A 71,917-nucleotide genomic window follows, 5' to 3' on the forward strand; every position below is an offset into this window, starting at 1 on the left:
ATCTTCCAATATCAGTCTGATGTTCCCACTCCACTTTACCTGTCCACTGGAGTCTTCTGCCCCCATAGAGATCCAGAAGTGTGTAATTCTAACCTCAGGCTGATTTCATGGGTTATCAGAGTGCTTTGGTCGATAATCAGCTTACTTTAGGGGAGTGGTTGAAACAGCGCCTCCTACTACTCTGCCATCTTGCCCCAACCACCTTTTGAGTCTATTTTTTGTGTGTGGTATAAGGAAATGGTCCCATTTCATTCTTCTGCATATGGCTGTCCAATTTTCCCAACACCATTTGTTGAAGAGACTGTCTTTTTCCCATTGGACATTCTTTCCTGCTTTGTTGAATTAGTTGACCATAGAGTTGAGGGTCCCTTTCTGGGGTCTCTATTCTGTTCCATTGATCTATGTGTCTGTTTTTGTGCCAGTACCATACTGTCTTGATGATGACAGCTTTGTAATAGAACTTGAAGTCTGGAATTGTGATGCCACCAACTTTGGCTTTCTTTTTCAACATTCCTCTGGCTATTTGGGGTCTTTTCTGGTTCCACACAAATTTTAGGATTATTTGTTTCATTTCTTTGAAAAAACATTATGGTATTTTGATAGGGATTGAATTAAATGTGTGGATTGCTTTAGGTAGCATAGACATTTTCACAGTATTTTTTCTTCCAGTCCATGAGCATGGAACGTTTTCCCATTTCTTTGTGTCTTCCTCAGTTTCTTTCATGAGTACTTTATAGTTTTCTGAGTACAGATTCTTTGCCTCTTTGGTTAGTTTTATTCCTAGGTATCTCATGGTTTTGGGTGCAGTTGTAAATGGGATTGACTCCTTAATTTCTCTTTCTTCTGTCCTGTTGTTGGGGTATAGAAATGCAATTGATTTCTGTGCATTGGTTTCATATCCCAACACGTTACTGAATTCCTGTATGAGTTCTAGCGGTTTTGGAGTCATTTGGGTTTTCCATATAAAATATCATATCATCTGCAAAGAGTGACAGTTTGACTTATTTGCTGATTTGGATGCCTTTTATTTCTTTTTGTTGTCTGATTGCTGAGGCTAGGACTTCTAGTACTATGTTGAATAACAGTGGTGATAGTGGACAAACCTGCCATGTTCCTGACCTTAGGAGAAAAGCTCTCAGTTTTTCCCCATTGAGAATTATATTCTCTGTGGGTTTTTCATAGATGGCTTTGATGATACTGAGGTATGTACCCTCTATCCTACACTTTGAAGAGTTTTGATCAAGAAAGGCTGCTGTACTTTGTCAAATGCTTTTTCAGCATCTATTGAGAGTATCATATGGTTCTTGTTCTTTCTTTTATTAGTGTATTGTACCACATTGACTGATTTGCAGATGTTGAACCAACCTTGCAGCACAGAAATAAGTCCCACTTAGTCGTGGTGAATAATCCTTTTAATGTACCATTGGATCCTATAGGCTAGTATTTTTGTGAGAATTTTTGCATCTGTGTTCATCAAGGATATTGGTCTGTAATTCTCCTTTTTGGTAGGGTCTTTGTCTGGTTTTGGGATCAAGGTAATGCTGGCCTCATAAGATGAGTTGGGAAGTTTTCCTTCCATTTCCATTTTTTGGGAACAGTTTCAGAAGAATAGGTATTAATTCTTCTTTAAATGTTTGGTAGAATTCCTCTGGGAAGCAGTCTGGCCCTGGGCTCTTGGTTGTTAGGATATTTTTGATGACTGCTTCAATCTCCTTACTGGTTATGGGTCTGTTCAGGTTTTCTCTTTCCTCCTGTTTCAGTTTTTGTAGGTTTTATTTTTATTTTTAAAAGAGTTTATTTATTTATTTGACAGACAGAGATCACAAGTAGGTGTAGAGGCAGGCAGAGAGAGAGGGAGGAAGCATGTTCACTACTGAGCAGAGAGCCCAATGTGGGGCTCGATCCCAGGACCCCGAGACCATGACCTGAGCCAAAGGCAGAGGCTTTAACCCACTAGCCACCCAGGCACCCCAGTTTTGGTAGTTTATATGTCTCTAGGAATGCATCAATTTCTTCCAGATTGTCAAATTTGCTGGCGTATAGTTGCTCATAATATGTTCTTATAATTGTTTGTATTTCTTTGGTGTTGGTTGTGATCTTTCCTCTTTCATTCATGGTTTTATTTGGGTCCTTTTTCTTTTCTTTTTGATAAGTCTGGTCAGGGTTTATCAATCTTATTAACTCTTTCAAAGAACCAGCTCCTAGTTTCATTGACCCTTCTACTGTTCTTTTGGTTTCTGTTTCATAGATTTCTGCTCTGATCTTTATTATTTCTCTTCTCCTGCTGGCCTTAGGCTCTCTTTGGTGTTCTTTCTCCAGTTCCTTTAGGTGTAGGATTAGGTTGTGTACTTGAGACCTTTCCTGTTTCTTGAGAAAGGCTTGTATCGCTACATACTTTCCTCTCAGGACTGCCTTTGCTGCATCCCAAAGATTTTGAAAGTTGTGTTTTCATTTTCATTTGTTTCCACAGATTTTTTCAATTCTTCTTTAACTTCCTGGTTGGCCCATTCATTCTTTAGTAGGATGCTCTTTAGCCTCCATGTATTTGAGTTCTTTCCAGCTTTCCTCTTGTGATTGAGTTCTAGCTTCAGAGCATTGTGGTCTGAAAATATGCAGGGAATGATCCCAATCTTTTGCTACTGGTTGAGACCCGATTTGTGACCCACCCAGGATGTGATCTATTCTGGAGAATATTCCATGTGCACTAGAGAAGAATGTGTATTCTGTTGCTTTGGGATGAAATGTTCTGAATATATCTGTGGTGTCCATCTGGTCCAGTGTGTCATTTAAGGCCTTTATTTCCTTGTTGATCTTTTGCTTGGATGATCTGTCCATTTCAGTGAGGGGGTGTTAAATTCCCCTACTATTATTGTATTATTGTCGATGTGTTTCTTTGATTTTGTTATTAATTGGTTTATATAGTTGGCTGCTCCCATGTTAGGGGCATAGATATTTAAAATTGTTAGATCATCTTAGATCATCTTGTTGGACAGATTCTTTAAGTATGATATAGTATCCTTCCTCATCTCTTATTATAGTCTTTGGTTTAAAATCTAATTTGTCTGATATAAGGATTGCCACCTCTTTGGTTTAAAATCTAATTTGTCTGATATAAGGATTGCCACCTCAGCTTTCTTTCGATGTCCATTAGCATGGTAAATTGTTTTCCATGCCCTCACTTTAAATCTGGAGGTGTCTTTGGGTCTAAAATGAGTTTCTTGTAGACAGCATATTGATGGGGTTTTTTAAATCCATTCTGATACCTTGTGTCTTTTGATTGGGGCATTTAGCCCATTTACATTCAGGGTAACTATTGGAAGATAAAAATTTAGTGCCGTCATATTGCCTGTAAGGTGACTGTTACTGTATATTGTTTCTGTTACTTTCTGGTCTACTACTTTTAGGCTCTCTTTTTGCCTAGAGGACCACTTTCAATATTTCCTGTAGGACTGGTTTGGTGTTTGCAAATTCTTTTAATTTTTGTTTGTCCTGGAAGCTCTTTATCTGTCTTTCTATTTTCAGTGATAGCCTAGCTGGATATTGTATGCTTGGCTGCATATTCTATCTGAATATATCATGCCTGTTCTTTCTGGCCTGCCAGGTCTCTGTGGATAAGTCTGCTACCAATCTAATATTTCTACCATTGTATGTTACAGACTTCTTGTCCCAAGGTGCTTTCAGGATTTTCTCTTTGTCACTAAGACTTGTAAGTTTTACTATTAGATGACGGGATGTGGACCTATTTTTATGGATTTTTGAAGGGGATTCTGTGTGCCTCCTGGATTTTGATGCTTTTTTCCTTTGCCATATTAGGGAAATTCTCTACTATAATTTGCTCCAATATACCTTCTGCCCCTCTCTCTATTTCTTCTTTTTCTGAAATCCCAATTATTCTAATATTGTTTTATATTATGGTATCACCTATCTTTCAAATTCTCCCCTTGTGGTCCAGTAATATCTTGTCTCTCTTTTGCTCAGCTTCTTTATTCTCCATCATTTGGTCTTCTATATTACTAATTCTCTCTTCTGCCTCATTTATCCTAGCAGTAAGAGCCTCCATTTTTGATTGCACCTCATTAATAGTTTTTTTTTTTTAAATTTCAACTTGGTTAGATTTTGTTCTTTTATTTCTTCAGAAAGGGATTTTATTACTCCAGAAAGGGTTTCTCTGATATCTCCCATGCCTTTTTTGATCCCAGCTAGCACCTTGAGAATCGTCATTCTGAACTCTAGTTCTGACTATATTACCAATGTCCATATTGATTAGGTCTGTAGCTGTAAGTACTGCCTCTTGTTCTTTTGTTTTGTGGTGAGTTTTTCTGCCTTGTCATTTTATCCAGATAAGAATGTATGAACGAGATAATAAAATACTAAAAGTGTGGCAAAGACTCCAGAAAAATGTATGCTAACCAAATCAGAAGAGATCCAAAGTACAGGAGAAGAAAGGGGGAAAAAAGAAATAAAAATAAAAAATAAAATATTGGAGTGTCTGGGTGGCTCAGAGGGTTAAAGCCTCTGCCTTTGGCTTGGGTCATGATCCCAGGGTCCTGGGATCGAGCCCCACATTGGGCTCTCTGCTCAGCAAGGAGCCTGCTTCCTTTCTGCCTACTTGTGATCTCTATCAAATAAATAAATAAAATCTTAAAAATATATATGACTATGTCATGTATACATATATGACATACATATACATATACAAAATACATGCAGAATCAAGTGGGTGGCTCTGTTCTATTCACCAGTCATTCATATATATATATATATGTATATATATATATATATATATATGGCTCCTGGATTTTGGATTTTGGATTTGGATTTTGGATTACATATATATAGCTATGGCTCCTGATTTTGGCCCACTTGATTTTGCATGTACTTTGGTCTCTTAGAAGAAACTACCTCCCAAAAGAAAGAAAAACTTATATATATACAAAATAAGGGTAAACATGATGAAGGGATGGAATATGACTGTAAAGATGAAAATTTAAAAAAATTCTAAAAAAGGAATTGATGAGATAAGTTGGCTGGAAAAGGAAAAAAAAAATGGAGGGAACGTGCTCAGGCTGGAGACTAGAACAAAGCCATCTGCTCGATTAGGGTATATTTTGATATATTAGAAGAAATTGTATCCCAACATTTTTTAGAAGAAAAAACCCCATATATATATATATATATATGAAATAAGGTTAAATACAATGAAGAGATAAAATATGACTATAACAATGAAGGTTTAAAAAGATTTTTTAAAGAAAGTTATTGTGAAGATAAAGTATTTAAAAAACGTTAAAAAAGGAAAGAGGAAAAGTTAAAAAAATAGAATAAGAAAAGAAAATTTAGGGGTGCCTGGGTGGCTCAGTGGGTTAAAGCCTCTGCCTTCAGCTCAGATCATGATCCCAGAGTCCTGGGATCGAGCCCCGCATTGGGCTCTCTGCTCAGCAGGGAAACTTCTCCCCCCACCGCCACTTGCCTCTCTGTCTACTTGTGATCTCTGTCTGTCAAATAAATAAATAAAATCTTAAATTTTTTTTTTAAATTTAACTTTGCAAGACTAAAGGATAATGGGGAAAAAGCCATACATTCTATGCATTGCTTTCCTCTAGCTTGGAGTTCTGCTGTTCTCCTTGATTGGTGAGCTTGGTCTTGGCTGGATGTTCTTGCTGATCTTCTTGGGAAGGGGCCTATTGCAGTGATTCTCAAATATCTTTGCCTGAGGCAGAATTGCACCTCCCTTGCCAGTGACCTCCCTTGCTAAGTAATCTGCTCGGGTTTGCTCTCGGAGCTTTTATTCCCTGAACACTTTCTGTACCACTTTGGAGGATGGGAATAAAATGGTGGCCTCCCAATCTCTGGCCCAGGAAAGCTGAGAGTTCAGGGCTCCACTCCTCAGTTAGCCCCCAGAGATAAACAGTCAATCACTCCTGCTTCCTTGGTCTCCTGCCGCACTCCAAGCCCACCCAGCCTGTGACTGAGTGTTTCTATCTCTGGTGTACAGCCCCATTTGAAGTCTCCAAACCTAGCATATTCCTGCTGTGCTGCTCCTCCTGGGGGAGGAAGGTGAGTCTCCCCTGATCTGCCACTTGTGGGGCCCTGCTCGAAGAGCAGTGGCCCAGCTATGCCTTGGGTCACTGTTTAAGGTAACCCCAATATGAATGCTCACTCTTCAGCTCTGTCTCTGTAGTCAGCTTTCCCACTCTGATACCTGGCAGCTCTGCCACACTCAGACACCTCTGATCTTTCTGTGACCCCGTGGGTCCTGAGACCACATTGTCCCCATGAGTGTTCCACCCCCGCTTAGTCTCTGTAGCAATGTCCCTCAGTGGAGCAGACTTCTAAAGATTCTGATTTTGTTCTCCACTGCTCCACTGCTTGCCGGGAGCTGGACCCTCCCTCTGCAGTCTATCTTCCTGTCGCTTCAGATTCACTTCTCTGCACATCCTACCTTTCAGAAAGTGGTCGATTTTCTGTTCCTAGAATTGCTGCTCTTCTTTTCTATCTCCTATTGAGTTTGTAGGTGTTTGGAATGGTTTGATACCTACCTAGCTGAACTTCTGGGATCTGATGTCATTTCAGTTTGCTATCCTTTTGCCATCTGCCTCTCACCACCCCTAAATAAATACATTCTTTTTTTTTAAAAAAGATTTTATTTATTTATTTGACAGAGAGAGAGAGATCACAAGTAGGCAGAGAGGCAGGCAGAGAGAGAGGGGGAAGCAGGCTCAGAGCCTGATGCAGGGCTCTATCCCAGGACCTGAGATCATGACCTGAGGCAAAGGCAGAGGCTTAACCCACTGAGTCATCCAGGCACCCCTAAATACATTCTTTTAAAAAAAGAAATGCAACATGTCTCTGTATATTGACTCTGCAGCTTTTACTGAATTTGTTTATTCTAACAGTTTTTACTGAATTTGTTTATTGTGTGTGTGTGTGTGTGTGTGTGTGTGTGTGTGTGTGTGTGTGAACTTTTTAGGGATTTCTACATATAGTATCATGTCATCTGCAAATAGAATAGTGACCATTTTCTTTTCCTATTTAGATTTCATATCTTTTTTTTTTTTTTTTGTCTAAATGGTTTGGCTAGGGCTTTCAATACAATGAGGAATGAAAGTGCTAAGAGTGGGCATATTTCTCTTGTTCTTGATTGTAGTGAAAACGTTTTCAGCATTTCACCCTTGAGTATAAAGTCAGCTGTGGGCTTTGTATATAGGGCCTTTGTTTGGTTGATGTATGTTCCCTCAATACCCAGATGGTTTAGAGTCTTTACCATAAATGCATACTGAATCTTGTCAAGTGTTCTTTATGCACCTATTGTAACAATTCTAGGATTTTTATCTTTTATTTTGTTAAGGTGGTCCACCCATTGGTGGATGTGCAGATGTGGAATCATCCTTGCATCCCTGGAATAAATCCCCCTGGATCGTGTTGTGTTATTCTCCTCATGTATTGTTGATTTAATTTTGCCAATAATTTGTTGAGGATTTTTGCATCTCTCTTCATGAGGAATATTGACCTTTGCTTTTCTTGTAGTGTATTGTTTTGGTAGCAGAGTAATGCTGCCTTCATAAAATGAGTTTGGACATATACCCTTTTCTCTTCTCTTTTAAACAATTTGACAAGGGTTGATATTAATTCTTCTACCATCTGGTTGAACTCCTCAGTGAAACTGTCTGCTCTTGGGCATTTGTTTCTTGGGAGGATTTGATTATCAAATCAATCCTTTTTATTAGAGATCAGTCTGTTTAGATTTTTTTTCCTTCATGGTTCAGTCTTCCTAGGTTGTTGTTCAGAGCTTATCCATTTCTTCTAGGTTGTCCAAGGTGTTGGCTTCCACTTGCTCATAGTACTCTCTTATGATCCTTTGTATTTTTGTGGTATTCATTGTAATAGTTCCTCTTTCTTTCTTTTTTCTTTCTTTCTTTTTTTTTTAAAGATTTTATTTATTTATTTGACAGAGAGAGATACAAGTAGGCAGAGAGGCAGGCAGAGAGAGTGAGAGGGAAGCAGGCTCCCTACCGAGCAGAGAGCCCGATGCGGGACTCGATCCCAGGACCCTGAGATCATGACCTGAGCCGAAGGCAGCGGCTTAAACCACTGAGCCACCCAGGCGCCCTCTTTTTTCTTTCTTTAAGTTTTACCACAGTTTTTAATTTAAATTCAGTTAGCCAATATATAGTTTTTGATGTAATGGTCAATGATTCATTAGTTGCCTATAACACCCAGAGCTCATCACCACATGTCTCCTCCTTAATACCCATCACCCAGTTACCCACCCCCTCCCACCTACTTCTCCTCATTTGTTTCCTATGATTAAGAGTCTCTCATGGTTTGTCTCCATCTCTGATTTCTTCCCATATAGTTTTCTCTCCCTTCCCCTGTAGTCCTTTGTGTTCCACATATGAATGAAATCTTATGATAATTGTCATTATCTGCTTGACTGATTTCATTTAGCACAACGCCCTCCAGTTCCATCTTTGTCGATGCAAATTATGGGCATTCATCCCTTCTGATGGCTGAGTAAAATTCTATGGTATGTATGTACCACATCTTCTTTATCCATTCCTCTGTTGAAGGACATCTCAGATCCCTCCACAGTTTGGCTCTTATGGACATTGCTGCCATGAACATTGGGGAGCATGTACCCCTTCGTTTCACTACATCTGTATCTTCAGGGTAAATACCCAGGAGTGCAATTGCTGGGTCGTAGAGCAGCTCTACTTTTAACTTTTTGAGGAAACTCCATGCTGTTTTCCAGAGGGACAGCACCAGCTTGCATTCCCACCAACAGTGTAAGAGGGTTCCCTTTTCTCCACATTTATTTCCTGTCCTGTTAATTTTAGCCATTCTAACTGCTGGAAAGTGGTAGCTCATTGTGGTTTTGAATTCCCTGATGAGAACTGATGTGGAGCATTTTTTCATGGACTGTTGGTCATTTGTGTGTCTTCTTTGGAGAAGTGTCTCTTCCTGTCTTCTGCCCATTTCTTGAGTGGTTTCTTTGTTTCTTGGATGTTGAGTTTGAGCAGTTCTTTGTAGATCTTGGATACCAGACCTTTATCTGTCATGCCATTTGCAAATATCTTCTCCCATTCTTTAGGTTGCCTTTTATTTTTATTAATTGTTTCCTTTGCTGTGCAGAAGCTTTTTACCTTGATGAAGTCCCAGTAGTTCATTTTTGCTTTTGCTTCCCTGGCCTTTAGAGATACGTCTTGCAAGAAGTTGCAGTGCCCAAGATGGAAGAGGTTGCTGTTTCTGTTCTTTTCTAGAATTTTCATGTGAGACAGGAATCAATTATCTTTTTTTCCTCATTGTATTTGAGCCCTCTCATTTTCTAGCTAAAAGTTTGTCAATTTGGTTTAACTTTCCAAAAAAGGCAGCTCATATTTTCATTGATCTTTTGTCTTTTTAGTCTCCATTGGATTTATTTCCACTTTCCATTTTGTTATTTCCTTCCATCTACTGATTTGGGGTTTTGCTTGTTTTTTCCCCCCACTTCTTTCCCATGTATATTAGGTTGGTTATTGGAGAGCTTTCAGGAAGATTGATGAGGACCTGAATTTCTGTGAACTCTGTGTTCACAGAATTTCTGTGAACTTAGAGCTACATTGGCTGCATCCCATAACTTTTCATAGGTTCTCTTTTTAATTGGTATCAAGGTACTTTTAAATTTTCTTTTGATTTCTTATTTGACTATTGGTTGTTTAGTGGCATGTTGTTGAATTTCCACATATTTGTGACAGTCTCATTTTCTTCTTGTGACTGATTACTACTTTCACTATTGTGGTTGGACAAGATTTGAACCAGAGCATGAAGGGAGAATTCAGTTTAAAAGTTAGTTTTCTGGGGTATTTTCTGAGGGGAGACCATGACTTCCACGGTGACAGAGAAAGGTTTTTGTGAGACTGGGGGAGAAGTGGTCAACCCATGTTAGAATTACTGATTACTACCATGCAGTCTGTGTACCACTGTTCACACTGTAGCCTGGATGGACATTTTCCAGGAGGTGCAGGGTGGCCTTCTCTAACAGAAAGGCCCCAGCTCATAAACCAGGATGTATGGTAAGTTGGGGGATCAGAGCCTGACTTTCTGTTGGAAGTGACAGGAATGGGACATGGTAGGTTTCATGACAATAGCCAAGGTCCCTGGTGACCCACTGCATGTTGGTGGTGGGTGGAGAAGTGGGGTCTGTGGTCTGTCTCATTAGAACCTGTGGAATTCAGGGACACTTTCCTGTCTGTTGAGTCGTGTGGAGACAGTTAGACAGCAGTCTCTGACCAGACATGAGTGTCACACTAGACCACCACCAGAGGGGCAGTGTGTGGTGGGAACCAGTGCTTGGTTTCCATGAACACTGACTGAGATCTGGTGACTGTGATTTCTAGCAGCAGCATGGGGAGAGGAGGGCGGTGGTGGTATACACTCCCTAGGGTTCTGGTCAGCACTAAACTGGAGTCCACTGAAGTGAACCATGCCTGGCACAGAAGGTGCCCAGTCACTATAGCGGTGGGCACTGTGCCCATGGCACTTTCATGCCAGGGTCTCCCATGCTACCACCTCTTATTTTTCATCATCTTCATGGTCATGAGCCTCTGCTCTTGCCCCATGTCCCCCCGGAGTATTGCCCTCCCTCCATCTGGCCCTCATCCTCTGCCTTGTGCGACCCGATGCCAGGGTAGCCTGAAGAGGCAGCTCTGTCAGTTGCTTGATGGAACACTTCCATCGGTCCCCTGTGAGGATGATGCTCTGACCCAGAAGGAAGCTGCAGGTTCCCAATCAGGAGAGCTACACCTTCCTTTTCAGCCTGGCCTACCTTCCCCTCAGTCCTTTGCAGGGAAGCCACCATACTTACTCAGGTGACAGCTCTGACCTTAATAAGTTTTTTTTTTAAGATTTTATTTATTTATTTGACAGAGAGAGATCACAAGTAGGCAGAGAGGCAGGCAGAGAGAGGGAGAGGGAAGCAGGCTCCCTGCTGAGCAGAGAGCCCGATGCGGGACTCGATCCCAGGACCCTGAGATCATGACCTGAGCTGAAGGCAGCGGCTTAACCCACTGAGCCACCCAGGCGCCCCAGCTCTGACCTTAAAAACCAATATTGTTTTGTGTTTCTCCATGCCTTAGTTCATCCATGGCATGTCTTTCGAACTTGTCAGTGGATTTTCAGCAGTCCTGCAGGGCTGTCTGCTCAAAGAGGGGATGACCTCAAAGGGCCAGTCTTCCCTGCCACCTCCCTCAGCATGTCCCTGAGCCCTGGTGCCAGCTCCCACTGAGTGCTGAGGGACCTGAGCAACCCATCCTGAGCCCAGGCTGTGTCAGCAGTATAGACTGATATGTGCCAGGAGTGGTGGGCAGGTGGCATGGGCCAGAGGCAGGCAGTTTCTCTTTCTTATTTATTCCCCCCTTCCTCCCAGAGGTAGCTCAGAGCAGCCTCCGCATGCTACATCACGAGATCCCTTGACCTGTGCCTCTAGCATTCAGCTCTTGAGCTTGGTGTCTTCCCGTTTCTTCTGTCTTCCATACCTGCACCCATGGCCATTCCTGGATCAGGGAAGGGATCGTACTTGACCCTCTTCCTATCCCTCACTGAGCCCACCGACCTTTGTATCTTCCATGGATGTGCTTGGAAGCAAGCTCTTCCACAGGAAATCTAGTAGCCAAATGGATTCAAGTAATGACCACTGAATTAGTGATTCAGGATAGGGAACAAACCAGCTCTGAAACCTGTCCCACACTCTGTGACCATCTCATACTAAAACAGAAACAGTAATAACTTTTTGGATTATGACATCCATCTTTCTCTTATTTTTCATCATCTTCATGGTCATGAGCCTCTGCTCTTGCCCCATGTCCCCCCGGAGTATTGCCCTCTACTTTCTCTTTCTCTACTTACATTCTCTTTCTCTACTTACATTCTTTCTCTACTTACATCTTTCTCTACTTACATTCTCTTGAATGCATAGGTACTGATCCTGGATGAAAAGGAACCAGGTCCTTGGGACTAGGATTAACAGATAAAATATAAGAATTTAGTGAAATTTGAAACGGAGGCATAGAATGAATAAATATTGATGAACAAATACTCCCAAGTAGGGCATATGAACATTGTGTATCAAAGCTTTTTCAAATAGACTACTGACAGAAAAGTCTTTTTTTATTGTTTGCTTTAATTCCAGTCATGTTAGCATACAATGTTATATTAGTTTCAGGTGTACAATAGCGCAAGTCAGTAATTCTCTATATCATTCACTGCTCATCAAGAAAAGTGTACTCTTAGTCCGCTTCATCTATTTCTTTCTTTTTTTTTTAAAGATTTTCTTTCTTTATTTGACAGAGAGAGATCACAAGTAGGCAGAGAGGCAGGAGGGGGGGAGGGGAAGCAGGCTCCCCGCTGAGCAGAGAGTCTGATGTGGGGCTTGATCTCAGGACCCCGAGATCATGACCCGAGCTGAAGGCAGAGGCTTTAACCAACTGAGCTACCCAGGCGCCCCCCCCTTCATCTATTTCACTCATCCTTTCATTCACCTCCCCTTTGGTAACTGTCAGTTTGTTCTCTGTATTAAGAATCTGTATTTTGGTTTGTCTCTTTTTTCCTCCTTTATTTATGTATGTTTGTTTCTTCAATTCTACACAAGAGTGACATCATATTACCTTTTGTCTTTCTCTGACAGACTGATTTCACTTAGGATAATCCTCTCTAGATCCATCCGTGTGGCTGCAAATGGCAAGATTTAATTCTTTTTATGGCTGAGTAATATTCCACTGTGTGTGTGTGTGTGTGTGTACACATCTCTCACCTCATTTATCACTTTATCCACAGACACCTGGGTTGCTTCCATATTGTGATCTTGTAAATAATGCTGCAAGAAACATAGGGGTGCATGTATCCTTTTGAGTTATTGTTTTCATATGCTTTGGGTAAATACCGAGTAGTGTGGTTGCTGGATCCTAGGGTAGGTCTATTTTTAACATCTTGAGGAACCCCATACTGTTGTCCAGAGTGGCTGCAGCAGGTTTCTTTTCCACCAACAGTGCATGAGGGTCCCCTTCTTCCACATCCTCCCAGCACCTGCTGTTCCTTGTGCTGTTGATGGGAGCCATTCTGACAGTATGTGGTGATATCTCATTATACTTTTGATTTGCATTTTCCTGAGCTTGGGTGATGGTGAGCATATTTTCATGAGAACGTTGGCCATCTGTTTCTCTTCTTTGGAGAAATATCTGTTCATGTCTTCAGACTATTTTTTAACTGGATTATTTGTTTTTTGGTGTTGAGTTGTATCCACTCCACATATTTTGGACACTATCCCTTTACTGCATAGGATATTTGCAAATATCTTCTCCCTTTTAGTAGGTTATCTTATTATTATCACCTCTTCCTAGTTCTTCTGCTGTGTGGAAATTTTTATTTTGATACAGTCCCAGTTGTTTATTTTTGCTTATATTTCCTTTGCCTCAGGAGACAGTCTAGAAAAATGTTGCTTTGGTCCATGTAAAGAAGTTACTGTCTGTGCCCTCTTCTAGGATTTTTATGGTTTCAGGTCTTCCATTGAGGTATTGAAGCTATTTTGAGTTTATGTGTCTGTATGGTGTAAGGAAGCAGAGTAATTGCATTCTTCTCTGAGTAGATGTCCAGTTTTCCCAGCACTGTTTGTTGTAGAGACTGTCCTTTTCCTTTTCAATATTCTTGCCTGCTTTGGGGGAACACTAATTGGCCACACAATTGTGGGTTTTTATCTGAGCTTCTCTCCAATTCCCTAGGTCACTGTGTGTATTTTTTGCCAGTGCCATACTGTTAGGATGACTACAGCTTTGTAGTATAACTTGAAATCTGGAATGTGACTCCTCCAGCCTTGTTTTTCTTTCTCAACATTGTGTTGGCAGTTCAGTATCTTTGGTGGTTTCATACAGATTTTTAGAAGTGTTTGCTTGAGTTCTTTTTGTTTAACTGAATGAAAATGAGCCAACCTATAGCACATCATGAGTTTCAGATGTAGTGTTCAATAATAGATCAGATGTGTATAACACCCAGTGCTCATTGCATCATGTGCCCTCCTTAATGCCCATCATCCAGTTACCCCATCCCCCATCCACCTCCCCTCCAGCAACCTTCAGTTCGTTTCTGTAATGAAGAGTCTCTCGTGGTTTTTCTCTCTCTCTCTGATGACTTCCCATTCAGTTTTCCCTGGCTTACCCTCTGATCCTCTGTGGTGCTTCTCCTATTTCACAAATGAGTGAACCCATGTGCCAATTGCCTTCCTCTGATAGACTTATTTTGCTGAGCATAATACCCTCCAGTTCCAGCCAGGTGGATGTGATGTACGTCTTCATCCTCTCTAATGGCTGAATAATATTCTGTTGTAGATATGAATCACGTCTTCTTTATCCATTCATCTGTCCATGAACATCTGGGTTCTTTCCATATTTTGGCTAGAGTGGATAATGCTGCAATGAACACTGGGGGACAGATGACACTACTTTTCACTCAATCTGTATCTTTGGGGTAAATACCAAGTAGTGTGATTGCTGGGTCATAGGGTAGATTTATTTTTATAAGTTTTTAAGTTCTGGGGTGTCTTCAAGATGGATTCTTTCTCAGAAGTTCTGACTCCCATCGTCCCCACTCCTATGTAGTTCCCCCATTGGACACAGTGGCTGTTCCATGGAGATTCCCCAGGGCAACACTAGACTAGCAAGTGTCTTCAGGGTGTGCTGCCAGGCCATCTGATGTGGCTGAGGGGCCATGAGCAATTCTGAACCCAAATCAAGGTTTTGGCTCTGTTGCCTTACTTGCACAAAAATAGCAGTGCCTGGGTTAGGACTTCACTGCAACCACTGAGCCTGCTTAGTGAGGACCTTGCCCAGGACATTAGTCCCATGACACTGTGAGGGCACAGCAAAGTCAGGCAATGCAAAGAGGTATTCTCCACCAGGGTAGATTATGCAAGGTATCGTTTCACAGCACACATGAGAAAAAACATGTAAATGACAGCTTAGTAAGTAGTTCAGTGTATTCTGTATGATGGCAGTGATGGGAAAAGCAAACGATGGGGACAGAAAGGGGAATGGGAGTTCCAAAAAGCAGGCTGGAGTCGTCAGGGGGTAGGGAGTGTCTCGTGGAGGAAGGGACCAGGAGGCTCATCATGGGTTCCAACAGGGCAGCGTCAGGGTGTGCGCTGGGCCTGACCCATGACCCCCAAGGGCACTGGGGGCATTCCAGCTCCAGAAGATCTACAGTAATGTCAGTTGGCCTGAGCAGAGCCTTCGTGGTACATCTTCTTTGTTCCTAGGTGTGGCTCTTTCTCTGCTTCTGGAGGCTGTTGATTCTCCTTTGATTTCCTCTGAGCTGCACCATTTTGCTCTGTTTTATTGGCATGGATTCAGTGCTGTTAGGTGACACAAATTCTTCCTGAAAAGAAGTGGAATAGAAGCCATTTTTGTCTCCTAAGTAGACCTGACTAGATTCCATAGTAATAGCCCTTTCCCAGGTCCCTGGGCCTTCACGTGCTCTCACACTTGATTGCGAGAATATGGGGGGAGGTCTATTTGGCCCATGGGTGGTAGTTTCCCAACCCCATATCTGCAACATGATGGATGATGGGGGAGAGCGCTCTTCTTTTCCAGTGGCCGAGTGGGAAGACACTGGTGTCAATTCTGCTTGACCCTGGCCCCTGCATGTGAAAGGAATAAAAGATGATAGTGAGATTGGCCAACAATAAAAGCCTCAGTAATTCCCTACCCCTTCCCTATTTCTCTGCAGGCCTCAAGCTTCCCACAACAGGTTTGTCTGTGGTTGAATTCCTTGTAGGTATTGTTTGGCTTAGTCAGTCCCCATAGCCTGGCCAGTCTATCCTGTGGGTTATATACCTCACAGATGCTCATCTTCTTCAGGCCCGGACCATGAGCACATTTAGGGTTCTCTTGAATCAGCTGAGGATCTGGCATGTGTGGGCTTCAGGACGAGTCTGATTCATCCCTCACCAATGTTATGGAGCACCTGACCTCCTGGGCCCTTTGTGGCACTGGCACGGGTCTGGCCTAGGCCACTTGTGCAGTCGCAATGGAGAAGTCCCTGGCTTGGGTGGCCCATCTCCTGCTTGGCTCTACAGACTAAGACTTAAAGTTTCTACCTCCTTTGCTGGGACCAGGTCATATGCTCATTTATGAGTCAATAACTGGAGCCAGGAAGTGGAGATGTGGAGATTGGCATAGGTTGTTAGGACCTCTGTTGTAATGACTTTTCTATTGGCCATGGTGGCAAGATCTTCTGTGATGCAACTGTTAATAAAATGAATATTAATTTCTGATAATAAGTGGTCGAAGGTACTGGCTTAACACCTAGCTCCTCAGTCCCTGCCCCTCAGTATTGCTGTAGTACTCTGCAGAGACAATGCCTGGGAATGAACTAGGTGGATGGAAACTCATCTGGAGTGCACAAGGGAAGGGTGTGCGTGCATGTGTGTGTGTGTGTGTGTGTGTGTGTGTGTGTGTGTGTGTGTGTAGGGGGTTGGGGATAATAGCTCTGACCAAGCTGTAGCTCCAACTTATCTAGGTTCAAGAAGGTAAGGGGAATGCTGGTGTTTCAGCATCCATCATTTTGTAGATGGAGAATATGCCTTTTGCATAGAGTGTGGCAAGACTTGTTCCAAGTCTTCTCTAGTTGGTATGGAAGTCAGGGAGATAGCATCCTCCATCTGCTAGGATAGGCGTGAGAGGCTGAGTGCTCTCAAGAAGGTGTTTGGCTTTCGCAGGACTTACTGTGAGCCTGCACACAGGACTGATGAGGACAGTCATGATTTTGTTCTGAGGATGGAGTATTGGAAGAATGTGGTGCCCTGTGTAATCCTGGGCAGGGGACGGACCTTGAATCTACTGTAGAGTTGTTTCATGGGAGTGGTGGTGATCTGCAGCATCTGCTTCATGAGATGTCTGTCCTTTATTGAGTTCTAGGTGCAGTTTCTGTGACTGTGTCCTAATGGCTGGGATTTCCAAGGAGTGGAATTTTTTGGCTTCACTCTAAGAGTTGGCCCCTGGGAGTGGGCAAATCCCATTCTGCTGCTGAGAAGTGTGTCTCTAGCACTTGGAGTGTGTATTACAAGCCTAGAGGCCAAGGGTGAGGTGGTTACAGTGGTCAGCAGTCTATTGTTATTGATGATTTATATGGGTGACTTCCATAGGATGAGATGTTAGATCTTATGGTTAGGGATCCTCATTAAGTGCCCATCAAGGGTGCTTTTTCTGAGTTTCATATTTGATACCTTTTTTATTGCTTCTCAGAGCCCTCCTTGTACTTGGTATTCCAATGAGCAGTGCATTACAATGTTGTCTGCATTTTACTCATGGGTTGATGAGGATTCGAGACAGGAAAATTTTGTCAGTGCTTCCACAAATTGTACACTGGAACAGCCAAATAATAAAATTTTATTTTTGACACAAAGTAGGATGTATCCTGCTGTGATTCTTAGTTTAAAGCATGGGAGGGGGCCCTCTTTCAGTACTGGTAATGAGTACCATAGGTCTTCCTAGGGAACATTATCAGAGGATATCAGATCCTTGTAACGAGGATCTGCTGGACCCTTGCTAATTCAATTCTCTTTTCCCATTCCGGGCCCTTCCCTATCGTCGCCCCCTTCACCTTGGATCATGTTCAAGAAATTTGATGAAAAAGAAAATGTGTTCAACTGCATCCAGTTGAAAACCTCAGTTATAAAGGGTATTAAGAACCAGTTGATAGAACAATTTCCAGGTATTGAACCATGGCTTAATCAAATCATGCCTAAAAAAGATCCTGTCAAAATAGTGTGATGCCATGAACATATAGAAATCCTTACAGTAAACGGAGAATTACTATTTTTTAGACAAAGAGAAGAGCCTTTTTATCCAACCCTAAGGTTACTTCACAAATATCCTTTTATCCTGCCACACCAGCAAGTTGATAAAGGAGCCATCAAATTTGTACTCAGTGGAGCAAATATCATGTGTCCAGGCTTAACTTCTCCTGGAGCTAAACTTTACCCTGCTGTAGTAGATACAATTGTTGCAATCATGGCAGAAGGAAAACAGCATGCTCTGTGTGTTGGAGTCATGAAGATGTCTGCAGAAGATATTGAGAAAGTCAACAAAGGAATTGGCATTGAAAATCTCCATTATTTAAATGATGGGCTGTGGCATATGAAGACATATAAATGAGCCCCGGAAGGAATGCACTTGGCTAAATACGGATATTGTGCTGTATCTGTGTTTGTGTTTGTGTGTGAGAGCATGAAGACAATACCTCTGTGGTTATGCTGAATAAATTCAACAGATGCTAAAATTAAAAAAAAAAAGAATTGGAGACTTGGTATTTGTTACTGTGGAAGAATCAGGAGTTGACCAATTATTTGTTACCTGTTTCATTTTCCATGAAAAGCTCCACAATATTCGGATTCACACCTCTACACCTTGTGAAATCATCCCAACTTTGGAGCTGCTTGCCCTTCTCTGTCAAGGGTATGTTTGAGCCAAGAGAAAAGCAAATTCTCAGTGACTGGGAGACCCTGGGATCAGTATGCTGTAGGTAGGGAGTTACTGAGATCTTAAATTCTAAATGACCTCCTGACATCCAGATGAAATACATTTCAGATTTAGAAAGCTCAGATAGAAATTTTGTGTTCATGATGACAACTGAAGAAAATGTGTCATCTCTAAACCTAACCTTGACCCTTAACTTTAACACTGAAACCTAAACTGACCTTAAAGCCCAAACTGGAGCCCTGAATCCCAAACCTGAAATTGAACCCAAAGCATAAACTCTGAGTGTGAGCCCTGGATCCAAGCCCTGAACCATGGAACCCAAACCCTAAACCAGAACTCTGAGCCACGAACCCAAACCCAAATCCAAGCATGAACCCAGACACCAAATTTGAACTTGAACTTCATCCCAGAAGCCCTAAGTCTTAAGCCCTAAATTATAAACCTAAAGCCCTAAACTCTGTTCCCTTGACCCTCACTCTAAATCCTCACCCTGACGCTATCCCCAAAGCCTGGTCTAGAACTTTGGCTGAAACCTGAACCCGAACCCTGTTGAAACCCCTCGCCACACTTTGTTTATGCACTTACCACTGATGGATATTTGCAGTTTCTACCTTTTGATTCTTGTGAACACTGTTTGGGTAGGGGGTTAGAGTTAGGGCCTTGGATAGGGGTCAGGGCCAGGATTGAGATCAAATCCAGGTCAGAGTGTGGGTCTGCGTCAGGGCCAGGGTCATGTTCAGTGCCACCGTTTGGGTCAGGGACTGTTGTCATTCCATGTTGTTTCCAATTCATTTTTACTTAGATATTTTTGGAGAATTTGGGGGATATTTGGCTCCATGCAGCTTGAATTTCCAGAATGAAATGGCTCCAGCTGGACCCTGGGAAGGAGCAGGTGCTTCTGTTGAAGGGTGAGCTCCCCTAGCAATGCACTACCCTCCACTGCCTGCAGATGGCGCAGGACCCCAGTTCCCGCCCTGAGCCTGGCGGGCAAAGATGCAGCTGGGACAGGACCCACTGTGGAGACTTCTGGAGGACGTGGGGATGCTCCCACGCTGACAGGACAATCTGGGGAGGATGTGGGCCCACATCCACACTGACAGGACCCACTGTGGAGGACGTGGGGCCATGCACAGCAGTCTCGCCTACTCAGGACTGGCTGCTGGAGAAGGTGAGGAGAAGCCACCTCAGCAGGGACTGGCAAGGGGGTGCGTGGTCTTAGAACCCACGGAGGAAGTGTGACCCGTGTAGACACTGAGGCTTCTGTGGTTTTGTGTGTGGTGACGTGGCCTCCGTGGTGCTGTTTGGGGGCCTGAGAGGTCCCCCCTTTCTGGGCTTGGATGAGCGCCCTGGGTCCTGCGTCTGTGTTTGTGTGCATGGGGATTCGGTTTCTGGGGCTCCAGAGACAGTCTGCAGCCAGGGAGCGGCCGTCCCCCCTCGGTGCTCATGCTCCCCCTGCCTTGGCCCCACAAGGTCCTTCCTGTGCCCACATCCTCATCAGGGTTGGTCCAGAGTCTGGAAATTCGGGAGCGACAGCGCAGACCGTGTAGACGGCTTTGGCGAGAGTAAGTATTTTCCCAGTGTCGGTTCTTCCCTGAGCACAGAGCGTCTTCCTTTCTCCGTGTGTCTCCCTCCCTGTCTGTCATTAGTGTCCCACAGCTGTCAGAGGACAGGTCTGTCACCCCCTTGGTTCAGGGGACTCCTAGGTATCTTGTTCTTTTGGACGCAGTAGTAAATGAAATTATTCATAGTCTCTTTCCGATGGTTCCTTCGGAGCATGTAGAAATGCAATTGATTTGTGCATATTGATTTTGGTCTTTGCAAGTTTCTTGAATTTATTAGTTCTGTTTGTCTTAAACTCAAACTGCCAGTTATTTGACCGGCAGAATGGGTTTATTTGGGAAGAGCAGAGAATTGCAATCTGGGATGAGCAAGCTACAGGCACATCACAGACAAGTACAAGAAACAAAGGAGAGGAACATTATTTCATGGAGAATGAGGAAGAAGTTGGGAGGGTTGCCTGGAAGGAAAGTCCACTGGAGCAAGGCAGGGGTTCAGGGGGATGGAGCATTCTCAATGGCCGAGCTGCGGGGATGGTAGATTTCTTGTAGGAGATGAACTTCCAGCTTCCCCTGTGGGGCCTGGAACGGATGAGTCTCTCCCATGGGGGATTGTAATGTGGGGTCTGTAATGGGCACTGAGCACCAGGCGCCCCCTTCCAGCCTCCCCTTCTAGCATCCCCAGTCCACTTTATTGAGGCTTCCCTTCCTGCTTTTTCACAGTTCTAACCAGGCTGTGGTGGAGCATTGTGGAGAATTGGAATTCCAAACCCCACTGCTTCCACTGCACCCAAGAGATGGGGGCACCCAATTTAACCCTCCCACAAGTCTCTTGCTAACATGTGGCCTCCTCCAAGGGCGAATGGCTTCTCCACAGTGGGTGAACTGGATCTGGGAGGGCTTGGCCTCCATCCTGAAGTCTAATGTCCTCTCTCTTGTGGCGTGGTGCTAATGTGGATGTTTGGAAGAGTCATTTACTCTGCGGTGATTTCAAGTCTGCAGTAACTTGTCACAGCAGCACAAATATGCTTTATCTCCACACTCAGACTCCCCAGCTGTCGTTTCTTTACCACGTTTGCCATGTCTTGTGGGCTACTTCAGTGCATTTTACCCCAAACAGGGACAGTGTCCCATGGAACCACCATGTAACCCCAAGTGAGGATATCATGGTGGTTCCCACATTTGAACCCAGACCACAGGCCCGCTTCAGCTGTCACCACCTGCCTGACAGTCTGAAATGTCTTCTCCATTCGGATCCAGTTATCTTCTTCTGGAACTTCTTCCAGGACTTTCCCTTATTTGGGTAACCCTGATGGACTTAAGGAGCACAGATGGTTCCCATCTGAGTGGTATTTCTATATAGCTTAGTCACTGGGGCTGTTTTCAGTGTCCGTCCATGTTGTGACATGCATCAGTCCCTTGTTCACTTTTTCACAGTGACTGAACATAAGAACATTGACTCCTTAAAACACTTCAGGTACATAATTCTCTGGCCTTAGCTGAGTTCCCACGGTTGTACATCATTCTCTAGAATTTTCTCATTCTCCCCAAGGGAGCCTGTATGCATGAAACACCAACTCCCCATTGTCCCTTCCCCTTGGCCCCCTGTAGCCACATCTAGCTTTGTGTCCCAGACACCTCACCCTAGTGGGATCATACAGTATCTGTCCTTCTGTGATTGGCTGATTTCCTTCAGCATAATGACTTCCACGTTCAACCCATGTTGTTGCCTGTGTCAGAACTCCCTTCGTGTTTTTTTTTTTTAAACTCTTAGAATGTTTATTAAATCGAAGATTTACAAGAAGGATGAATGAATAAAAGTGAAAATTTTCAATCAGGAAATATGAAGTTTCAATGTGTAAGGGTTTATATTCAATTTCTTTTTTTTCAAATCTTCCCCTTTAAGATTATATCATAACATGTGAAGCACTGGTGAGATCTATGTCACCAGAAATTCCCAGTTTGCTGATTTCCTGGAGATTTTTCATCCGATGATTGTACTGCAACAAGTGAGCATCATTGACTGCAACCTTGAGGTGGTCAGATTCAACCAGCACTTGTATTTTGAATGGTTTATTTGAATGGGAAAGTCGCCTGTCTTTCTTCCTTTCCCCAGATGTTATCCAGCTTTGTATTGCAAACAGTGACTCTCTTGTTGTCCTCACTGAAGCGTGGGTTAAAGTGGAAAGCAACGTCATTCCCTCTCTTAAAATCTAAAGCAAATCTGTTTGCATTGGGCTTCATTGTGCCCAGAATTGTTATCAGCATGCGAAGCATGACTCCTCCCGGCAAGGGCAGGTCATAAGGTACAGTCAGTGGTCCAGCAGGGATGCCAAAGGTGCCAGCAGCGGGCTGGGCTCCAGGAGCCCTTGGCTGTCCAGGAGGCAGGTAGGCCCCGGGCCCACTCGGTTGCCCAGGGGGGGCTCCTGATGCGGGTGGTCCAGGATAAGCAGGAGCTGTTGGGCCAGGGTAGGCTCCTGGAGGTGCCTGTCTAGGATAGCCACCAGGAGGGGCCTGTCCAGGGTAGCCTCCAGGAGGAGCCTGTCCAGGATAACTGCCAGGAGGAGTTTGTCCAGGGTAGGCACCAGGATAGGAGGCCCCTGGATAGTCCCCTGCTCCAGCAGGCTGGTTTCCCCATTGACCAGGCCATCCTTGAGGGTTTGGGTTTTCAGACCCAGATAAAGCATCATTAAGTGAAAAACTGTCTGCCATTTTCCCGATGCCTCAGCGCTCGCTCGCTTGCTGCGGGGGCGGTTTCTGGTGAGGTGCTGCGATCCCTCCCTTCGTTTTTAAGGCTGAATCATATTCCATGGTGTATAAACCACATTTTGTTTATCCATTCATCTGTCAGTAGACACTTGGGTGGCTTCCACCTTTTGGCTCTTGTGAGAAATGCTGCTCTGAATATGGGTCCTTCTACTTTCAATTTTTGGGGGCATATAGGCTGCAGTGGAATTCCGTGTTTAATATTTTAAGAAAGTACCACATGCCCTCCCCACACAAATGAACCATTTTACTTCATTCCTTCATAAGGCAGAACAAGATAGCCGTTTATGGATCTACCTCATTTTGTTTATCCTTTCCCCCATGGATGGGCATTTGCATATGTCATTTGCAAAAGGACATCCTTTTCCCCATAGTTGGACATTTCTGGTTTTTGCCTGTTGTGAACATGGCTGCTATGAATATTCCTGTACTTTTTTGTTTGTTTGTTTGAACCAGTGTTTTCAATTTTGGGGGTATATATCTAGGGGTACAATTGTTGAACCCTATGGTAATTCTGCTTGGATCTATTTGAGTAAATGCCAAACTATTTTATATGTAGACTGCACCATTTTTCACAAGGGAGGTTTAAGGGTTTCAGTTTCTCAACATTCTTTTGTAATTTTTTATTTTCTTGATCATAGTGAATCTACTTGTGTAAAAGGACATCTAACTGATTTAAATCTTTATTTCCATAAAGACTAATGACGTTTAACATCTATTCATGTGCTTTTCACCATTTGTATGATTTCTCGGGAGAAGGGTCTATCCAAGTCCTTTGTCCATTTTAAAAATGGGGTTGTCTTTTTGTTGAGTTGTAAAAGCTTTTTACATATTCTGGGCAACAGACTCTCATTAGATAAATAATGTACAAATATTTCCTTCCATTCTGGGGGCTGTCTTTGTACTTTCTGGATAGTATCTTCTGATGTACAAATATTTTTAAATTTTTTACATTTCTTTAAAAAAGAGTGAGTGAGAGAGTATGCAAGTCAATAGGGGCAGAGGGAGAAGGAAAGAGAATCTTAAGTAGGCCCCACACTTAGTGTGGTGCCTGACGTGGGGCTCAATCTTATGACCTTGAGATCATGATCTGAGCCAAAATTAGGAGTCAGATGGTTAACCAACTGAGCCACCCAGGCACCCGGGAAAGACTTTTAATTTTGAGGAGATTATTTTATCTATTTTTTTCTTTCCCTTCTTATGCCTTGGTGTCAGATCTAAAAGCATTGCTAAATCCAAGGTTATGAAGCTTTATCCCTACTTGCTTCTTCTAGGGTTTATAATTTTATCTCTTACATCTAAGCATTTAACTTATTTTGAGTTAATGTGTATATGTGGTGTGTGGTAAGGGTCCAGTTCCATTCCTCCGTACATGGATAGCTGATTGTCTAGCACCCTTTGTTGAAAAGACCATTCTGTCTCCCCAGTGCAATGTTGTCTGCCCTTGTCAAAATTCAGTGGATCATAGATGAAGTGGTTTATTTCTGGGCTCTCAGTTAAATCCCACTGATCTGTATGCATACTTTTTTTTTTTAAGATTTTATTTATTTATTTGACAGACAGAGATCACAGGTAGGCAGAGAGGCAGGCAGAGAGAGAGAGAGAGAGAGAGAGAGAAGAGAGAAGAGAGGAAGGGAAGCAGGCTCCATGCTGAGCAGAGAGCCCGATGTGGTGCTCAATCCCAGGACCCTGGGATCATGACTTGAGCTGAAGGCAGAGGCTTTAACCCACTGAGCTACCTGGGTGGCTCTTCTTATCTTCTTATCACCATTGGGTGTCCTCAGATTTATTTAGGTTTCCCTTACTTTCAGCAATGTTTTGTAATTTTTGGTGTACAAGACGTATACCTTGATTACATCTATTCCTAAGTATTTTGTCCATGTTGATGTTTCCTGAAATGGAATTGTTATCTTAAATTCCTTTTTGGATGATTCATTGTTAGTGTATACAGATAAGAGAGATTTTTTTTTTTTTTTTAGATAAGAGAGATTTTTGTGTATTGATATTTTGTCCTGTAACTTTGCGGAATTAGGGAACTGGCTGTGACCATTTTTTTGTTGATTCTCTAAGAAGCTCTCTATATAAGATGATGCCATCTCTGGTCTCTGAATAGACCTAGTTCTATGTTTCTTTTCAGATGTGGATTCCTTATTTCTTGCCTTATTGTTCTGGGTAGAACTTTCAGTGCAATACTGAGCAAGGAGTGAAAGCTAGCATGATGGACTTGTTTGTGATTTCACCTTTTTAAAAGATTGTATTTATTTATTTGACAGACAGAGATCACAAGTTGGCAGAGCAGCAGGCAGAGAGACGGGGAAGCAGGCTCCCTGCTGTGCAGAGAGCCCGATGCAGGGCTTGATCCCAGGACCCTGAGATCATGACCTGAGCTGAAGGCAGAGGCTCAACCCACTGAACCACCCAGGGGCCCCTTGTTTATGATTTCAGAGTAGAGATGTCAGTTCTCAAAATTGAGCACAGTGTTTGATTAGGGTTAGGGTGTGGTTAGCGTTAGGGCTTAGGTTTAGGGTCTCCCTGTCCTTCACTGTACAGAGCCCCTTCTTCTCCGGTAACCAGCAGAATGATCTTTTCAGAACATAACCTTTAAGCCTGTTGGTGATCCACTCTCCAGCTGTCTGTTCTCTCCAGCCTTTCCTCTCCCACTGTATCCCCCCTACCCCTGTGGGGCTCCAAGGTGTGTGGTCATCCAACATGTGCCTCGGGCCTCACTCCAGGCCTTTACATTCTCTCTACCCTCTGCCAGGAGCACTGTTCTCTCGCCCTGCTTCATGTCTGGCTTGTTCCTCTGTTGGCTGGACCTGGACTTGCCCCCCATGAGCTGACTCATGTCTGTCGACTGTGTGTGGCTTTGTCCCTATTTAAATGTAGTGCCCACTTTCCCTGTGTGAGTGATTTAGGTAAACTGCCAGGTATGGGACAGGCACTGGGAAGTAGCCTTAGTGCCTGTGTGAAAATATCAGTCTCAGGGCACCTGGGTGGCTCAGTCGTTAAGCATCTGCCTTCAGCTCCAGTTATGATCCTGAGGTCCTGGGATTGAGCCCCACCATGTTGGGCTCCCTGCTCAGTGGGGAGCAGGCTTCTCCCTCTCCCACTCCCCCAGCCCGTGTTCCCTCTCTAGCTCTTACTCTCTCTCTGTCAAACAAATAAATAAAACCTTAACAAAAATCTATCTCAGAGGGGCTCACCACCCTTGCTGATGATGTGGGAGCTGCTGTCCCCACAGGTAGTCCCCTCAGAGACACAAGACTTCCAACTACTTGGAGCCTGGGAGATGTAGACCGGGACCTGGAAGCTTCCACTCTTGGATTCATGGCTGGGCCTAAGCAAGCCCCCTCTTCTTCCAGCGGTCCTCTTTCCCCTTCCCTGCCCATGGGCTAGACCTGATTCCTGATCTGGGGGAGTTTGAGGGTGGCCCTCAGAATAGCAGTGGTTGATGGATGGACCTTGTCAGCAAGAGGCCCAGTAGCTTTCAAGGGAGGACCCTATGGGGGTGGAGACTGCTCTGTGGGGGCCAGCAACTGCCTACTCCAAGCAAAGTAGGGCAGGTGACCAGCGCTGCTGATTCTAGCTAGTCTGTAGGCCATAGAAAGGAGGGCTGTGCCCAAAGGTGCTCCATTCATGTCAGGTGAGGACAGAGGTGCAGGGAGTTGGCCAGGGGAGGGCACCTGCAGGGTTTGCCTGGGAGCTCAGTACAGGGGGACTTCCTGGATCCAGCATGCTGACTGTTGGGTTGGTTTCCTGTCTCTGAAGCCTCAGACTCCCCTTTGTATGATGGGGTGCTGATGGCCCCTATCTCTGGGAGCAGAAGGTAGGGAGGCCCCACAAGCAGACTTGCTTGGAACAGGCTGGAAGAGTGGCTGTAGCTTAAAGCAGCCCAGGGCCTGCCCTGGTGAATAAGGTGCACATGTCCATGGGCCCCCAGCTCTGGGGTCCAATTGCCAGCCTCTGACAGTGACCCTCCTCCCGCCTTGTCCATCGTCCCTGTATATAGGTGGTCTTCCTGGAGCGGTTCCTGCAGAGGACAGAGGAGCCCATCATGGTGGGACACAGGTTCACCTACTAGGTTGTCACCAACCAGCAGGCTGCCAGGCCCTTGTGCTCCCCTGGGAAGGCAGGAGGGTGGTGGTCCTCAAGGGGGCTGGTGCCCTGCACTGGCAGGATGTGTCCATGCAGAACATGGCAAAGGTCAGCTGCTTCTGTGAGCAGCACTTCCACCGTGAGGCAGACGACCTGCCATGTGTGAATGTGGACATGAAGTTCTGCGACCATGTGGGCATGGAGATCCTGTCCTCCCTCTTTGGCACCATGCACCCCATTTTTTACCAGGTGTCCCATGAAGACTTCAGCTACAAGCACTGGCCACAGGTCCACATCCCCAGGGACCAGGGTGATGTTTACTACATGGGGGCCTTTTTGGGGGGGTTGGTGGTGGAGGTTCACTGACCTTGGCCCGTCACCCGGTGATGAGGTCAACCTGGCCAATGGGATCAAGGTTGTGTGGTGTGACGAGAACCGCTTGAACAGGTACCTTCTGGACCACAAGCCCACCAAGGTGCTATCCCCAGAGGACCTGTGGTACCCACAGAAGCTGGGCTGTCCCCTGGAGGACCTGTGGGACCTATGGTGGCTGGGCTGCTCTCCCTGACCTTCATGAAGAAGCTGAGATTCAGACCATGCCCATGAATAACCAGGACATCTGGGACTCATGAGGGGCTGTCCCCATCTCCATCATGGAGTGCTGTCCTGAGCAGAGCTGTGAGAGCAGGTTCCTACTTCTGTCCCCTCAAGGGAGGCCATGGAGCCCAGCCCTGCCCACATGGGCATTTCCAGGGCACCAGCTGCACCTGCACTCAGGAGGCCCGCCTGGGGACACAAGGTCCTCTCTTTGTGGTCACTACAGTTTGATAACTTCTGGGTCATTTTCAGCTGTGAACGGCTCCAGTTTTATGTCGGTCGATTTCTGTGTCAATGCTGAGCAACCATCTTTAAAAAGAACAATCAAGGGAAAAGGCTTTCTTCCTGGTTCTAGACAGACACTTCCTGTTGGGAGAGGGAGTGGTCCTGCAGCAGCCATGGAGCCAGGATGGCCTCTGGTCGGGTCTTCCCTCCCAGTTCCTGCACCTTGCCATGGCCATGGGGTGTCAGGGGCAGGGGTGCACCAAGCCACCTCTCATACCTTCAGCCTCCTGACTACCAGAGGCCTTGGCTGTGGCCACTAGCTCAGCCTCCAAGAGGATGGAGCCCTCTGAGTTATGTGCAGTTTCTGCCTTGGTTTTATTTTTTAATTTAATTTAATTTTTAAAATTTAAATTCGCTAGCCAACATATCAGTAGATTTTTTTAAAATTTTTTTTATTTGTTTACTTACAGCATAACAGTTTTCATTGTTTTGGCATCACACCCAGTGCTCCATGCAGTACATGCCCTCCCTATTACCCACCACCTGGTTCCTCAACCTCCCCCCCACCCCCGCCGTCCCTTCAAAACCCTCAGGTTGTTTTTCAGAGTCCATAGTCTCTCATGGTTCATCTCCCCTTCCAGTTTCCCTCAACTCCCTCTCCTCTCCATCTCCCCATGTCCTCCATGTTATTTGTTATGCTCCACAAATAAGTGAGACCATATGATACTTGATTCTCTCTGCTTGACTTATTTCGCTCAGCATAATTTCTTCCAGTCCCGTCCATGTTGCTACAAAAGTTGGGTATTCATCCTTTCTGATGGAGGCATAATACTCCATCGTGTATATGGACCACATCTTCCTTATATCAGTAGATTTTAACGTAGTGCTCAGTGATTCATTAGTTGCCTGTAACGCCCAGTGCTCCTCACTACACGTGCCCTCCTTAATGCCAGTAGCCCAGCTACCCCATCCGTCACCCCCTCCCTTCTGTCAGTGACGCCACGTTCCCTGGCTGGGGGTCAGGTGGCTTCCTACATGTTCCACCTGCCTCTCCCGGGCTCCCCCAGCCATGCACAGCCTGTGCTGCTTTCCAGCAGAGGGTGGTTTTAACCAAGGTCAGGAAGATGGGATGGATTTTCCTGACTCCACCTGCCACCACCTCCCCACCCAGGGCTGCAAGAGAGGAAAGTTCTCTTCAGCTTCTCTCTCTCTCTCTCTTTTTTTTAAGATTTTATTTATTTCTTTATTTGACAGACAGAGACCACAAGTAGGCAGAGCAGTAGCCAGAGAGAGAGGAGGAAGCAGGCTCTCCACTGAGCAGAGAGCCCGATGCAGGGCTCAATCCCAGGACCCTGAGATCATGACCTGAGCCAAAGGCAGAGGCTCAACCCACTGAGCCACCCAGGTGCCCCTTCTTCAGCTCCTCTTAAGGTCCCTGGCTGGGTCTGGAAATTGACAAAGACAGATGAACAGGAGAAAAGCTGGCAACGTGTATGGATTTTTTTTTTTTTTTTCAGCTGGGAGCCTCACAAGAACATGGAGAGCAGCAGAGGCAATTGAAGCAGACAGTTCTACATTTTAGGCAAAGAAGCAATAAATGTGTGAAGAACTGAGAGACACAGAGGTTTGAGCTAGGGCTGGTAAAGGGTAAAAAAGTAACAGAAAGGGGCGCCTGGGTGGCTCAGTGGGTTAAAGCCTCTGCCTTCAGCTCAGGTCATGATCCCAGGGTCCTGGGGTTGAGCCCCTCATCGGGCTCTCTGCTCAGCAGGGAGCCTGCTTCCCTTCCTCTCTCTCTGGCTGCCTCTCTGCCTACCTGTGATCTCTGTCTGTCAAATAAATAAATAAAATCTTAAAAAAAAAAGTAACAGGAAGATAAAGGTTAATTTAATCTAGCCTTTGTGGCCCTAAATTCCTTGACTGTGGTGGTAAGCATGTCCTCCCTGCCATCTGGGGAGGGAAAGTACCACATGAGAGTATTCTGACCTGCTTCAGGGAAGAAGGGCTGATGGCTGGGGATCAAGGGACATTCCTGCTTCTGCTCTATGGAAGATTCTTTCAGTTTCTATATTTAATTTGCCAAGGTGCCATATTTGGGGCCGTGTTTCCTGACCCCACTGGCCTGGTGCTGTACTCTGTCTCCTCCTAGTATCCAGGACATTGAATGCGCTGCTGTGGAGACGGCCCAGCCCTGGGGCAGCCCATTGTCCAGGGAGTCACCTGCCTCCAGGGAAGAGGTGCCTATGACTTCCCACATGGGTGCCCTGTTGCTAAGGGTGGCCACCCCTCCTTGGGGGGATTGGGTGAGAGTGTGCAGATCTTGCTTCGAGAAACTGACTTCATTTCCTGCAAATGAGCCAGTAGTGGGATCATACAGGAATATTATTTTTAGTCTTGGGGGGAAACTCCATACTTTTCCCAGCATGGCTGTGCCAACCAAGGTCAATTCCAGGTGATTTTACCTATAAACCAGAGATTTTTCAAGATCTTCTCCAGTAGGGACACCTGGGTGGCTCAGTGGGTTCAGCCTCTGCCTTCAGCTCGGGTCATGGTCTCAGGGTCCTGGGATGGAGCCCCACGTCAGGCTCTCTGCTCGGTGGAGGGCCTGCTTCCCCCCTCTCTCTGCTTGCCTGTCTGCCTGCTTGTGATCTCAGTCTCTCCCTGTCAAATAAATAAATAAAATCTTAAAAAAAAAAAAAGATCCTCTCCAGCAGAGAACATGAGAACATTTTCAAGGCCTTGCATAGTATACTAACCATAGGAACAAAACTATTGAAATGAAGAACTGCTTCTCCTTCTTCCATTTCTGGCTAGTGTGCTGGTCTGTGGCTCAATCCCTCCTCAGGCAGCTGGAGGGTTCACCTCCCAGGTCGGCTACCACTGAGATGGCTGCTGTGTCCAGAAATTCTCTGCAAGGCACAGAGGCAGGTTTCTAGAAAGCTGTCTGGGATCTCTGACATTCTATCACTTTTTTTTTTAAGATTTTATTTATTTATTTGATATATATATATAGAGAGATCACAAGTAGGCAGAAAAGCAGGCAGAGAGAGAGAGGGGGAAGCAGGCTCCCCACTGAGCAGGGAGCCTGATGTGGGGCTCAATCCCAGGACCCTGAGATCATGACCTGAGCCAAAGGCAGAGGCTTAGCCCACTGAGCCACCCAGGCGCCCTGCCTTCTACCATTTTTGAATCAAAACCCTGAGATCTTTAAAATGCCAACAATGTTATACCGTGGGCCAGAAAATCACATGTTTCTGTGTGCCGAATACCACCATTGGCCATTTCTTTCACTTGAGCTGAGTACAAAGGATTGGGAGTAGGAGCTTGAGGGGAGGTCCTAGGCCAGACTTTGTGTTTGGGGACAAAGACCATCCAGACAAGCTTGTGCTGAGCCTCAGGAGGGAGCCTGTGTGGAGACCCCAGCTGCAGACACTGCTGTCCCCTGATGCCCCCTCAGTCCGCCCAGGGCATCTGCTGCTGGGGGTGCACCTGCCCCCTCCTCTCTACCTGATGGCTCTCTCCTGCTCCAGCTGTGCCCCTACCCTGAAGTCACTGCCAGCCTACAGCCTGGGAGGGTGGATACTCTGATGACCTTCAGCCCTGGGGACAGATCCAGTGCTGGTGGGACGTGGTCTCCCAGCAGGCCTGAGTACCAGGCCCCCACAGTGCTCACTCTCCTCCTGGGGTGCCATGTCATCCCTCAGGCTCCCTGGGCCCAACTCCTCCTCTGCTCAGGCACCACTCTGGGCCCAGGTTCCACATGCTGGGACTGGGAGCAGGTCATCTGGACCTTCTGGACTCGCCCATGTCATGGGCGCAGGCTGGCTTCACAGACTCATCAGAGGAGACCCAGTGCAGGAAGATGCAGACTGCTTCAATGGAGAAGCCAGGTGAGCCCAGAGAGCGCACACAGGCCTTGCACAAAACATAGGGCTCATGGAGCCCAGTGTGGGATGTGGGCACCCAGCCAAGGGACATGGGGAATCCTGGTGAAGGTGGCCCTGGTTGGGGAGGGGAGACCACAGAAGGGTCGCAGAAAAGGCAGGAGACAATGAAGATGACAGGACAGAGCTTCCCAAGGAGGTCAGTGAAAGAATCAGAGCATCACAGAGACCCCTGGGAAAACTCGGAGGCCCTGGAGATGTTGGCTGAAATGCTGTCATTTGGTCGGAAAGGTTGTGTCACTAACCCTCAGTTGACACTGGATGATTTCCTCTTGGTTGCTTCCAGGAATCAGGGTGTATAGACCATTAGCACTCACATTGCATGAAGTCTAGGATATATTTACTTTTCAGGACTAGATTTTCCTAGAGGAAGTGCTAAGCTTGGGTCTTTCCATTCTTTTCTTTGTGCAACTGGCCTCTGTTCTCAGGAGTAGATTCCTGGTGCGCATCACCACTGCTAGCCCTGAGGACTGTCCCCTGTCTCCTCCCGCAGTGGACATGACCACTTGGGTTGGGGGCTGCTCACTGATGAAGCCCCAGTGCTCAGTACAGAGCAGGGACCACAGACCTTCTGCTGAATGGAGGAGGGCATGAGTGAGGGAGGGTGAGGAGGGAGGGAGGGAAAAGAGGGAAGGAAGGAAAGGAGGAGAAGAAGGGAGGGAGGCATGGGGGAGGCAGAGAGGGAGGGAGGGAGAAAGGGAGGGGAGAGAAGGAAGATGGCAGGGTGGGAGTGAGGGAGGCGGGAAGGCAGGAGGATGGGAGGGAGGGGGAGAGGGGAAGGAGGGAGGAGGGACAGGAGAGAGGCAGGGAGGATGATGGAGTGGGGGAGGGAAGGGTGGGGTGGAAGGGAAGGAGAGAGGGGATAATGAATGAGATGGTGAATAAATGAGGTAGGGAGCCATTATTTGGGGTGAGGTCTGAGGGCATCACAGCCTGGGTCCTGGATGGTGGCTCAGGGCACTTCCCTCTGTCCTCCCAGTGCTGACCTTCCTTCTTCTTGGCCTTGCTGTTACCCTGGATCCCCCCCACCTTCTCAAACAATTCTGAATAGTCCTAGGAGCAAGGTGGCAAGAGGGGGTTTCAGGATGGGCTTCCCGGATCCTGTGCCTGGATGGCCCTGGGACAGTAGCTATAGGACATTCTGTCATGAGGACTGGGACTATGGACGCCATCCATCTCCTTGAGCATTAGCGTTGTTTCACTGCCTGCTCTCTCCACAACTGCTGTGCTGAACACTCCTGACAATACATCTGTGAAAAATTGTGCCGGAGTTTCTGGGGCTGACTCTGAGGCCAAGCACTGCTAGGAGATGGGTGCACCTGTGTCCTGGGATGGGTGCTGCTCACTGTTCTCTCAGACAGGGTGCCCATCACCCTTCTCTCCAGGGGACCTGCATTGGACCTCTGGTTCTTCACATTCTCCCCAGGGCTGCCAGTCCCCAGACCAGACCCCTGCCACTCTGAGGGTGAACAGCGCTGCCTTCATAGGGTTTCACTTGCCAGAGCACTTCCCCAGGAGCTTCCACATCTCTGACACATTCTCCCCTCATGTCTTTCCTCTCCCCTGGACTTGCACTCGTTTGGTCTCTGTCCCTGTGGAACCCAGTGATTTGGAGCCTGGTTTGGAGCAGAGTCAGGTGAAACTTTTCTCTGGCCTTAGGTTATGAGTGATGTGCTTGCCCTCTGTGGTGTGTCTCCCAGCTTTCTGCAATTCCCTGATTTCTTTGTGGGCCACAGGAGAACAAGCTGTGTCCTGTCTGGGGTCAGTCTGTGGTGTTCCAGGAGAAACAGGGGTCTTGGCCCCGAGATTGTGCTCATAATTCCTAAAGGGGCCTCTATGATTGCATCTCATCTGTAATCCACCAGGGATTTCAATATTGAATAAGGGAAATTCTATGTCACATAAACACAGAAAAAAAAAAAACCACAAGTCCCCTTTGAAAATAGGTGGACAGACACAAAGGCACATATTATGTGATTCCACATACAGAAACATCCAGAACAGGTAAAGGAACAAAGAGAGAAAGCAGCTGAGGGGGTGCGAGAGGCTGGGCTGGAGGAGAAATGCGCAAGGAGGGCTTTGGGTTCAGGGTCTCCTTTGGGGAAGGAAATGTCCTGCAGCGACTACTGTGGTGTGGTGGCACAGCGTTGAGAATGTGCTTAACGCTCGTGATGTGTTCAAGTGAAAACAAGTAAATTCATTTAAAACAAATAAACAGTACACAGAACATGGAAAGATAAAATAACAGTTAATACGTACCAGAGAGAAAGAATGTACAGGTAGGGGATGAAGCATTACTGTGGGCCGTCAGGGTGGGGGGTGGTTAGAACAAGGGGTAATTGTGGCAGGAGCAGGGCTGCAGGCTGCGGATATGGCTCTGGGAGCCCCGCAGGAGCAGGAGTAGGGGCAGGGGTTGAGAGAGGGGAAGGGACAGGAGCAGAGACAGGAGCAGGGACAGATGCAAGAGCAGAAGCACAGGCTCTGGCAGGGGAAGGGGGAGAGGCTCTGGCAGGGGCAGGGGCAGGAGCAGGAGTGGGAACAGAAGCAGGAGTGGGAGAGGGAGCGGGATCAGGGGCTGGGACAGGGCAGGTGCCAGCTCCTCTGGGACAGCATCAGACTCTACGTGGGTGGGTGCCTGGTCCCCTGCTGGCTCCTGGTCTCCTGCTGAAGTCTCCCCAGGCATCATCCCCCACTCTGGAGCTGCTGGTGAAGTTGGGGCCGCTCTGGCTCTTCAGAGCTAGACCCAGGTAGCCAGGCCCCCAGATTCTGGAGACAGCCCTCTGCCCAGCTCATTTAGTTGGAGATCCTGGAACGAAGAACATGTTTACATGCCTTTGCAGAGACAGAACTCAGCCCAGGGCCTCCTAGAGAAGCTACAGCCAGGAAGGAACCCTCACTGGGATGTCTGCCCAACTGCAGTCCACTTGCTGGGTGCTCTGAGTCCAGTCCTTGCTCCTGGCCCCACACCAGCCTCTGGGCTCTCCTGCCTGTGGGCCCACCACCGACCCACCCCCAGACACCCACGTACGCCCAGCTCTGGCCTTCTCATGCTTGGGCTTGGCCTCTGTATGCTGGACCACAGTCCAGTGTGGTACCAGCAGGGACAGTGGCCTGGGCAGTGTCAGAGGCCTTCTCAGGCAGTCCCCAGTCCCTGCTCCTGGAGAGCCCCCTACGGTTAGTCCCTGTGTCAAGGAGATGGAGCAGGTGTCCACCAGCCTCCTTCCTGTTTCAACATCGCTGGTGTTCTGCAAAGACAGGGACCAGTAGCCGGCCTGGATGCATCACAGCCCTGCCCAGCCATCCTGACTGTCCCCTGCCCATCCCCTGCTGCTCCCAGATCAGACAAAGACCTGTGCGTGCACAGCCCCACACCTGGGACAGGGACCCATACTTGCAAGACACAGGATAAACCCTGGGGAGAAGCTCACAGCCCCCCACACCCCATCCCACCCACCCAGCCTTGACCTGGGGTATGGACATGACCTGCCCACAGGGCATCTGAGACCTTGTCAACCTGCTCTTGAATGGGGTGGATGTACCCCATGTGAGCCTCCTTTACAAACACACACACACAGACACACACAGACACACACACACACACACACACACACACACACACATGCATGGGGAGGGGACTGGGGCTGCACAGTCAGATCAGAGCATATGGGGCTGGGGGCTGGCTCTGGGCCCCATGGTGTCACCTTTCTGTACTTCTGGCCAAGTGACCAGAGATGTCAGGGAGCCCTAATATGACATCCCCAGTGAGGGAAATTGTTTGCAGGGTGTGCTTTCCTCTGCCTGCAGCCTCCAGACTTTGGGATGCAACACACAAACATGTTCTTTCGAGGATCTCCAAAGAAATGAGCTGGGCAGGGGGTTGTCTCTGGAATGTGGGTGCCTGGTTACCCGGGTTCCAAATTCTGTTGGGCTCTGTTGTCAGGAAAGTGAGATCACCACTGCCTGGGGATGACTTACCTGACTTCCTCCTCACACCAGAGCCCCCTGAGGGCCCCCCTCCCCCAGATGCTCAATGCTCACCCTCTACCCCATGCCCCGTTGATACAGAGACACCCACACAGTCTACCCACAGCCCCTGTGAGGCCTGGGTGTGGACAGTATCCCCGCTGTGAGGGAACAGAGCTGTGGTCAGACCGGGCTCCTGTTCATGTCCAGGACTGTGACCCTGGACAGACCCTGTGCCTCTCAGGGCCTCCCCAGGGTCCCCATCTGCACAGTGGGGTCTTCTGACTTCTCCTTCTAGGGATGTCATCAGGGGTAGGACCTCTACATATGTTCCTGCTACCACAGGAGGTTGGGACATGCACTTGGCAATGCAAGGATGACTGGGGGGCTGGGCGGGGCATGGAACACAGCTCAGAGGGCCCTAGGTCAGCTCTGGTGTCAAGGCAAAGCCACCCTCCCCCTGCCTGTGTCCCATCAGCCGTGGGAAGGTTGCAGTGAACCGATTCCGACCTTGTCCTCTTGTGACAGAGACATCCAGGGGTTCCCATTAGTTTTGGGCCCAGGGCCTCATCTGTGCCCATGTGCTGAGCAGTCCCCACAGTGGTTCCTGGCACTCCTGAATCCTGTCACACATCTCTGTGGAATTCTCTCCCCTCCAGCATGGATGGCCTGTGTGACTGTGCTCTAAGGAACAGAATGGAGCAAAATGATAGGATGTTGTTTCCAAACTGATGGAAAAAGTCTGTGACTTCTCCTGGTTCCCTCTCTGTGTTCATTCTCTGCCTCTGTCTTCTCTGTGTGTCTCTGTATCTCTCCCAGGAGCAGGACCTGGGGGTTCTGGGAGCGATGTGAGAAACCTCAGAGGCCTACATTCTCCCCATTTCCTTCTCCTGTCCTGCTGCTTTGTTCCCTCCTAAGGCCTCCTCACCCTGGCCAGAGCACTGACTCTGGAACCTCTTCCAAATGGGGACCCTGAGGCTGCAATAAGGAGGCTCCTGACCTTGATCCCCAGACCAGTGGTCCAGTGCTCTGCCATGTTCTGCAAACCTAGGTCCTCAGCTCCCCAAGCCTCCAGGCTGTCCTCTGCTCAGAAGGACATTGAGGGAGTAAAAGACAGTTTCCCAGGACTGGGAGCACAGTGGGTCAGGGATGGAGATCCAAGGCCAACAGAATTTGCTACAAGCCTGTGGGACCCTAGGGATACCCCATCTCTACAGCCCAATTGACAGAAGAGTTAGCTAAGGGCTTTTGTGCTGTAGTCCCATCTGGACTTAGGAGGGTATCTCTTCCTACTTCTAGTATCCTGGGATGGTGATGGACACCAGACCCCAGACCCTGTCCTCTCCCAGTGCCCTGGCAACCTTCCTGGGCCCCTTGGGGACCCCCTGACCATCAGCCTGGCTTATCCCCCATCCCCATGCTATGGATCTGGGTTCTTGCCAGGGGTCCTGATACCCCTGCCTCATTGCCCAGCTGTCTCTGACCTCTTTCTTCTTTCCCCCTTGTCACCCACCTTTTGTGTGTAGGCGCACATGCCTCTACCTGTCTGGGGATGACCAAGGTCATGTCCCCACATGGGACGGGGTGGGTAGCTCTCCCCAAGGATCTGAGGGCCTCTCACCCCCAAAGTGAACCTCATGGGAGGATTGGGGCTGGCCTAGGAATGGAGAGCAGCCCCGCTCCTTGGCCTCTGTACCCCTCATTTGTCCCGAGCCAGTCTCTGCCTTTCTTGACCCCAGGTTCCCAACTGTCCCTGAGGGTTGAACATGGAAATGCTTGAACTTGGCCACTCTTCCAGGGGTAGGTGGAGGACAGGTGCACCAGGCACACAGGCCTCCCTCCTGCACCCAGCTCCTGTACCATCACCCAGACCTGTGGCAGATGTGCATGAGACCCACGGCTCTGTACCTGACCTGTCCCCCCTGTTTCCTCACCACTGCCAAGGGCTCTGTGTCCCCAAAGTCCGCTTAGCCCTAGAAACATGCCTATCCTGGGCAGCAAGCCTCAGGGTGTAAGGACAGGTAGGTTGGACATCTGGGGACACAAAGGTCACTGAATACCCCCCACCCAGCTGGCTGCGAATGCAGACTGCCTCCCAGGGTCCAGCTAAGTGCAGAGCTGGGCCAGAGGACCTGGAGACAGCAGTGGAGGCTGACTCAGGACAGGGAGAAGAGCAGTCCACCCCAGTCCCCTTCTCCTCTCCTCCTCCTTCCTCATCTTCCTGGTGTGACCCTGGGACAGAGGTCCAGCCTGTCCCTGGCTGCAGCCCTGGCTGGAGTCAGAGGTGTGGGATGGAGGCCGGGGAGGGGGGGCCCGCCACCAGGATGCCCAAATGTGAGGATGTTGTTACTGTAATGAGGGACCCCATGGACATTCAGGGATTTCAGCCCTTTTTAGACATGAGCGGTGGCCCCAGGCCTCAGCCCCTGCCCCATCCTTCACCCTCCATGAGGCCCCGCATCTTCCCCAGCCCTGTCCTTGTCTGCAGCCAATCCTCCCTCCAGCCCCAGTAAATCCTGCTGCTCCAGGGGCTGCAAACTAAGTACGGCTGGAGCCAAGCCAGCCCTATGTGGCCTTGTTCCAGGTCCTGGAGCCCCACAGCGAGGAGAGGTTATGCGGCGCAGGAGAGGGGAGAGGGTAGAGTGACTCTCCCAGGGGCACATGGCTCCCTGGTCAGCACAGGCCGTGCTGTGTGCTGGCCTCTAGGGCACCCAGACTCCAGCTCCAGACAGGCTCCTGGAGGGAGACCAGAGTGTGGCTCCTGCTAGCTCAGACCTGTCACCATGTCCTGTAGCTACAGTCTGTCCCACCAGCTGCACTCCCCTTCCTAGTCAGCCAGCAACACCCCCAGAACCAAGAAGAACAGTCCATCATCCAGCTCAGGGGCAGTGTGTGGCTGGGCAGGCAGGGGAGGGCTCGCTCTGGGCTCAGGGAGTCCCTGGCTGGGCTAAAAGGGGCTTGAGAGGGCTGGCTTTCCAGCCCCTGTGCTGACCAGCCCTGTGACTGGCGCCATTTGCCTTCCCTCTCTGGGCCTCGCTCTCTGCCTCTGTGCAATGCGATGATGCTGAATGATCGCTCCCATGGCAGGAACATATGGGGTGCTGGTGACTGACCAAAGCCTGGACTGCAGAATGCAGTGGTGGATGGTGAGCAGTGTTGCCAGCGAGCACCCCTCTCCCCAAAAGCCATCCAGCCGCCAGACACCTGGGAGACCACTCTCCTGACACCAGGTGCCTGTGTGTGGCGCTTCCTCAGCAGTGGTGCAGGGTGGGGACCTTGGTACACGGGGTCAGCTGCTCCCTCTGAGAGCAAAGAACAAGGAAGACTTTCCCTGGGGTCCCCCATGGCCACATAAGAGGGGAGGTGGCTGCCCCCAAACAGGACATAGAAATTCTGCTTCTGTTAGAACCTGAGCATTGGGCTTTGGGTTATTTTTTTGTTTTGTTTTTGTTTTCTTTGCTGGGCTGAGGAGACACACACTCTCTCCATGACTACTCCTCAAATGAAGAGCTCTTGCAGGGCCTGCCCCTCCCTGGCTCCTGAAGGAGACCCGTCCTCTCAAAGACAGGATCGTTTCAGGTCATGATCCTGGGCCAGGATGGGAGATAGCCCCTCATGGCTCTGGATTCTGGGGCTGAGATGACCCTTTTCAGGCACAGCAATGCCCACTGAATGAGGGGACTTCTGAAAGAGCAAACGCCTGGCACAGGTCCTACCCCAGGATAGTGGCTGCCCTCCCCAGTGCCAGAGGAAGAGGTATATTCTTTGCTTCTCTGGGCACAGGTCCTCTGGCCCACAAGCAGGCCCTGGAAGTGTTCTAGTCTGCCTCTGGAAGTGCATCAGCACTGAGTGGACCAATCACTGTCCACACAAAAACGTGGACAATGTGTTAAGGAAGCACCAGAGGTGATCCTGTGCAAATGGCCTGCAGCCGGCAGGGCTGGTGGCATCAGTGCCCTGCAGCGAGCCCCTTTTCCCTGGAAGGGAATCCTCCTGGAGCCTGTCCTCAGAGCTCCCTTCCTGCTGGTTTCAGGACCAAGGGTGGGACTGTGGTGTGGCTCAGAAGGCTCTACCCCAGCCTCCCTCCTTCTGCATGCATCATTGCTCCCCAAGAAACAGGGTTGCTGCTCCCATATGCCTCATGCAAGGCTGGTTTGAGGCACTCATTCCCTCCAAGGCCCAGCCGCTCTGGCTCTGTCACATACAGGATGGCCACAGTTGCCTGGCTGGGCCAAGAGTTCCAGGAGAGCTCTCCTTTTCCAGGATCAGGGTTCATATTCCTGGACAGAGAAGGAAGTCCCATCTGTTGTCTGCTAGAGAAGGTGAATTCCTGGGCCAGGTGGCCCTCAGGTGCCCGAGGACATGGGGGTCTCGTTGAAGAGAAGGGTGATGGGCACCCCTGTCTGAGAGAACAGTGAGCAGCACCCATCCCAGGCCACAGGGGCACCCATCTCCTAGCAGTGCTTGGCCTCAGAGTCAGCCCCAGAAACTCCAGCACAATTTTTCACAGATGTATTGTCAGGAGTGTTCAGCACAGCGGTGGTGGAGAGAGCAGGGAATGCACCAATACTAATGCCCAAGGAGATGGATGGTGGCTCAGTTGGTTAAGCCGCTGACTCCTGATTTTGGCTTAGGATGTGATCTCATGGTGTGGGATCGAGCTCCATGTAGGTCTGTGTTCAGTGCAGTATGGGTTCATGATTCTCTCTTCCCCCTCCTGCCTCTCCCACCACTCTTGTGCCATGCTCTCTCTCCACTAGAATAAATTAATAAAATCTTTATAAAAATAGAATCATACACAATTACTTTTAAAAAATTGTGAAATATCCTAACATTGATTTTGCCATTTGAAACATTTTCAGTATAAAGTCCGGTAGTGTTAAGTATATTTACATTGCTGTGAAACATGTCTTGAGAATATTTAACCATGCAAATCTGAAATTCTGTACCCATTATTATATGTTTTTCATGTAGAAAGCATATTAATTAATTAACTAATTCATTCATTCATTTTATTATGTTCAGTTAGCCATCATACAGTACATTAGCTTTTTATGTAGTGTTCGATGATTCATTAGTTGTGTGTAACACCCAGTGCTCATCACAACATGTGCCCTCCTTAATACCCATCACCCTGTTACCCCATCCCCCTCCCCTCTGTAAACCTCAGTTTGGTTCCCAGAGTCCAGAATCTCTCATGGTTTGTCTCCCTCTCTGATTTCTTCCCATTCAGTTTTCCCTCCCTTCCCCCAGTGGTCCTCCATACTATTGCTTACATTCCACATATGAGTGAAACCATATGGTAATGTCCTTCTCTGCCTGACTTATTTCATTCAGCATAATCCCCTCCAGTCCCATCCATATTGATACAAATGGTAGGTATTCATCCTTTCTGATGACGGAGGAATATTCCTTTGTATATATGAACCACATCTTTACCCATTCACGTGTTGAAGGTCATCTCAGCTCTTTCCACAGTTTGACTGTTGTGGAGACTGCTGCTATGAACATTGAGGGGCAGGTGCCCCTTCTTTCCACTATGTCTGTATCTTTGAGGTAAATACCCAGTAGTGAAATTGCTGGGTGGTAGGGTAGTTTTAACATCTTGAGGAACCTCCACACTGTTTTTCAGAGTGGCTGCACCAGCTTGCTTTCCCACCAATAGTGTAGAAGGGGTCCCCTTTCTCCCCATCCTCACCAACATCTGTCATTTCCTGACTTGTTAATTTTGGCCATTCTAACTGATGTAAGGTGGTATCTCATTGTGGTTTTGATTTGTATTTCCCTGATGGCTAGTGATGTTGAACATTTTGACATGTTTCTGTTAGCCATTTTCATGTCTTTGGAGATATGTCTGTTCATGTCTTCTGCCCATTTTTGATTGGGTTATTTGTTTTTTGGGTGTTGAGTTTGAGAAAATCTTTATAGATCTTGGATACCAGCACTTTATATAACATGTCATTTCCAAACATCTTCTCCCATTCCATGGGTTGCCTCTTTGTTTTGTTGACTGTTGCCTTTGATGTGCAGAAGCATTTTATCTTGATGAAGCCCCAATAGTTTATTTTTGCTTTTGTTTCCCTTGCCTTTGGTGATATGTCTAGGAAGAAGTTGCTCTGGCTAAAGTCAAAGAGGTGACTGCCTATGTTCTCCTCTAGGATCATTTGAAGATTTTAATATACCTTTCTCAATATCTGAGAGAAAAAGCAAATGAAACATTGGTAACAAATGTGACCAAATTGACATATATGGAAGATTACCCATTAAGTACAGAATACATTATTTTCAAGTGGTCCTAGGATATACCCAAGTTGACAAAATGTTGGGCCATGAAGCAAGTCTACACATTTTTTTTTAAAAAGATTTATTTATTTGACAGAGAGATCACAAGTAGGCAGAGAGGCAGGCAGAGAGAGAGGAGGAAGCAGGCTCCCAGCTAAGCAGAGAGCCCAATGCGGGGCTCGATCCCAGGACCCTGGCATCATGACCTGAGCTGAAGGCAGAGGCTTTAACCTGCTGAGCCACCCAGGTGCCCCAAGTCTACACATTTTAAATCCTGAAATCAACTAGATTATATTCTTAGACCACAGGGGAATTGAGCTATAGTCATAATGAAAAGAAAACCAGGAAGTCCCTCAATGTTTGAGAATTAAATGTAACTTTGTTACATGTCCTAAGGGTCAGAGAGGGAATCACAAGGGAAATCATCAACTTATTCTACATCAGAGCTCACAGAGAATAGCATTCTATCTGTGAAGAACAGTGTAATTAGCTAGGCAGGAGTTGAGACTTAAGTCAGAGTTCTGCCTGCTCCAGCCACACCTGACAGCCTTGTCCTGTGGTCTCCCCAGAGTTGCCATTTTTGGTGGCCCTGAGCTTAGAGGGACACCATGGTTGTACGGAAATGGGAGGCTCCCCACTCCTAGTGATGATGGTTCCCACCCATGCTGCCCTTTCTGGTGGCCCTGAGCTAAGAGGGACAACATAGTCATGTGGAAATGGGAAGCTGTACAGCCCTAGTCAAACAGCATGTTTTCTGAGTGAAATATGACACAATAGCAGGTTCTTGACCTTCCTTAAGGTTTGAAAATCATCTTGTAATTTGTCTATTAGAAATACGGATTCAACATGTATTCTTTCTTCTGGAAAAGAAATAGACCTAAATAGTCATCATGGCTTCCTGAGCACTTGTCTTGAGAGCCATCACACCAGCTCTTTGTGGAATTCTCCCTCTTAAATGTCCAAACTATGATGTAGATATTATCAGTCACATTTTCTAGATGCTTAGGGGCTCAGAGATGATTTAAGTCACAGAGGATTTTAGTGTCAGAAACCTAAGTGGGATCCCCAAACTGACTCCAAATCCCAGTTATTCCATACATGGTACTATTTTCCTCTTATCTCTGGTCTGCTCGATCTGGAAACATCTCAAGTCTCAGGATTTTCTTATTGTGTGGTCAACTGGAATGAATTCAGCTGGTCTTTTTACCTGCCCATCATGATCATGAAGCATGGAGGAACTTTGAGTAAGATACTCAAAGATCCCTAGGAATAGAGACATTATAATATTTTTCTGATATTAAAGTTACTGAAAATTATCTTTTAAAAATTGATTCAGGCTCTAGTATGTTCAGAATGTTCTATAAGACAGGTCTGAAATAGTATTTAAAAACTCTCAGCTCAGCCTCTTCTACAAAGTGAGACAATGTTTATAAACATTACTAAAGTATTCCCTTACCCACGATGACTTAGTTTGCAACCATCGTAGTATTTATATGGTATGGTTATGACTTACATTAGTCAAAATCTGCTGGGAAAGAACTTAGACAGTGTATCCAAGCTTTAGGGGAACTTCATGCTTAAATTAGTGTTGTGACAATGAGCTACTCTTTTTTATTCTGTAGTCCAAGGGAATGGTACCAGACATCTCTAAGATGTCAGGAGGTTCTAAAATTATGACTTTAAATCATCTTTAAATCATTAGAGATTTGGGCAGGGGAAAGGGAGGATCCCAACTTCTGTGAAGACCTCTGTTATCTGTGTTGACCATGGAACAGATAAACTTCTGTAGGCATCATTTTGATTTCTTGGTAGTATTGTTAAAGGTGTTTTTGTATCAAGTTTCTCTCTTTAGTAGTAATTAGAATGATAATGGAAATTTTTGTCTTTTACCTTCCTTGGCCCTGGATCCTGGGTTCCCAGGGAAGCCATCCTTCAACATTTTATGAAGCTCAAAATGACTGGGCAAACCTCAGAGCATGGGCCCTATTTCTGCCCCAAGCACATGTTATACATCTGCTTGGAGAAGAAAAAGATAACCAAAAAATGCCATTGCAAACATAAAGATAAGAAAAACAAAAGAACCTCTCCTGCTCCAGTAAGATGAAAGTCATGCTGACTTGCACATACTAAAAACATAAGAAAAAGTCTGTAACTTTCTGGAATGTTCTTCCTCATGATGATGTGTAACTCTGTATGTAAAACAATACAGAAAGAATATAGAAACCTGTCCCAGATGTTCCTCCCCCAGAGTACTCCCTTCCTTGTGAAGATTGTGTCTCCCAGACAGCTGTCTGGACTTGGGTTTGAATAAAACTCGCTTCCTTTCTCTCTAAAATGTTTATAAGAGTGTGTTACTTTAGTGTTGACAGTAACAGTGTGTTTTCTTTTTAAGTAAAAAATGAATGTTCCTGGTCTACGCCTCCAACAGCACAGAAGGGCCGCTGTTCTTGTTCATCCTGCTGCTTCCCTGCAGAACCAAGCATATGTGTGTATTTTCCAGCACAAATGGGTTCATCCTAGAAGGATGCTCGGAAGGTCTGAGAAGCACTATCCACTCCATAGGTGAGACCAGAAGGTGAAGCTTCTCCCTCTTAGAGCATTACTTATTGGGTCTTAAAATTGCCTTGGAAATGTGGGAAACCATTACATTTCCTTTTTAAAAAAATATTTTATTTATTTATTTGACAGGCAGAGATCACAAGTAGGCAGAGAGGCAGGTAGAGAGAGAGGAGGAAGCAGGCTCCCTGCTGAGGAGACAGCCTGATGCAGGGTTGGATCCCAGGACCCTGGGAGCTACAGGCAGAGGCTTTAACCCACTAAGCCATCCAGGCACCCCATGCCTTTCCTTTTTTTTTTTTTTTTTTAAAGCTTTTATTTATTATTTGACAGAAACAGTGAGAGAAGGAACACAAGCAGGGGGAGTGTGAGAGGGAGAAGCAGGCATCCTGCTGAGCAGAGGGGCCAGATGGGGGGCTTGATATGAGGACCCTGGGATCATGACCTGAGCCACCCAGGGGCCCCAACCATTGCATTTCCTAAAGCCCAAGCCTGGGAAGGTCCGAAAGCAGCTGACCTTGCCAGAGCCAGGAACAGCTCCGCAGGCAGGGCTGGTGCAGGAAGAGAAGGGCAGGGGTCTGAGGGTGGTCTGCAGCCAGGGGGGGTCCCTGGAAGGGGCCGGTTGTCTGGGGTATGGGGCATCCAATGGGCCTAGGGCACCACCCTCCTCGACCGATGAGCACGCGGGGGTGGAGCTGTCATCTGTGGGCGGACCCGGAACTGCCTTAGGATGCAGAGGGGTGGCAAGCAAAGGGGCGCTGGGAGAGTTCCTCGGCAGGGGTGCTGGCTCCATGAGCACAGAGCGTGCGATGGGGTGGGGGTCCCGGGGATAGGGTCCTCAGAGGGCACATGAAGCAAGTTCATTGTGGGGACTCAGGTGGGTTTTCCTTTTCCCTTGAAAGTCTCTTCTGCCTGATGTCCATCAGCTGGCCATATCCCGCAACCCCTGAACTCCAGGGTACTCACTCACCCAAGCTTTTGTGGGATGTGTTACATTTCAGGTTTTTCTGTGTTCTCCAGGAAGAGTGCATGTAAAGACAGCACACAGTCCCCAACTTCAGTGGGATGCCTCCTGTCCCCTGGCACAGTGCAGGTAATAGACCTTGAGCAGCACCCCTAGTTCAGCAGGGTGTCGCCTGTTCCCCACCCCCACAGGTGTGGCGCTAACAAGCCACAGAACAGTTCCCAGCTTCAGCATTTTGTGCCCTGTCTGTGGGGGTGGTGGTAATGGACTGACAGGGTTGTGCACGACGGTCCTTCAGATTCCTGCCCCCCCCCACAGGTGTAGTGCTAACAAACCCCAGAGCCAACCCTCAGCTTCAGCATTGTGCCCCGTGTTCCCCGGGGATGGTGGTAATGGGCTGTCAGGATCCTGCAGGAGCGTCCTCCAGGTGGGCGCCTGGAAGCTGGAGGAAACCAGACCCCATTCAAGTTGCAGGAAGAAAGGGTGAGTTGAGGTGTTCATTTGGAAGGATAATTTCACTTTTTCAAAAAAGACAAAGTCATTGGTCTACTTTAGAATGCTGATAATTACTACTTAAGAAACAAGTATGTGTTTCTAAAATGAAGAGAAAAGACAAGAAACAGTATGTGTTTTCCTCTCTCCCAGGAACAGAGGCAGGTGTGGTGGCCTTAGGTCAGAGGTGCCTTCTCATCCCCACCTGACAGCACTTCTCGGATCTGGCTCCATGAGACCAGAAGGTTTGAAAAACACCATCTGAGTCAGTCAGGCAGCTCGTCATAGGATTTCAGCGTTCCGAGAAAGCAGCAGGTACATTGGATGCAATGTCACTTATGTGTCAGGACTGGAGGTAAAACTTTTTTTTAACCTAAAACCTCCTGGGCTTTTCTCTTTTCTCTAGTTGGGCCATGAGGTCAAACTGAAGCAGCTGTCCGCATTCTGGATTCGGTGCAAGAGTTCCTTAGTGTCCCTGCAGGTAGAACATCTCAGGGAATGCCATTTTCTCATTCATTTACTGCTTACAAAATGTCATTTGCACATCTGCTTCCAGGAAATCACTTGTATCAGAGAAGGAAGATGAGATTTGCTCTTAGTGTGTTTTTAGCATATAATTGGATCCTTCATCTAACAGCGTTTATTCCCTTGGGCCTAGGGGATGGTGTAATGGCCAGCATCCAGAGTTAGGTGGCTTTTTGTGGCCAGATAGAGACATGGATGATGTCTCATCATTTGTCAAAGGTGATGTTTCATAACTGATTAATGTTTTTATCTAAAGAGTTCCAGTTAAGGTAAAGGGAAAATTCAAAATGATTTAAAGTAAGCTTTTACCATTTTAAATTTTTTTTATTTATTTATTTGGCAGAGAGATCACAAGTAGGCAGAGAGGCAGGCAGAGAGAGAGCGAGGAGGAAGCAGACTCCCTGCCGAGCAGAGAGTCCAGTGCCGGACTTGATCCCAGGACCCTGAGATCATGACCCGAGCCAAAGGCAGAGGCTTAACCCACTGAGCCACCCAGGCGCCCCAGCTTTTACCATTTAAAAGTAAGCTTGACTTTCTAGTTTGACTCAATGCATCATCTAGATATTTTGACGTGCTGTATTTTCTCTGTAGCTTCTTTGGTGGTAGAGTCAGAAGGAGAGTCTTTGGGAATTCTCCTGGATAGAGGGATGCTGGTGGCATCAAGGGGCTTGGCAGACTCCAGGAGCCCTGGGGTGAGTTCTGGAACTGCTTACCTGACACTGGGTGAGTCAGCTTATCCCACAGAGTTTGTTTCTCCCCATGAAATTGCTGGAAGGTAATATCTGTGGAAAGGCTTTTTACACAGAAACTTTCAACTAATGAAGAGCAACTCACAATGAGGTGATAATAGTTTAATAATAGTGTATTATATACATATAGTGTATCATAATACTGTAAATAATAGTTTCATAACCCCCATCATAGGCAACGGGATTTACTGTAAAAGGAGTCCTTAGAAGTCTACAACGAAAGACTCAGATCTCAGAGCATGTTCATGCTCCACTGATACATGACTGACAGTTTGCTCAGGTAGGAAGGTGAATTGAGAGAAATACGACACATTTATGAAAGCCTTGGGCCAGTGTCATTTTTTTTTTAAAGATTTTATTTATTTATTTGACAGAGAGAGATCACAAGTAGGCAGAGAGAGTGAGAGGGAAGCAGGCTCCCTGCTGAGCAGAGAGCCCGATGTGGGACTCGATCCCAGGACCCCGAGATCATGACCTGAGCCGAAGGCAGTGGCTTAAACCACTGAGCAACCCAGGCGCCCCGGGCCAGTGTCATTTTGACAAGAGGGGAGAATCCTGGAGCTTTGCAGCAGACAGGGCAGTTCCAGGTCTGGGGAGAGCTGCCAAGGGTCCCAGAGGAGAGCGGAGTGAGTTCCGCAGGAGGGTGTGGGCAGGGCTGGCTCCAGGGGTGGCTGTGTGTCCCCCCTGTGACAGTTGTGACAGGTCAGGGCTGTGAGCAGGTTCCTGGCTGAGGACAGGTGAGGCCCAGGTGGAGAGCTGGCTGGGAACCTTCTCGTGTGCCACCAGCCTTAGCCAACACACATAAGCTCTCCATCTCTCCCTGTCCCTCCAGTTCAGACTTCTCTGTGGTGCCAGGCTGAGGCATTGGTTTGGGCTTCTTTCTTTGAGTGTGTGTGAAGTTTCAAAACCTAGATGATGAAATTATGGGTCGTCAGAACATCTGTTCCTCTTGTATTTCCTGATCTCCTTTAAGTCACCACCGTGAATCGCACATGCCAGTGGAAGGGGCAATCTCATTTTTATTTCCTGTTTTAACTAGAAAATGGGAAACAAATCTTCTGAAATATTAAAACAATTAACATGTGTTAAATAAAACACAGCTGCAGAGCTCTAACAGGGCGCAGTGGCCTTTGTGAGGAGGACAAATGGAGGAGTGTAGGTTGTTGAGTAGCTTGGGGAGTGGCTCGTTGTGCTCCCAGAGAAAATCTCCCCTCTCTGGAGAAGGGGTGGCTGCTCACCTGGTGGCCCATCCTGGGCTCTGAAACCTGACCTGGTGAGTCCCTTGTGACTTGACCTGGGGAACTGATGAAGAAAACAGAATGAACCCTGGAGGGCGCCTGCATCCTTTGCACTCAGACAAATCCGGGGAGTAAAGGAACCCATCACCTGTGAGGCGTGTCAGGATCCCTGAGGGTATGGGCTTTGCTTCCTGTGAAGAGCTTGTGTCTTCATCCTCATCTGAACCAGAGCCATGTTGTCTGGTTATGGAGACCCAGACCTTTACGTGACCACGTCATCATTATTTTTGTTATTTTAAGAAAACAGTATAGACATTGACTTCGAGATCCAAATACCAAAAGGAAAAACACAAGGTCAGATATATCTATGAGGACTGAACTTGTGGCCCCTCTCATAGTATGGGCAGTGTCAGGCTGCCCAGATGAGAAAGAACACGAAGTTCTATTTAGATAGAAGTGAGCTGTACACACAGAGTGCTTATTCTCTCCTTTTCCTTCTCTCTGAAGGAAAAACGAGTGGTGCCTAAAGCTTGGTTTCTGATTTGAAGGAATGGGAGACTAGAGATTTGAAAGAGCAGTGCTCATGCTGACATGGTGCTCCATGCCCAGTGAATGAGGGTTTGAAGACTGGACTTGGAAGCCTTGGAGGATGTGGTCTGAGTTTCCCACACACAGAGTCTCTGGGCTGGTCTGCCTAAATGGACCCATTCCTGCCTTTTGAAGGGCAGCTTGAAGGTGGCTCAAAACCCTAGGGCACTAGAGGAATGATCTGGAAGGGACACCTGGGTGGGCCAGTGTAGACAAACCCCAGGAATTCCAGAGCTAATGATGAACACATTTCTGAGGCTGGAGATGGCTTCTCTGTGAGTAGCATTGAGCTGGGGAGGAAAGTAGTCTCTGAGTCTTAGGAGTCACCATGTCAGCAGGTATGGGTCTGGCAGGGGAGTCAGATCAGAGCTGGGATGTTGTGAGCCGTGGCGGTGGCCTTCGCTCTGGATGCACAGTCCAGCTTGCTCCAGGGATGGGGCTCTTCTCCAGCCAGCCCTCCTGCTGCACATGTAGTAGGAAACTTGCTTCCTGTTGGGTTCTCAGGCTCTCGTCTCAGCAGGAGGCTTGGTGGGTGCCCACAGGCAGGATTCTGGATTCTTGCCCAGTGTGCCCCTTGCTTCCTCAGATGACGCACCACAGGTGTCCTCTCCTGGCATCTGTGAATTCAGTCGACAGAAGCTCTTCTTCCAGAGCCACACCCCTGAGAAATCCTCCACTTTCCTGTGCTGTCTGGAGGAGACCAGTGTTCATTTGGAACTGAAATCTCAGCTCCTGCCATTAGGTTCCAAGGCCACATGGCACACCAGTCTCCATGAAGCTCTCATTCCACATGGGACCTCACGTGTGAGGCTGAGACCAAATCTGGGTGGCAGCTGCTGCTGCTGCTACTTCAGGTTCCTTCCTGAAAACTGTGCAGCAAAGCTGGTTTGTGATGATGTCCCAGGAAAGAGGGACAGGCGCACCATTCTGCTGCAGCACAAGAGGACGCCGGACGTCTATCATAGGTGGCTGGTTCAGGGAGGAAAGATGTCTGTTTCCCAGGACCTTGGCCAGAGGGAGATGTGGACCTTGGGATGCTTCTCTGCTCAGCTTTCTCAGATGAGCACACCAGGCAAGGGGAGGACCTGTGTGTGCTCACCTAGAATTGAGGAACATGTCTGGTTCCAGGTTTCATGTGGAAGTGGATTCCTCTTATGGATCATTTTCCTGATGGTCTTCAGGTTTCTAAAGGGGGACCCATTGTCCTGGGTTCCTGAATGTGCAAGAGCTCTGGCCACCTTTCTCCCCAGGGCTCTGACTAGGAAATTGGAAGGTGTCCGTTGTGAAACCATCCAAGGAGGGCTCTGTTTCCCTTTTGCTGAGATGGCCTGGTGACTGTGATAACTGGTCTGGAAATAGAAAGCAGGAGACAGGGCTGAAGGGTGCTGAAGGGAAGGTGGCAGTGGTGCTTGCTATTCACATTGGGGCCAGGTGGGACTTCACTAGGAAGATGATGCTTGAGTCAGGTTCAAAAGGAGGTGAATGATATCACATCAAGAGCCTTATAAACAGAAGGGAAAACATATGCAAAACCCCTGGGGCAGGAGCATGCCAGGTATGTCCAGGAGAAGTAGAGAGGCTCTGTGAGCACAGGAGACAGCTTAGGATGTGACCTCGGGGAGGTGACAGTAGGGTGACAGCCATTGCAGGGCTGTGACCTCATGGGACCCTGTTTCACTGGGCCATTCTGGCTACAGTGTTGAGAACAGATGACACAGGGTTGAGGATGGGCAAAGGAGGTCATGATGAAGCTTTTCCCGGAAATCAGGCAAGAGATGAGCTCCAGTGTGGACCAGACAGGCGGCCTTGGAAGAAGGGTTAGTGCTATTCTGGGTACCTGTTGAAGATGGAGCTCACAGGACTTGCCTATAGGTTGGATATTGGGAATGGGAGAAAGGAGGAATTGAGGTAAGTCTGAGCTCTTGTGGGTTGTCCCAAGCAAGGCAAAGGAGGAGGTTTCTGGGGGTAGGAGGTAGTCTGTGTTCCACCTGCTGAGGAAGGTGCGTTTCACAGTGGACCTGCTGATGTTTGTGTCCAGAACTCTGAACGTCTACCCCCTCAGCAACTTTCAAGTACAAGTCTTCCCCACTTTTCTCAAAGATTATGGTAAGACAATTGGCTTTTTGAAAAGATCTATGTTAGTACCCACCTCCAGTAGCAGGAAGTAACCTGAAGAGGGTTTCCTTCTTAAGAAAAAGTCAAAGAGTGGGCATCACATTCAGCATCTGTTTTGAGGGGAACCCCTACAGAGGTGGCGTGTGCCCCAACCAGCTCCTTCCTGGGCACTGCTCTCCACATCCCGCTACTTGCACTTTGAATTGTGTCTGTGAGCATCTGCTGTGCTTTCTCTCCATTTATTTTGGGCATCTGTAGGATGTTGTGTCCTGAGGCCTAAGAGGAGCCAAAGAGAAGGATCTTTCTGTTGCTGAGCATGCTCACTCACTTTTCTGTAGAAATGAATGGTCATTCCTTTTTCAGTTTATATCATTTCTGCTGAGAAAGGTTTCCTAGGAACACTGTACTTTCAAGTAGTGGGGGAGCCTGTACCCCATACAGTAGGGTTGGCTTTCATCTCCATGCTGCACAGAACATTCCATGACTTGCGGATTTTATCACCCAAACATGGCACCTTTGACTACTTTCACCCGTTTTCCCCCCACCATCCCTGCATCTGGAACCACCCATCTGTTCTCATTATCTATGCGTTCAGTATTTTTTTTCCATGTGGAATATCCGTGAGATCCTCTGGTGTGTGTCTTTCTGTGTCTGAGTTACTTAGCATAAGGCTCCCAAGGTCGATGTTTATAATAACCGCGTCCGGTTATTGTGAATAATGCCACCATGAACATGGGAGTGTTATCTCTCTTTTGGAGGGAGTCTTTTCTTTTCCTTTCTTTCTTCCCTCCATCCCTCCATCTTCCCCCCCTTTCTTTCTTCTTTATCTTCTTTCTTTCTTTCTTTCCTTCCCTCCATCCTTCCTTCTTTCTGCTCTTACAGTTTATTTGTTGGGAAAATATTTTTTCTGTCAGAATATACACAGTGTGTACTTCATTGGTGACCTCTTCATACCCTTTGTAAGGACTTCTCTCTGACAACTGTGTTTTTGTAAACGAGTAGATAGACCTATAGCTTTCAACAGGTTGAATACTTAGGCAGAACTACTTAAGTAGTATTCTGTTTTACAGTCAGACACCAGATTGTGTCTGCTTGTCTTCTTTTGTGATGTTCCCAGTTGTGATGATGGATATCTATGTTTCCTCTTCTGTGGTAGGTTTATTAAAGTGAATTTAATTTTTCCTAAAGGTTTGGATTCTAAACCATTCTTATTTTATAATATATATTTGTCTAAATCAGCATGTTTAAAAATGCATTTATTGGAAACAAATGTTGGAGTAGGACATCAATATTATTAATTCCCATTCAGAGTTAACCTAACCCTAACCCTAACCCTAACCCTATCAGAGTTAAGTTTAAATACCCCTTTAATATATGAATGAATAAACTTTGCCAAAAGTACTATGATTGTCAGTTTCCAAGCTTTTTGTTGTGTTCCATTGACCTGTGTGTCTGCTTTTATGCCAGTCCCATGCTGGTTTTTTTCCATTTTATTTATTTTTTCAGCGTAACAGTATTCATTGTTTTTGCACAACACCCAGTGCTCCATGCAAAACGTGCCCTCCCCATTACCCACCACCTGTTCCCCCAACCTCCCACCCCTGACCCTTCAAAACCCTCAGGTTTTTTTTCAGAGTCCATAGTCTCTTTTGGTTCGCCTCCCCTTCCAATTTTTTTTTTTAATAAACATATAATGTATTTTTATCCCCAGGGGTACAGGTCTGTGAATCGCCAGGTTTACACACTTCACAGCACTCATGATAGCACTTACCCTCCCCAATGTCCATAGCCCCCTCCCCCTCTCCCAATCGCACCTCCCCCCAGCAACCCCCAGTTTGTTTTGTGAGATTAAGAGTCATTTATGGTTTGTCTCCCTCCCAATCCCATCTTGTTTCATTTATTCTTCTCCTATCCCCCTACCCCCCCATGTTGCTTCTCCATGTCCTCATATCAGGGAGATCATATGATAGTTGTCTTTCTCCGATTGACTTATTTCACTAAGCATGATACGCTCTAGTTCCATCCACGTCGTCGCAAATGGCAAGATTTCATTTCTTTGGATGGCTGCATAGTATTCCATTGTGTATATATACCACATCTTCTTTATCCATTCATCTGTTGATGGACATCTAGGTTCTTTCCATAGTTTGGCTATTGTAGACATTGCTGCTATAAACATTCGGGTACACGTGCCCCTTCGGATCACTATGTTTGTATCTTTAGGGTAAATACCCAGTAGTGCAATTGCTGGGTCATAGGGTAGTTCTATTTTCAACATTTTGAGGAACCTCCATGCTGTTTTCCAGAGTGGTTGCACCAGCTTGCATTCCCACCAACAGTGGAGGAGGGTTCCCCTTTCTCCGCATCCTCGCCAGCATCTGTCATTTCCTGACTTGTTAATTTTAGCCATTCTGACTGGTGTGAGGTGATATCTCATTGTGGTTTTGATTTGTATTTCCCTGATGCCGAGTGACGTGGAGCACTTTTTCATGTGTCTGTTGGCCATCTGGATGTCTTCTTTGCAGAAATGTCTGTTCATGTCCTCTGCCCATTTCTTGATTGGATTGTTTGTTCTTTGGGTGTTGAGTTTGCTAAGTTCCTTATAGATTTTGGATACTAGCCCTTTATCTGATATGTCGTTTGTAAATATCTTCTCCCATTCTGTCAGTTGTCTTTTGGTTTTGTTGACTGTTTCCTTTGCTGTGCAAAAGCTTTTGATCTTGATGAAATCCCAATAGTTCATTTTTGCCCTTGCTTCCCTTGCCTTTGCCGTTGTTCCTAGGAAGATGTTGCTATGGCTGAGGTCGAAGAGGTTGCTGCCTGCATTCTCCTCAAGGATTTGGATGGATTCCTTTCTCACATTGAGGTCCTTCATCCATTTGGAGTCTATTTTCGTGTGTGGTGTAAGGAAGTGGTCCAATTTCATTTTTCTGCATGTGGCTGTCCAATTTTCCCAGCACCATTTATTGAAGAGGCTGTCTTTTTTCCATTGGACATTCTTTCCTGCTTTGTCGAAGATTAGTTGACCATAGAGTTGAGGGTCAATTTCTGGGCTCTCTATTCTGTTCCACTGATCTATGTGTCTGTTTGTGTGCCAGTTGTGTGCTGTTTTGATGATGACAGCTTTGTAATAGAGCTTGAAGTCCGGAATTGTGATGCCACCAACTTTGGCTTTCTTTTCCAATATTCCTTTGGCTATTCAAGGTCTTTTCTGGTTCCATATAAATTTTAGGATTATTTGTTCCATTTCTTTGAAAGAAATGGATGGTATTTTGATATGGATTGCATTAAATGTGTAGATTGCTTTAGGTAGCATAGACATTTTCACAATATTTATTCTTCCAATCCAGGAGCATGGAACATTTTTCCATTTTTTTGTGTCTTCCTCAATTTCTTTCATGAGTACTTTATAATTTTCTATGTATAGATTCTTAGTCTCTTTGGTTAGGTTTATTCCTAGGTATCTTATAGTTTTGGGTACAATTGTAAATGGGATTGACTCCTTAATTTCTCTTTCTTCAGTCTTGTTGTTGGTGTACAGAAATGCAACTGATTTCTGTGCATTGATTTTATATCCTGACACTTTACTGAATTCCTGTACAAGTTCTAGCAGTTTTGGAGTGGAGTCTTTTGGGTTTTCCACATATAGTATCATATCATCTGTGAAGAGTGATAGTTTGACTTCTTCTTTACCAATTTGGATGCCTTTAATTTCTTTTTGTTGTCTGATTGCTGAGGCTAGGACTTCTAGTACTATGTTGAATAGCAGTGGTGATAATGGACATCCCTGCCGTGTTCCTGACCTTAGTGGAAAAGCTTTCAGTTTTTCTCCATTGAGAATGATATTTGCGGTGGGTTTTTCATAGATGGCTTTGATAATATTGAGGTATGTGCCCTCTATCCCTACACTTTGAAGAGTTTTGATCAGGAAGGGATGCTGTACTTTGTCAAATGCTTTTTCAGCATCTATTGAGAGTATCATATGGTTCTTGTTCTTTCTTTTATTAATGTGTTCTATCACATTGATTGATTTGCGGATGTTGAACCAACCCTGCAGCCCTGGAATAAATCCCACTTGATCGTGGTGAATAATCCTTTTAATGTACTGTTGAATCCTATTGGCTAGTATTTTGGCGAGAATTTTTGCATCTGTGTTCATCAAGGATATTGGTCTGTAGTTCTCTTTTTTGGTGGGATCCTTGTCTGGTTTTGGGATCAAGGTGATGCTGGCCTCATAAAATGAGTTTGGAAGTTTTCCTTCCATTTCTACTTTTTGGAACAGTTTCAGGAGAATAGGATGTCCCATGCTGTTTTGATGACAATGGCTTTGTAAGCTAGCTTGAAATTGGAGTGTGGTGACTCCAGCTCGCTTAGTCACTTGTTTGCTTGTTTGTCTGCCTTCTTGCTTTGTCGCTTGCTTGTTTTCTTTCTATCAGTGAGACTATTTATTTATTTTTACTTCATTTACATTTGTATTCTAAATGTTTTTCTTTCACTTTTTAATTATGATCATATAATGTGTTATCTGTTTCAGGGGTCCCGGTTTGAGATTCTTCTGTTTTACACAGCACACAGTGCTCACCACAGCACGTACCCTCCCCATGCCCATCACCAGCCACCCTGTCCCCCTCCCTCCTCCCCTTCAGAAACCCTCAGTTTGTTTCCTAAGATTAAGTGTCTCTTTTGCTTTGACTCCCTCTCCGGTTTCATCTTGCTTCCTTTTTTCCTCTCTTCCCCTTTGATCCTCTGTCTTGTTTCCTAAATTCCGCTTACCATTGAGATCATATAATAATTGTCCTTCTCTGATTGACTTATTTCACTTTGCATAATACCCTCTAGTTCCATCCATGTCATTGTAAATGGCAAGATTTCATTTTTGATGGCTGAATAATATTCAATGGTATCTATATCCATATAGATACACTCATCTGTCGATGGACATCTGGGCTCTTTGCATACTTTGGCTCTAGTGGGCATCGCTGCTATAGACATTGGGGTGCAGGTGTCCCTTCAGATCGCTCCATTTGTATCTGTGGGGTAAATACCCAGTAGTGCAATTACTGTATCGTAGGGTAGCTCTATTTTCAACTTCTTGAGGAAACTCCACACTGTTTCCAGGTTGGCTTCACCAGCTTGCATTCCCACCAATAGTATGAAAGGATTCCCCTTTCTCCACACCCTTGCCAACACCTGTAATTTCCTGACTTGTTCATTTTAGCCATTCTGAATGGTGTGAGATGGTATCTCATTGTGGATTTGATTTGTATTTTCCTAATGTTGAGGGATGTTGAGCAGTTTTTTATGTGTCTGTTGGCCATTTGGATGTCTTCTTTGAAGAAATGTCTGTTCATGTCTTTGGCCTATTTCTTGATTAGATTATTTGTTCTGTGGGTGTTGAGTTTGGTAAGTTCTTTCTAGATTTTAGATATGAGCCCTTTATCTGCTATGCCATCTGCAAATATCTTCTCTCATTCTGTTGGTTGTCTTTTGATTTTGTTGACTGTTTCCTTTGCTGTGTAAACCTTGCTATTTTGATGAAGCCCCAATGGTTTGTTTTTTGCTTTTGTTTCCCTTACCTTTGGAGATGTGTCCAGCAAGAAGTTGCTCTGGCTGAGGTCAAAGAGGTTGCTGCCTCTGTTCTCCTCAAGGATGTGGATGAATTCCTATCTCACACTGAGGTCTTTCATCCATTTGGAGTCTATTTTTTGTGTATGGTATAAGGAATTGGTCCAGTTTCATTATTCTGCATATGGCTGTCCCGTGTTCCCAGCACCATTTATTGAAGACACCTTTTCCCCTCCATTGGATAGATATTCTTTCCTGCTCTGAGGAAGATTAGTTGAAATGAAGAAACCATTTCTGGTGTCTCTATTCGGTTCTATTGATCTGTGTGTCTGTTTTTGTGCCAGGACCATACTGTCTTGATATTACAGCTTTGTAACAGAACTTGAAGTCTGCAATTGGGTTGCCATCAGCTTTCGTTTTCTTTTTCAACATCTCTTTGGCTATTCGAGGTCTTTTCTGCTTCCATAGAAATTGGGGGATTACTTACTCCAGTTCTGTGAAAAACGTGGGTGGTATTTTGATAGGGATTGCATTGAATCTGTGGACTGTTCTGGGTAGCATAGACATTTTCACAGTATTTGTTCTTCCAGTGTATGAGTATGGACTTTCTTTGTGTCTTCCTCCATTTCTTTCATGACTATGGTGTAGTTTTCTGAGGACAGATTCTTTGCCTCTTTGGTTAGATGGATTCCTAAGTATCTTATGGCTTGGGGTGACATTGTATGTGGGACAGACTCCTTAATTTCTCCTTGTCACATTGTTGCTCTATACAAATGCAAGTGATTTCTGTGCATTGATTTTATATTCTGCCACTTTACAGAATTCCTGGATGAGTTCTTGCAATTTTAGGGATGGAGTATTTTGGGTTTTCCACAGAAACTACCCTATTGTCTGCAAAGTGTGAGAGTTTGAATTCTTCTTTACCAATTTGGACACCTTTTATTTCTTTTTGTTGTCTGATGGTTGAGTCTAGGAATTCTAGTACTACATTGAACAATAGTGATGAGAATGGGCATCCCTATCGTGTTCCTGATCTGAAGGGAAAAGTTCTCAGTTTTTCCCCATTGGGAATGATATTCTGTGGGTTTCCCATAGTTTTATGATGTGAAGGTACCTTCTATTCCTCCACGGTGAAGAGTTTTGATCAAGAAGGGATGCATTAGTTTATCAGATGTGTTTTTCTGCATCTATTGAGAGGATCCTATGGTTCTTGTTCTTTCTTGTATTAAGGCAGTGGATTCCATGGATTGATTTGCTGTTGTTGAACCATTCCTGCAGCCCAGGCATAAATTTGACTTGGTCATGGTGAATCATCCTTTTAATGGGCTGTTGGATCCTATTGGCTAGTATGTTGGTGAGAATTTTTCATCCATATTCATCCATAGTGGTCCGTAATTCTCCTTTTGAGTGGGGTCTTTGTCTGGTTTTGGGATCAAGGTAATGCTGACCTCACCAAAAGGGTTTGGAAGTTTTCCTTCCAGTACTACTGTTTTTTAAAAGTTTCAGAAAAAGAGGTATCAAGTCTTTTTTGAATGTATGGTAGAATTCCCCTGGGAAGTCATCTGGAGCTGGGCTCTTGTGTCCTGGGGGATTTTGATGACTGTTTCAATTTCCTTGCTGATTATGTGTCTCTTCAGGTTTCCTTTTCTTCCTGGTTCAGTTTTGGTTGTTTCCATGTTTCTGGTAATGCATCCATTTCTTCGAGACTGTCTGATTTTTGACACAGAGTTGCCATTCTAAGTTCTTATAGTTGTTTTTATTTCTTTGGTGTTGGGTGTGATCTCTCCTTCTTGAGTCACGTTTTTACTGCTTTGGGTCCTTTCTGTGTTCTTTTGGAGAAGTCTGGCCAGAGGTGTATCAATCTTATTAATTCCTTCAAAGAAGCAGCTCCTAATCTTGTTGATTTGTTCTACTGTTCTTTTGTTTTTCTACTTCATTGATTTCTGTTCTAATCCTTATTATTTCTCTTCTCCTTCTAGGTTTAGGCTTTCTATGCTCCTCTTTCTCCAGTTCCTTTAGGTGTAGGGTTAGGTTGTGTGTTTGAGACCATTCTTGGCTCTTGAGAAAGGCTTGTAGTACTCTGTACTTCCCTCTTAGTACTGCCTTTGCTTCATCTCAAAGATATTGAACAGATGTGTTTTCATTCTCCTGTGTTTCCATGAATTTTTAAAATTCATCTTGTATTGACTGGTTGACCCATTCATTCTTTAATAGGATGCTCTCTATCCTCCATGTATTTGAGTTCTTTCCACCTTTCCTCTTGTGATTGTTTCAATTTCAAAGCGCTGTGGTCTGAAAATATGCAGGGAATGATCCCAATCTTTTGGGATGAGAGTGAACATGGTGGCCTCCCTGCCTCTAGCCCTGGAATTGAGAGCTCGGGCCCCACTCCTCAGTGTGCCTTCACAGAGAGAAGCAGTCAACCCTTCATGTCTCCCTGGTCTCTGCCCGCACTCTGTGCTCACTGGACCTGTGACCAGGCCTTTCTGTCTCTGGCACACGACCCCATTTGGAGTCTCCAAACCCATCAGACTCCTGAAGCATGCTCAGGCACCACTCCTCTTTTGGGAGGAAGGGGGCTTTGTCCAGGTATGGTACTTCTTGGGTCCCTTCTCAAAGAGCAGTGGCCAGACTGTGCCATGGATCACAGTCTGTGGCAACCTCCAGCTTAGAGCCCACTCCTGTGTTCCCTCTTTACAGCCAGCTTCCCTGCTCCAATACCCTGGAGCTCTGATACCCTCAAGGATTCCTGGTCTTCCTGAGACCCCAAGGATCCTGAGACCACACTGTCCCCTTGAGGGTTCCAACCCTGCCCAACAGCCAGAGTGACATTCTGCACCAGAGCAGACTTGCAAAAGTTCTGATTTTGTGCTCTGCTGCCCCTAGCACTTGGCAGTAGCTGGCCAACAGAGGCTCCTTCTCCTCAGGGTTTATTTTCCCAACTATTAGCTTAGACTCACTTTTCTGTACATCCTACCTTGAGGAAAGTGGTTGCTTTTCTGTTTGTAGAGTTGCTGCTATTCTTTTCTTGGATCTCTGCTTGAATTTGCAGGTATTCAGAATGGTTTGATGGCTATCTAGCTAAATTCCTTGTGGCAGATGAAATGAAGGTGTCCTACTTCTCTGATGTCTTGGACTCTCTCTCTTCTTCTTTCTCCAGGTTGCTTTGGGTATTTGGGGTATTTTGTGATTCCATATGAATTTTAGGACTGTCTTTAATTTCTTGGAATAATGCCATTGGAATTCGGATAGGGATTTCATCCCAAGTGTAGATGGCTTTGGGTACAGTGGACATGTGAATGTTATTAACTTTTCCAGTTAATGAGCACGGCATATACTTCCATCTATTTGTGTCCTCTTCCAAATCTTTGGCCCATACATTCATCCTCCAACATGCACATATTTTTCCTTCCTTTTCCACCACATGTTCAGTATACTAGGTCTATCTCATTCTGGATTACTTTTCTTCCTAGATTTTTTTTTTTTTTTTGCTTGATGCAATTGTCAATGGCATTGCTTTCTTAATTTCTCTTTGTGAAAGTTGGGCATCAGTATATAGAAATACAAGTTGGGGCACTTGGGTGGCTCAGTCAGTTAAGTGTCTGCCTTCAGGTCAGGTCATGATCCTGGGGTTCTGGGAATGAGTCCAGCATTGGACTCCCTGCTCAGCAGGGAGTCTGCTTTTCCCTGACTCTCTGCTGCTCCCCCCTGCTTATGCTCTCTCCCTGTGTCAAATAAATACATTCTTAAAAAAAAAAAAGAAATGCAGCATGTCTGTGTATATTGACTTTGTATCCTGCAGCTTTACTGAGTTTGTTTATTCTAATTTATTCAAATTTGTTTAGTTATTAATAAAAATTATTTTTTGTGGACTCTTTAGGAATTTCTACATATAGTATCACATCATCTGCAAATAGTGACCATTTTCTTTTCCTATTTAGATTTCATCTCTCTCTCTCTCTCTTTTGTCTAAATGGTTTGGCTAGGGCTTTCAGTACGATGATGAATGAAAGTGGTAAGTGTGGGCATCTTTATCTTGTTCTTGCTGGTAGTGGGAAAGCTTTCAGCATTTCATCCTCGAGTATAATAGTTGTTGGCTTTTCATTTAGGCCTTTGTTTGGTGGAGCTTTATTCCCTCAACACCCAGATGGTTTAGAGTCTTTATCATAAATGCATACTGAATCATGTCAAGTGTTCTTTCTGCTCTATTGTAACAATCCTAGGATTTTTATCTTTTATTTTGTTAAGGTGGTGCATTCTATTGGTGGATGTGCAGATGTGGAGTCATCCCTGTATCTCTGGAATAAATCCCACTGGATCGTGTTGTGTGATTCTCCTGAAGGATGGTTGAATTAATGTTGCTGATAATTTGTTGAGAATTTTGCATTTCTGTTCATGAGGGATAGTGGCCTTTCCTTTTCTTGTGGTGTTCTTTGTCTTGTTTTGGTAGCAGGGTAATGCTGCCTTCATGAAATGAGCTTGTATGTATGCCCTTCTCTCCTTTTTTAAACACAGTTTGGGAAGAGTTGGTATTAATTCTTCTACCGTGTGGTTGAACACCTCGTGAAACTGCCTGGTATTGGGCATTTGTTTCTTGGGAGGATTTGATTATCGAATCAATCTTTTCACTAGTGATCAGTCTGTTCAGACTTTTTTTTTCCTTCACGGTTCATTCTAGGTTGTTGTTAGGAACTTACCATTTCTTCTAGGTTGTCCAAGGTGTTGGCCTCTACTTGCTCACAGTACTCTTTAATGATCCTTTGTATTTTTGTGATATTCATTGCAATAGCTCATGTTTCTTTCCTTTTTTAAGAGTTTTTCACATTTTTAATTTAAATTCAGTCAGCCAAGGTAGTTTCTGATATAATGGTCAGTGATTCATTAGTTGCATGTAACACCCAGACCTCATCACCACATGTCCCCTCCTTAATACCCATCACCTAATTACCCTGCCTCCTAATCTACCCCTCCTCCAGGTTGTTTCCTATGATTAAGCTTCTCTCATGGTTTGTCTTCTTCTCTGATTTCTTCCCATTCAGTTTTCTCTCCCTTCCTCTGTGGTCCTTCACACTATTCCTTGTGTTCCACATATGAGTGACACCATATGATTATTGTAGTTCTCTGCTTGACTGATTTCACTTAGCATAATCCCCTCCAGTTCCATCCATGTTGATGCAAGTGGTAGGCATTCATCCCTTCTGATGGATGAATACTATTCTATGGTATGTATGTATCACATCTTCTTTATCCATTCCTCTGTTGAAGGACATCTCAGATCCTTCCATAGTTTGGCTCTTGTGGACATTACTGCCATGAACATTGGGGAGCATGTGCCCCTTCATTTCACTGCATCTGTATCTTTGGAGTAAATACCCAGGAGTGCAATTGCTGGGTTGTAGGGCAGCTCTATTTTTAACATTTTGAGGAACCTCCATGCTGTTTTCCAGAGTGACTGCACCAAGCTTGCATTCCCACCAGCAGCGTAAGAGGGTTCCCCTTTCTCCACATCCTCGCCAATAGTTGTTGTTTCCTGTCCTGTTAATTTTAGCCGTCCTAACCACTGGAGGGTGGTACCTCATTGTGGTTTTGAATTCCCAGATGACAAGTGATGTGGAGCATTTTTCATGGCCTGTTGACCATTTGTGTGTCTTCTTTGGAGAAATGTCTCTTCCTGTCCTCTGCCCACTTCTTGAGGGGTTTCATTGTTTCTTGGGCATTGAATTTGAGTGGTTCTTTGTAGATCTTGGATACCAGACTTTCCCTGTCATGCCATTTGCATATATCTTCTCCCATTCTGTAGGTTGCCTTTTAGTTTTGTTAATTGTTTCCTTTGCTGTGCAGAAATTTTTTTCGTGATGAAGTCCCAATAGTTCATTTTTGCTTTTGTTTCCCTGGCCTTTGGAGACATGTCTTGCAAGAAGTTGCAGTGTCCAAGGTTGAAGAAGTTGTTGTCTGTGTTCTCCTCCAGAATTTTGATGTAAGACAGAAATCAATTATCTTTCTTTCCTGATTGTATTTGAGCTCTCTCTCTTTCTTGGTGAGTCTAGCTAAAAGTTTGTCCATTTTGTTTATCTTTCCAAAAAACGCAGCTCATATTTTCTTTGATCTTTTGTCTTCTTAGTCTTCATTGGATTTATTTCCACTTTCCATTTTGTTATTTCCTTCTATCTATTGATTTGTTTGTTTTACCACTTCTTTCCCATGTATATTAGGTTGATTATTGGAGAGCATTCAGTTGAATCGATGAGGACCTGAATTTCTATGAACCTCCCCATTAGAGCTACTTTTGCTGCATCCCATAACTTTTTTTTAAAACTAGATTACTAGTTTATTATAAAAGGATATAACTCAGGAGCAGCCAAATGGAAGAGATGTAAAGGGCAAGGTACAGAGAAAGAGCTCTGAGCTCCCATGAGCTCTCCAGACATGTCACTCTCCCCAAATCTCCACATGCTCATCAATACTGAAGCTCTCTGAACCCCATCCTTTGGAGAAACATGGTTTTTATGGAGGCTTCATTACATAGGCATGACTGATTAAATCATTGGTCACTGGCAACTGATTCAATCTTCAGCCCCTCTCCCTTCCCCCAAAGGTCTGGGAGTGGACTGAAAGGTCCAACCTTTTAATTACATGATCAGTTCTCCTGGCAACCAGCCCTCATCTTTACGTGCTTTCCAAAAGTCATTTTAGTAACATGATATAAGAAAAACTCTTAAGCTCCTGCCACTTAGGAAATTCTGAGGGTTGAAGGAACTGTGAGCCAGGAATCACAGACAAAAGACAAATATATGAATAATATCTATTTGATTATTTGAATGACAAAATAAATATTTTTCTTTTTTTTCAAAATATATATTTCTTTTTTTAATTTTTAAATTTTTAAAATAAACATATAATGTATTTTTAGCCCCAGGGGTACAGGTCTGTGAAGCGCCAGGTTTACACACTTCACAGTACTGACCATAGCACATACCCTCCCGAATGTCCATAACCCCACCACCCTCTCCTGAACCCCTCCCCCCAGTAACCCTCAGATTGCTTTTTTTTGTTGTTGTTTATTTACAACATAGCAGTGTTCATTGTTTTGGCATCACACCCAGTGCTCCATGCAGTACATGCCCTCCCTATTACCCACCACCTGGTTCCTCAACCTCCCACCCCCCCCCCCCGCCCCTTCAAAACCCGCTGGTTGTTTTTCAGAGTCCATAGTCTCTCATGGTTCATCTCCCCTTCCAGTTTCCCTCAAATCCCTCTCCTCTCCATCTCCCCATGTCCTCCATGTTCTTTGTTATGCTCCACAAATAAGTGAGACCATATGATACTTGACTCTCTCTGCTTGACTTATTTTGCTCAGCATAATCTCTTCCAGTCCCGTCCATGTTGCTACAAAAGTTGGGTATTCATCCTTTCTGATGGAGGCATAATACTCCATTGTGTATATGGACCACATCTTCCTTATCCATTCATCCGTTGAAGGGCATCTTGGTTCTTTCCACAGTTTGGCGACCGTGACCATTGCTGCAATAAACATTGGGGTACAGATGGCCCTTTCTTTTCACTACATCTGTATCTTTGGGGTAAATACCCATCAGTGCAATTGCAGGGTCGTAGGGAAGCTCTATTCTTAATTTCTTCAGGAATCTCCACACTGTTCTCCAAAGTGGCTGCACTAACTTGCATTCCCACCAACAGTGTAAGAGGGTTCCCCTTTCTCCACATCCTCTCCAACAGACGTTGTTTCCTGTCTTGCTAATTTTGGCCATTCTAACTGGTGTCAGGTGGTATCTCAATGCGGTTTTAATTTGAATCTCCCTGATGGCTAATGATGATGAACATTTTTTCATGTGTCTGATAGCCATTTGTATGTCTTTGTTGGAGAAGTGTCTGTTCATATCTTCTGCCCATTTTTTGATATGATTATCTGTTTTGTGTGTGTTGAGTTTGAGAAGTTCTTTATAGATCCTGGATATCAACCTTTTGTCTGTACTGTCATTTGCAAATATCTTCTCGCATTCCGTGGGTTGCCTTTTTGTTTTGTTGACTGTTTCCTTTGCTGTGCAGAAGCTTTTGATCTTGATGAAGTCCAAAAGTTCATTTTTGCTTTTGTTTCCTTGGCCTTTGGAGACATATCTTGAAAGAAGTTGCTGTGGCTGATATCGAAGAGGTTACTGCCTATGTTCTCCTCTAGGATTCTGATAGATTCCTGTCTCACGTTGAGGTCTTTTATCCATTTCGAGTTTATCTTTGTTTACGGTGTAAGAGAATGGTCGAGTTTCATTGTTCTACATATCGCTGTCCAGTTTTCCCAGCACCATTTTTTTAAAGATTTTATTTATTTTTTTGACAGAGAGAAATCACAAGCAGGCAGAGAGGCAAGCAGAGAGAGAGGAAGGGAAGCAGGCTCCCCGCTGAGCAGAGAACCTGATGTGGGGCTCGATCCCAGGACCCTGAGATCACGACCTGAGCCGAAGGCAGAGGCTCAACCCACTGAGCCACCCAGGCGCCCCCCCCCCCCCCAGCAGCATTTATTGAAGAGACTCTCTTTTTTCCATTGAATATTTTTTCCTGTTTTGTCGAAGATTATTTCACCATAGAGTTGAGGGTCCATATCTGGGCTCTCCACTCTGTTCCACTGATCTATGTGTCTGTTTTTATGCCAGTACCACGCTGATTGGTTATCACAGCTTTGTAGTAAAGCTTGAAATCGGGTAACGTGATGCCGCCAGTTTTGTTTTTGTTTTTCAACATTTCCTTAGCAATTCAAGGTCTCTTCTGATTCCATACAAATTTTAGGATTGTTTGCTCCAGCTCTTTGAAAAATACCCGTGGAATTTTGATCAGAATGGCATTAAAAGTATAGATTGCTCTAGGCAGTATAGACATTTTAACAATGTTTATTCTTCCAATCCAAGAGCATGGAACAGTCTTCCATCCTTTTGTGTCTTCTTCAGTTTCTTTCATGAGTGTTCTGTAGTTCCTCGAGTACAGGTCCTTTACCTCTTTGGTTAGGTTTATTCCCAGGTATCTTATGGTTCTTGGTGCTATAGTAAATGGAATCGATTCTCTAATTTCCCTTTCTGTATTTTCATTGTTAGTGTATAAGAAAGCCACTGATTTCTGTACATTGACTTTGTATCCTGCCACGTTACTGAATTGCTGTATGAGTTCTAGTAGTTTGGGGGTGGAGTCTTTGGGGTTTTCCATATAAAGAATCATGTCATCTGCGAAGAGAGAGAGTTTGACTTCTTCCTTGCCAATTTGGATACCTTTTATTTCTCTTTGTTGTCTGATTGTCATTGCTAGGACTTCTAATACTATGTTGAACAAGAGTGGTGAGAGTGGGCATCCTTGTCGTGTTCCTGATCTCAATGGGAAGGCTGCAAGCTTTTTCCCATTAAGGATGATACTTGCTGTGGGTCTTTCATAGATGATTTTATGAAGTTCAGGAATGTTCCCTCCATCCTCAGGTTGCTTTTTGTGAGATTAAGAGTTTCTTATGGTTTGTCTCCCTCCTGATCCCATCTTGTTTCATTTATTCTTTTCCTACCCCCCAAACCCCCCACATTGCAGCTCCATTTCCTCATATCAAGGAGATCATGTGATAGTTGTCTTTCTTCGATTGACTTATTTCGTTAAGCATAATACCCTCTAGTTCCATCCACCTCGTCACAAATGGCAAGATATCATTTCTTTTGATGGCTGCATAGTATTCCATTGTGTATATATATATATATATACCACCTCTTCTTTATCCATTCTTCTGTTGATGGACATCTAGGTTCTTTCAATAGTTTGGCTATTGTGGACATTGCTACTATAAACATTTGGGTGCATGTGCCCCTTCGGATTACTACGTTTGTGTCTTTAGGGTAAATACCCAGTAGTGCAATTGCTGGGTCATAGGGTAGCTCTATTTTCAACTTTTTGAAAACCTCCATGCTGTTTTCCAGAGTGGTTGCACCAGCCTGCATTCCCACCAACAGTGTAGGAGGGTTCCCCTTTCTCTGCATCCTCACCAGCATCTCTCATTTCTTGAGTTGTTAATTTTAGCCATTCTGACTGGTGTGAGGTGGTATCTCATTGTAGTTTTGATTTGTATTTCCCTGATGCTGAGTGATGTGGAGCATTTTTTCATGTGTCTGTTGGCCATCTGGATGTCTTCTTTGCAGAAATATCTGTTGATGTCCTCTGCCCATTTCTTGATTGGATTATTTGTTCTTTGGGTGTTGAGTTTGCTAAGCTCTTTATAGATTTTGGATACTAGCCCTTTATCTGATACGTCGTTTGCAAATATCTTCTCCCATTCTGTCACTTGTTTTTTGATTTTGTTAACTGTTTCCTTTGCTGTGCAAAAGCTTTTGATCTTGGGGCGCCTGGGTGGCTCAGTGGATTAAGCTGCTGCCTTCGGCTCAGGTCATGATCTCAGGGTCCTGGGATCGAGCCCCACGTCAGGCTCTCTGCTCCGCAGGGAACCTACTTCCTCCTCTCTCTCTGCCTGCCTCTCTGCCTAGTTGTGATTTCTCTCTGTTAAATAAATAAAATATTAAAAAAAAGCTTTTGATCTTGATGAAATCCCAATAGTTCATTTTTGCCCTTGCTTCCCTTGCCTTTGGTGATGTTCCTAGGAAGATGTTGCTACGGTTGAGGTCGAAGAGGTTGCTGCCTGCATTCTCCTCAAGGATTTTGATGGATTCCCTTCTCACATTGAGGTCCTTCATCCATTTTGAGTCTCTTTTCATGTGTGGTGTAAGGATATGGTCCAATTTCATTTTTCTGCATGTGGCTGTCCAATTTTCCCAACACTATTTGCTGAAGAGGCTGTCTTTTCTCCATTGGACATTCTTTCCTGCTTTGTCAAAGATTAGTTGACCATAGAGTTGAGGGCCTATTTCTAGGCTCTCTATTCTGTTCCATTGATCTATGTGTCTGTTTTTGTGCCAGTACCATACTGTCTTGATGATGACAGCTTTGTAATAGAGCTTGAAGTCTGGAATTATGATGCCACCAACTTTGGCTTTCTTTTTCAATATTCCTTTGGCTATTCAAGGTCTTTTCTGGTTCCATATAAATTTTAGGATTATTTGTTCCACTTCTTTGAAAAAACATTATGGTATTTTGATAGGGATTGCATTAAATGTGTAGATTGCTTTAGGTAGCATAGACATTTTCACAATATTTGTCTTCCAATCCATGAGCATGGAACATTTTTCCATTTTTTTTGTGTCTTCCTCTATTTCTTTCATGAGTTCTTTATAGTTTTCTGAGTATAGATTCTTTGCCTCTTTGGTTAGGTTTATTCCTAGGTATCTTATGGTTTTGGGTGCAATTATAAATGGGAGGAACTCCTTAATTTCTCTTTCTTCTGTCTTGTCATTGATATAAAGAAATGCATCTTATTTCTGTGCATTGATTATATATCCTGACACTACTGAATTCCTGTACAAGTTCTAGCAGTTTTGGAGTGGAGTCTTTTGGGTTTTCCACATACAGTATCATATCATCTGCAAAGAATGATAGTTTGACTTCTTCTTTGCTGATTTGGATGCCTTTAGTTTCTTTTTGTTGTCTGATTGCTGAGGCTAGGTCTTCTAGTACTATGTTGAATAGCAGTGGTGATAATGGACATCCCTGCAGTGTCCCTGACCTTAGCGGAAAAGCTTTCAGTTTTTCTCCATTGAGAATGATATTTGCAGTTGGTTTTTCATAGATGGCTTTGATAATATTGAGGTATGTGCCCTCTATCCCTACACTCTGAAGAGTTTTGATCAGGAAGGGATGCTGTACTTTGTCAAATGCTTTTTCAGCATCTATTGAGAGTATCATATGGCTCTTGTTCTTTCTTTTATTAATGTATTGTATCAATTGATTGATTTGCAGATGTTGAAAAAAACTTGCAGCCCTGGAATAAATCCCACTTGATCGTGGTGAATAATCCTTTTAATGTACTGTTGGATCCTATTGGCTAGTATTTTGGTGAGAATTTTCGCATCTGTGTTCATCAAGGATATTGGTCTGTAATTCTCTTTTTGATGGGATCCTTGTCTGGTTTTGGGATCAAGGTGATGTTGGCCTCATAAAATGAGTTTGGAAGCTTTCCTTCCATTTCTATTTTTTGGAACAGTTTCAGGAGAATAGGAATTAACTCTTCTTTAAATGTTTGGTAGAATTCCCCTGGGAAGCCATCTGGCCCTGGGCTTTTGTCTGAAGATTTTTGATGACTGTTTCAATCTCCTTACTGGTTATGGGTCCGTTCAGGTTTTCTATTTCTTTCTGTTTCAGTTGTGGTAGTTTATACGTCTCTAGGAATGCATCCATTTAATCTTCCAGATTGTCAAATTAGTTGGCGTAGAGTTGCTCATAGTATGATCTTATAATTGTTTGTATTTCTTTGGTGTTGGTTGTGATCTCTCCTCTTTCATTCATGATTTTATTTTTTGGTTCCTTTCTCTTTTCTTTTTGCTAAGTCTGGCCAGGGGTTTATCAATCTTATGAATTCTTTCAAAGAACTAGCTTCTAGTTTCATTGATTTGTTCTATTGTTTTTTTGTTTGTTTGTTTGTTTATTGGTTTCTATTTCATTGATTTCTGCTCTGATCTTTATTATTTCTCTTCTCCTGCTGGGTTTAGTCTTTCTTTGTTTTTCTTTTTCCAGCTCCTTTAGGTGTAGGGGTACGTTGTGTATTTGAGACCTTTCTTGTTTCTTGAGCTTTCTCAAGCTTTCTATAGCTTATATCGCTATATATTTTCCTCTTAGGACTGCCTTTGCTGTGTCCCACAGATTTTGAACAGTTGTGTTTTCATTATCATTTGTTTCCATCAATTTTTTCAATTCTACTTTAATTTCCTGGTTGACCCATTCATTCTTTAGAAGGATGCTGTTTATTCTCCATGTATTTGGGTTCTTTCCAAATTTCCTCTTGTGATTGAGTTCTAGCTTCAGAGCATTGTGGTCTGAAAATATGCAGGGAATGATCCCAATCTTTTGATACTGGTTGAGACCAGATTTATGACCCAGGATGTGATCTGTTCTGGAGAATGTTCCATGTGCACTAGAGAACAATATGTATTCTGTTGCTTTGGGATGGAATGTTCTGAATATATCTGTGATGTCCATCTGGTCCAGTGTGTCATTTAAGACCTTTATTTCCTTGTTGATCTTTTGCTTGGATGATCTGTCCATTTAAGTGAGGGGAGTATTAAAGTCCCCTACTATTATTGTATTATTGTCAATGTGTTTCTTTGATTTTGTTATTAATTGGTTTATATAGTTGGCTGCTCCCATGTTAGGGGCATAGATATTTAAAATTGTTAGATCTTCTTGTTGGACAGACCCTTTGAGTAGGATATAGTGTCCTTCCTCATCTCTTATTACAGTCTTTGGCTTAAAATCTAATTGATCTGATATAAGGATTGCCACCCCAGCTTTCTTCTGATGTCCATTAGCATGGTAAATTGTTTTCCACCCATTCATTTTAAATCTGGAGGTGTTTTTGGGTCTAAAATGAGTTTCTTGTAGGCAGCATATTGATGGGTTTTGATTTTTTTATCCATTCTGATACCTTGTGTCTTTTGATTGGGGCATTTAGCCCATTAACATTCAGGGTAACTATTGAGAGATATGAATTTAGTGCCATTGTGTTGCCTGTAAGGTGACTGTTACTATATATTGTCTCTTTTCCTTTCTGATCTACTACTTTTAGGGTCTCTCTTTGCTTAGAGGACCCCTTTGAATATTTCCTGTAGAGCTGGTTTGGTGTTTGAAAATTCTTTCAGTTTTTGTTTGTCCTGGAAGCTTTTTATCTCTCCTATTTTCAATGATAGCCTAGCTGGATATAATATTCTTGGTTGCATGTTTTTCTCCTTAGTGCTCTGAATATATCATGACAGTCCTTTCTGGCCTGCCAGGTCTCTGTGGATAAGTCTGCTGCCAATCTAATATTTTTACCATGGTATGTTACAGACTTCTTTTCTCGGGCTGCTTTCAGGATTTTCTCTTTGTTGCTAAGACTTGTAAATTTTACTGTTAGGCAACTGGGTGTGGACCTATTCTTATTGATTTTGAGGGGGGTTCTCTGCACCTCCTGGATTTTGATGCTTGTTCCCTCTGCCATATCAGGGAAATTCTCTACAATAATTCTCTCCAATATACCTTCTGCTCCCCTCTCTCTTTCTTCTTCTTCTGGAATCCCAATTATTTTAATGTTGTTTTATCTTATGGTGTCACTTATCTCTTTAATTTTCCCTTTGTGGTCCAGTATTTGTCTCTCTTTCTCTCAGATTCTTTATTCTATGTCATTTGGTCTTCTATATCACTAATTCTTTCTTCTGCCTCGTTTATCCTAGCAGTAAGAGCCTCCATTTTTTATTGTACCTCATTAATAGCTTTTTTGATTTCAACTTGGTTAGATTTTAGCTCTTTTATTTCTCCAGAAAGGACTTTTATCTCTCCAGAGAGGGTTTCTCTAATACCTTCCATGCCTTTTTTGAGCCTGGCTAGAACTTTGAGAATCGTCATTCAGAACTCTAGATCTGACATATTACCAATGTCTGTATTGATTAGGTCCCTAGCCTTTGGTACTGCCTCTTGTTCTTTTTTTTGTGGTGAGTTTTTCCGCCTTGTCATTTTGTCCAGATAAGAGGATATGAAGGATCAAATAAAATACTAAAAGGGTGGCAAAGACCCCAGAAAAATGTGCTTTAACCAAATCAGAAGAGACCCCAAATCATGGGAGGGAGAAAGGGGATAAAAAGATCAGAAAAAAAATTAAAAAAAGAAAACAAAGAAAAAATATAAAAAAAGAATATATATATATTCTTATATATAAGAATATATATAAGAATATATACATATTCTTATATATAAGAATATATACATATTCTTATATATAAGAATATATATAATCTTATATATATCTTATTATATATCTTATATATATTATATATATATTATATATTATTATATATAATAAGATATATATAAGAATATATATATAAGAATATACATATATATAAGAATATATATATAAGAATATATATATATATATATGAATATATATATATATATTAGACTGATGACTAGAACAGGGTCACCCACTTAAATTTGGGAGTATTTTGGTCTCTTAGAAGAAACTACCTCCCAAAATTTTAAAGAATGAAAAACATATATAAGGGTAAACACAATGAAGGGATGGAATA

At 45.0% G+C, this 71,917-nt stretch overlaps 3 pseudogenes; 2 read left to right on the plus strand and 1 right to left on the minus strand.

Moving 5' to 3' along the window:
• The first annotated feature begins 17,551 nt into the window (after positions 1 to 17,551).
• Positions 17,552 to 18,230, plus strand: LOC123931627 (annotated as a pseudogene).
• A 3,519-nt stretch (positions 18,231 to 21,749) lies between these two features.
• LOC123931803 lies at positions 21,750 to 22,771 on the minus strand (annotated as a pseudogene).
• Positions 22,772 to 26,042: 3,271 nt separating this feature from the next.
• LOC123930653 lies at positions 26,043 to 27,488 on the plus strand (annotated as a pseudogene).
• Positions 27,489 to 71,917: the final 44,429 nt, after the last annotated feature.

Source organism: Meles meles, chromosome 19 (assembly GCF_922984935.1).
Source record: "Meles meles chromosome 19, mMelMel3.1 paternal haplotype, whole genome shotgun sequence".
NCBI classification, from domain to species: Eukaryota; Metazoa; Chordata; class Mammalia; order Carnivora; family Mustelidae; genus Meles; species Meles meles.